A 70,090-nucleotide genomic window follows, 5' to 3' on the forward strand; every position below is an offset into this window, starting at 1 on the left:
CAAAATAAGAAGAGAGAGTTAACAATTACTGAGAAAGGAACAGAAAAGGTAGTTCTGCCACTGTAATCTTTCACTCTGAATCTACATTTGAAATAACAAAGGTGCCCCATTTGAAGGAGGATTTCTCCTCAGGAGAAATGTATTTTTGAAACTTTTCTTGGTTGCCAGGAGCTCGGCCCAGCTCAGCAGCACAGACACAGCACAAGACCTTTAATGAGCCTCTCATGGATTTAGTGTTGTTTACATTCAACTTCGTCCCAGAGAGTATGTTCAAAAAACTTCTCAAGAACTCAAAGTTAAATTGAAACATTGACGTTTCTTCAAGTTTTAATGGGTCCCACAGAGCAACCGATTCCTCCAACTGAGGAAAGTTTCTCCAAGTTCCAGTTAGAGCAGAACACTGCAGGCAGTGATGACAGGTGGGGACAAACAAGGCAAAGGTGGCCCTGATGCTGAGCAAACCTGCATGTGTTTCAGGAATGCAGAGGAACAAGGCCTGAGCCCCAGCCCCTGCCAAGGCAGATCCTGTCCCTCCCTCAGTGCTCAGGGCTCTTCCCGGGACACTGGGATGTGGGGATGTGCAATGCCAAGGGCAGCACCATGGGGCGGCCCCTGCCAGGCTGCTGAGCAGGGACAAGGAGGCAATGAGGCCCCAGGCCTGCCAGGGTCACTTGTCTCCTGCTCATGGCTCAGGCCCAGGGCCAGCAGCCATGGCCCAAGTGCTGCAGGAGTTGGCTGTGTCAGGGCCTTTCAGCTGCTGCCCATCCCTGTGCCCTCTCCAGCCCAGGCTGTCCTACGGTGTCCATGCCCTGCGCCTCTGTCCCTGCAGGCTGTCGTCATCCCCCGGCTGCCCCACCTCGCTGGCCCCTTCCTTTGCTGACAGCTCTGTGTCCTGCCTGCCTCTGCAAAGCTTTGGGCTTGATACCAAAAAGGTAATTCCATTTCTACCCTGCTTGTGAAGTTTTAGCTGAGAAACAAGTCACGTAAAGGGGCTGCTTTTCATGTGAGGATGGTTGGAAGACAAAAAGAAGACATATGGCTTGAGAGTGTAGTGATAGAAAAACCAAGGAGTGAATCTGGGAAGTTCAAGTGGGTTTTATGGAAATGTGTAACTATAAATACACATTGAGTGACTGTATGTAAGCAACACCCTGGTCGAATTACATGTTCATGTAAGGTTAGGAGTTACCCCTCACTAGACCTGAGGCCTGAGTCAAGGATACTCTCCTAAATAGCAAATTAGTGTTAAGGAGTCTTATTCTGATATTTTGGATATTTGGTGATGACAGGGCCTCACACAACCGAGGAGTCTCCTGTGACACTGTGCAGACTCATGGAACAAAGGGTCCATTTGGACACAGCGGAACCTCATGGAACTAAAATCCATTTGGCACTTTGGGGCCATATTGAAGCAATGGTCCCCTGTGATACTGCAGTTCCAAGGAGACCACTGTGACAATGAGAAACCGCTTGGAACCAAGGAACCATTTCTGACACAGCAAGGCCTCGTGGAACCATGGGTCCATTGTGACACTGTGGAGCCTCACAGAACCAAGGCGACCATGGTATAGTACAGAACCTCATGGAACCAAGGGTGCATTATTAATGTGTGTGGCCCCATGGAAACATGAGCCATTGTGGCACAGTGTGGCTACATGGAACCAAGGGGCCATTGTGACACTGAGGATCCAAGGAGCCCATTGTGACTGAGGAATCTCATGGAACTAAGAATCATTGTTACACTGTGGAGCCCTGTGGAACCAAGGGGACCACAGTGACATTGTGGGGCCTCATGGAACAATGGAGACTCTTCTGACACTTTGGGTCCCACTGGAACCAAGGGGACATTATAGCATGGCAAGGACCTTCAGTAGTGGCTGGAGAAGAGGATCTTTTGCAAATCAATCCCCAGAGCCTGACACATGGACAGGGCTGTGTGACCAGCACATCAAGGATGTGCAGGATCCAGGTCACTGTGGCCTGAGTTGGGTTCCCCAGGGCAGGAAAGATGTCTGGCAGCTGCAGCAGGGTTAGGGAAGGGCCCCAAGGTGGGGCTGGAGCCCTTTGGCTGTGAGCAGAGGCTGAGGGAGCTGGGCTTGTCCAGCCTGGAGCAGGGAAGGCTGAGGGGCTCCTCATCCCAGCCTGGCAGTGCCACCGAGGAGCTGATGGAGAACACAGAGCCAGGCTCTTCACCGGGGGCCTGGTGGGAGACAAAAGACAATGGATGGAAGAGGCAAGAGAGGAGAGCCAGGAGAGGGGGAGATAAAATGAATCAGGCTGGTTTCAGCATTTCTTCAAAACCAAAAGCAGCCTGCCCCCCTTCTCCATCCATGACTGGCACCTTTGCAAACAGGACATTGTTGGAGCTGTTTTGACCTCCAGTCCAGGCAGAGCATCCTGATACAACACCTTGATTGCTCATATCTATCTGAGTATCATCTTTGTTGAAAACTGGTGTTGCACAGAAATCCCTTGTGGATGGGGGATGGGGAATGGACATGCAGCTGGGACATTGCACAGAAAGCTGAGGGAAGAATTGTGATGGGTATGAAATAGCATCATGTTCAACTTTTGTAAGCTGGCAATGAAAAGAAACTTTCCTCAGCTGCTCTGAGTCCCAGGGACTATAGATGAGGTATTTGGTGGGGGTAGGGAAAAAGTGTGATTGATTGTCAGCCATGAAGGGTCTTGATTTTCAGATCTATTCAGACTGCATTAGGAGGTGCTGGGGATCAATATCAACTGGAGATTGCTGATATCAATCTATAAATAGGAAAAGAAATCTAAACAGGACAAAACAATTATTTTGTCATTGTTTTAAATATAGTATATTCGGTTTGAATTCACTTCTGAAACATGTCTAATTAACCACAGAAGAATTGAAAGCCTCTGTTATTCCCAGGGGCTTGTCGTGTTTGGGTGTTTTCAACAAATGTTAATGAGTTTTTGTCAATGAAATTCTCAACTGAAGAACTCACACAGGATGAGACCTCTGGAAAAGTAAAATTCACCAGCAGCTTCTACGTAGCTGAAGATCCATCCTCATTCGAGCAGCAATGAACAGAAATGGGCACAGCTTTCTGGCTGCTCCAGCTTTGGGATGGGCCCTGCGCCTGCGGTTGGACTCAATGATCTTGAAGGTCTCTTCCAACCTAAAAATTCTGTGATTCTGTGACCACAAGGCCGGGGCTGTTGTGCTGGCCTGGGCAGATGGGATGGCAGCAGGGGCTGCAGAGCTCTCAGGATGTCCTGGAGAGGAGAGCAGGGCACCCAGGGAGCCTCCTTTTCCCTTGGCCAGGCACCTTCCCCCATGGCTGGGGCTGAGCCCTCTCTGAGCTGCAGCTGCTGCTGTGCCCTTCCGAGGGGCTGAGGCCGTGGGGCCCCTGCCCAGAGCAGCCTGCCCTGAGCAGAGCTGTGGGGCCAGAGCCGGCTGGGCTGTGCTGGGGAGAGGCCCTTGGTGCTGCAGAGAGCTCAGGGCAGCTGGCAGAGCTTGGAGGGAGCTGGGCTGGGCTGAGAGAGCCTGGCACAGAAACCATCAGTGTCCATCTCAGCCAGTGTGAGTGTGCAGGGGCCAAGAAAAGCACCCCAGGCTCCACAAGTTCTCTGTGTGGGAGCTGAGCTTGTGACCTCCTGGAGCCCTCCCAAGTGCTGGGGCTTCACCTCCAGCTCCAGAGGAGATGGGACAGATCGGAGCAGAGACAAATCATTCCTACTGGATTCTTTATTGTGTTTGCTTATACCGGTGACCTGAATCCATATGTAGAGGATGTGTTTTGTGTCAGATAACACTGGCAGAGTGATAAGAATATTTTTTTAGCTTAAAACAGTATTTCATGTATAACACACCATGAGAAAGAAGAGTCACATACGATCAGAAAAGCTTCTGATTTTTTTAGAAGGTAAGAGACTCATTGATGTTCCAATAGTCAAATCTGTTCAAATTCTTTCCTCAGGACTTTCATGAGATGAGAGGTGACCACCAGAGGCCAAGGCCAGCCAGAGCTCTCTGTCCTGGCTGCTTGTGTCTCAGAAATCTCTTGGATATAAGGTTTTTTTTAGGGGGAATATAAATTTTGGCCATGGGCACCTGGAAAGATGCATGGTTCTCTTCCATGGGAAGGAGAGCACAAGACACCATTGCTCCAGGTGATGAGAGGCAGCCCTCAGCATTCCAAGATCAGCTGGAGCTGTCAGGTGGCCCCTGGGAGGCCAAACCAGCCAGATCTGTTCCATCTCCCCTTGGTTCCATGAGGCCCTGTAGTGTCACAATGTTCTCCTTGCTTCTGAGGTGTCACAATGGCCCCTTGCTTCCATGCGGGCCAACAGTGCCACAGTGACCCCTTGGTTCCAGTGTCACCATGGTCCCTGGTATCCACAGTTCCCCACAGTGTCACAAAGGCCCCTTCATTTCACCAGGCCCCAAAGGTCACCATGATCTCCACAGGAAGGAAACCACAGAGGTCCAATGTTTCAGGGGCTGTTGAACTGCAGATACCAGAGGCCAAGGCCAGCCAGACCTTTCTGTGCTGGCAGGTTTGTCTAGGAACAACCCTTACATATTCAAAATTTGGAATGTTGAATCCCAATTTCTGCACTTTTTGCCTGGAGGAGAAGGCAAGTTGTTTTCCATAGACAGGAAAGCTGGGAGCCCCATTGTTTGGAAGGCAGTTTAGAGCTGGCCCTCAGGTGGCCAAGACCAGCCAGAGCTGTCTGTAATGGCAGCTCTTGTCCTGGAAAAACCCTTGCATATAGGAATTTTGCAGGAGATGTACCAATTTTGGCCACGGGTGCCTGTGCAGGAGGGATGGTTCTTTTCCATAGGAAGGAAAGCAATGAGCTGCAGTGTTTCAGAGGTATATGGAGAGACCCTCGACATGCCAAGGTCAGTTGGAGCAGTCAGGCCAAGCCAACCAGACCTCTTACCCGTTCCCTTGGATTCATGGGGCCCTGCAGTATCACAGTGGCCCCTTGTCTCCAGGTGGCCCTGCAGTGTCACAATGGTAGTGTCATATTGGATCCTTGGTTCCTTGAGGCCCAGATGTGTTTCTCGCCCCTGGTTTCCATGGGGCTCCACAGTGTCACAATGATCCCTTGCTTTCATGAGGCCTTGCAGTGTCACAGGGGTCTCCTTGGTACCACAGTATCACAATGGACCCTTGGTTCCATGGGGACTTGCAATGTCAGAAAGGTCTCCTTGGTTCTATGAGGCCCTGCAGAGCCCCTTGGGTCAACAAGGCCTCAAAGTGTCATCATGGCCTCCAGGATTGCATGAGGCCCTGCAATGTCACAATGGACCTTTGGTTCCATGTGATTCCATGCTGTTCCATGAATCTTTAGTTCCATGGGGCTCTGTAGAGTCACAATGGACTCTGGTTCAATGGTGCCAAACAGCGTGACAACTGCCCTCAGCCTGCAGAGACTCCATAGTGCACAATGGTTCCTTGCTTCCATGAGGCCTTGTAGTGTCACAATTGTCCCTTGGTTCAAGGAGGCCTTTAGTGTCTCAACAGTCTCCATGATTCCATGAGGCCTTGCAGTGTCACAGCACACCATTGGTTACATCAAGCCCCACAGTGTCACTATGGTCCCCTTGGCTCCTCCACAAAGCTCGGAAGTTCCACAATGTCCCTCTGGTTTCACAAGGCCACAACGTGTGAAAATGGCAGCCAGGGTTTCATGACGCCTTGCTGTGTCACAATGGATCTTGGATTGCAGGATGCCCTGTAGTGTCACAATGGTATCCTTGGTTCCACGGTGTCAGATTGGACCCTTCATCCCATGGACACCAACAGTGTTCACTGTAGCCCCCTTGATTCCATGAGTCCCTGCCATGCTATAATGTCCCCTTGGTTCCAGTGGGTCCCAAAGTGTCAGAATGGTCTCCATTGTTCCATGAGGCCCCACAATGTCACTGTGGCCTCCTTGGTTCCACAGGGCCCCTCAGTTTGCGAACCTATTGGTTCCATGAGGTTCCTCAGTCACAATTGTCTGAGGTCTCCTTGGATCCTCAGTGTCACAATGGCCCCTTGGCTCCATGAGGCCACACTATGTCACAGTGCCTCTTTGTTCCATGAGGCTCAACAGAGTCACAATGGACCCTTGGTTCCATGATATCTTGCTGTGTCACAATAGACTTCTGGTTCCATGAGCTTTCATACTGCCAACAAGAGTCTCCTTGGTTCTGCAGTGTCACCATGGACCCTTCGTTCCATGAGGTTCTGTCCTATCCCATGGTCACCTTGGTTCTGTGAGGTTCCGTAGGGTCACAATGGACTCCTTGGTTCTACAAGGCCTTGCTGTGTCAGAATGGCCCCTTGGTTCCACAAGGCCCCACAGTGTCACAGTGAGCTCTTTGGATCCGCATTGTCACAATGGACCTTTCATTCCACACAGCCCCAGTGAGTCACATTTGCCCCTTGGTTCCATGAGTTTCTGTACTATCAACAATGGTTCCATTGTTCAAACAAGGCCTGGCTGAGTCACAACCAACTTTTGGTCCCATGAAGCCTTTCTCTGTCACAGTGTACTTTTGATTCTATGAGGTTCCAGAGTGTCACAATGGTTTCCTTGGATCTGCAGTATCACAATGGACCACTGGTTCCATGTGGCCCTGCTGTGCTATAAAGGATTTTGGTTCCATGAGGTTCCAGGATGTCACAGTAGACTCCTTGATTCTGTGAGACCCTGATGCCACCAAATCTCCAAAACATGAGAGTAAGAGTCTTTAACACTAATTTGGTGTTTAAGAGGGCATAATTTACTCACACTTGAATTCCAATATGGGATAACTCCTAACCTTACATGGGCATGTGATTGTAAAATGGTGTTACTTATATACAGTAGCTACATGTGTATTGCAATTTAGTAACGGCAATTTAGCCATTACCATAAAAGCCACACAGTTTAACAATGCACCCTTGGTTCCATGGGGTTCTGGACTATAACCTGTTCACTTTGGTTCCGTGAGGTTCTGCAGTGTCACAACGGACCCATGGTTCCACGAGGTCTTCCTGTGTCAGAAATGTTCCCTTGGTTCCAAGAGTTTTCTCAGTGTCACAAGGGTCTCCACTGAGCCACAGTATCACAATGCACCATTGGTTCAATGTGGCCCTGTCCTAGGGTGACTTTATGGTGCTTGTATCCCCAATCGTCTGTTCTGTTTGTGCTGTATATTGAGTTCTGTGCCTTTAAGACTGGTTCTAAGAGCAAGGAGGAGCACAGAGTTTGTTTTGAGAAAACTGCCTGACTCCTACACATTCTCTACACATTCTTCTCTGGACAGGGTGCTCAGCTGAGGCTTGGAGTGACTGCAGGACAGAGAACTTTTTGCTTTTAGTTAGATTTAGCTTGCTAGGGCAGAGAAGTTCCCTGGACAGTTTTTTCCATTTTTCTTGGGACTGTTTAAACCTGATCTGGACTGAAAAAACCCAGGGGAGCACTGTGGGCTTGCACCTGCGGCCCACCGGAGCCTGGACCTCGGCATTTTCCAGCAGCACTGGAGGGACTGGGACTGATAAAAGACTGAGAGAGCTGATCTACATCCATGGCAAGAACTTTCTCAATTTGCCATCTCACTCCAGAACGAGAGGTTCTATTGTTTCATATTATTCATTCTTTATACTTATATGCACTTTGCTTGTTAAGTAAAATAGTTTTTTCCACTTTTCTCCAAAGACGTTTTTTACCAGACTGGTTTGAGGGAGGGGCTGTTTGGGTTTTCTTCCCGGAAGGATCCCGTTCAGGGTTTTTCTCACAAATTTGCCCTAAACCAGAACAGGCCCCAAAGTGCCAAAATGGATTTTGGTTCCATGGGGTTCCACTTTGTCCAAAAGGACCCTTTGTTATATGATTTTGCAGAGTGTTACAGTACACTTTTTGGTTCTGTGAGGGCTGCACCAACACCAAACCTGTGGAATATCAGAATAAGACTCCTTAACAATAACTGGATTTTTAAGAAGGCATCACTTTTTCATGTCTGAGGTCAAGTGAGGGGTAACCCCTTACCTTTCATGGACATGTAATTCTACAAATGTGTTGCTTACACATAATTGCTAAATGGGTATTACAATTTATCCATTACCATAAAACTTCATTAAGTACCCAGATTTACTTCTTGTTTTTTCCATCACTGCACTCTTGAGCCAGATGTCTTCTTGTCTTTCAACCATCCTTGCTGAGAAAGCAGGCCCTGTGTGCCTATTTCCTGTGCTAAAAGTCCACAGGCAGGGGGAAAAATGGAACAAACCATTTTGGTATCAAGCCCTAGGCTTTGTGTGCCCAGGCAGAGGCAGGCAGGACGCAGAGCTGTCAGCAAAGGAAGGGGCCAGCGAGGTGGGGCAGCCGGGGGATGACGACAGCCTGCAGGGACAGAGGCGCAGGGCATGGACACCGTAGGACAGCCTGGGCTGGAGAGGGCACAGGGATGGGCAGCAGCTGAAAGGCCCTGACACAGCCAACTCCTGCAGCACTTGGGCCATGGCTGCTGGCCCTGGGCCTGAGCCATGAGCAGGAGACAAGTGACCCTGGCAGGCCTGGGGCCTCATTGCCTCCTTGTCCCTGCTCAGCAGCCTGGCAGGGGCCGCCCCATGGTGCTGCCCTTGGCATTGCACATCCCCACATCCCAGTGTCCCGGGAAGAGCCCTGAGCACTGAGGGAGGGACAGGATCTGCCTTGGCAGGGGCTGGGGCTCAGGCCTTGGCCCTTTGCATTCCTGAAACACATGCAGGTTTGCTCAGCATCAGAGACACCTTTGCCTTGTTTGTCCCCACCTGTCATCACTGCCTGCAGTGTTCTGCTCCAACTGGAACCTGGGGACACTTTCTCAGTCATGTCCCTCAGTGGGACACATTAAAACTTCAAGAAACTTTGGAGTTCAAACTCTGAGTTATTGAAAAGTTTTTTAAACACTCTCCAGGTATGACACAACTGTAAACAACACCAAAGCCCCAAGAGACCCATTAAAGTCCTTGTGCTGTGTCTGTGCCGCTGAGCTGGGCTGGGCTCCTGGCACAGAGGCAGCTCCTGGCAAGCAAGAAGAGCTTCAAAAAGACATTTCTCCTGAGGAGCAGCTCCTCTCCCAGCCCAGCAGGGATGAGGGCACTGCCTGCAGGTACATGAGAGGATTGAATCAGACAGAGGCTTAAATCAACTGTAAGAACAATTCTGAGATTATTCACGGAGAAATCTTCACACCTTTTGAAAATTCTGAGCTTCTTCATGGAGAAATCTTCACCACTGCTGACACAGTAAGTCTCTGGCTGCAGGGATCTCCTCAAGCTGACCCAGGACAGGACTGACATGACTGTAAGGATGGCTCTGCTGCCCTTTCTGCTTTGGGGGAGGATGTGCTCCAGAGCGGGGCTGCCCTGGGCACCGTCAGAGGGACAGGGCAGGACGGCTCCTGCTGCCAGGGACGGCTGCAGGGGCTGAAGCTGGGGCTGCAGCCAGGGGTGCCCAGGGCTGTCGTGCAGAGCAGCTCCCGCAGCTCTGAGGGCTCTTGGCCAGGCCAGGGGATCTGCCACCTGCCAGGGGCAGCTCTCAGCCTGCCTGGGAGCTCCCATGGGCTCTGGGGAACTGTGGGATGTGGAAGGAGCGACCCCCACCAGGGCAGATTCCTCCTGCTGTGGAGATGGTGCTGCATGGCCAGGGCTGCTCTCGGCTTTCTCATAAAGGAAAGGGAAAGGGGCTGTCAGGGTTGTCTGTGTCACTGAGACTCCTGCACTGTCACCCTGGGGATCAGCAGATCTGCCTCAGAGCTCCCTCAGAAAGTGCCTCCTCACCCTCCTCTGCCTACAGACTGCACCAGCAGCACCTTGGCTTGCAGCATCTCTGTTTACCTGAGCTGCCCTTAAGGTCTTGCTGCCAGGAAGCTGCCCCTGGGCAGTGCCCTGTGCTGGGAGGGGTGTGCAGGGCAGAGCTGAGCCCCCAGGGGCTGGGCTGGGCTCTGGCAGCACTGGCAGGGAAGGAGCCCGGGGCCACAGGAACAGCTCGAGCTGGGACAGCTCCAGCAGCAGAGGCGTGGGCAGGGAGGGAGGGAGGCAGTGCTGAGGGAAGCCCTGCTGCAGGGGAGATGTGGCACCTGCCGGCCCTGCCCTGCAGGGCGCACACTGCCCTGAGCAGCACAGCTCTTGTGTCCCCTCGCAGCCAGCACAGCCCTCAGCCCGGGGGCTCGGGGCCCTCAGTCCCCTCCTGGGCCGGCAGAGCAGCCCCAGAGATGAAGGGCATCTCTCCTGCCATGTGCCCATTCCCTGCTGACCAGGGCCTGAGGGCCACTGTCCTGCACTGCTGCTGCCTGGCAGGGGCTGTGCAGGGCTGGGCAGGGAAAGGCTTTTCCTCAGGGCCTGGCTCTCTCTCTCCTTGCCTTGCCCAGGTGCTCCTGGCATTGCTGACGGGCTCTCTGGGAATGGCAGTTCCAGCTGCAGGCTCAGGCCCAGCCCTTGGGCTCCTCCTGTGCAGGCTGAGCACAGCACTGGGGTGTCCCAGCTCCCTCTGCCCTGGGAAGCTCTGGGCAGGGCAGGCTGGGAATGAGCCGACTCTCCCTGAGTTTGGGAAAGGCAGGAGCCACTTTGTGTGCCAGGGATCCCTCTGCTCTCAGCAGTGTCTCCTGGCTTTCCCAGGTGATATAGGAGTGGAGCTCAGAAAGGTGCAAGTCCAGGGCAGCTGGGAAGAGGTCACAGGGACAGAGCAGCTCCCCTCAGTCTGCACTAAGCCTCCTGCAATCCTCCTGCCTCACTGGACTCTCTGTTCTCCCCAGGTGCAGCAGAATCTCTTGTTCTGCCTCCTCCAATGCCCATCCCTTCACCCTGGCAGCTCCTGTGCCTTAGGAGGAGATTCTTTGTCCAAGTTCAACCACCAGGACTGGCCACTGCCCTCACTGTTCCCCTGCACTGACTGGGGGTCAGGGCTGACTCCCAGGTGTCCTGCTGCTTGAGGTCTGGCTCCTTATTGAATATTGGCCAGAAGCAATCTCCAGCAACCAAGATGAAGGAAGTTCTGTAAGACATAGACAAAGGGGTGGTATTTATTGGCAGGGCATGGTCTGTGAGAAAGGGTTTTGACTCTTCTATGAGAAATCTCCCCTCAAACTTCACTATCTTTCCTCCTACAGGCTTAAGCAGCCAGAAATAGCAAATGTCCAACAGCAGCTCCATCAGCCACTTCCTCCTGCTGCCATTGGCAGACACGCGGCAGCTGCAGCTCCTGCACTTCTGCCTCTTCCTGGGCATCTCCCTGGCTGCCCTCCTGGCCAACGGCCTCATCATCAGTGCCGTAGCCTGCGGCCACCTCCTGCACACGCCCATGTTCTTCTTCCTGCTCAACCTGGCCCTCACCGACCTGGGCTCCATCTGCACCACTGTCCCTAAAGCCATGCACAATTCCTTCTGGGACACCAGGACCATCTCCTACACAGGTTGTGCTGCACAGCTATTTATGCTTGTCTTCTTCCTTGGGTCAGAGCTTGCCCTGCTCACTGTCATGTGCTACGACCGCTACGTGTCCATCTGCAAACCCCTGCACTACGGGACCCTCCTGGGCAGCAGAGCTTGTGCCCACATGGCAGCAGCTGCCTGGGCCAGTGGCTTTCTCAATGCTCTGCTGCTCACAGCCAATACATTTTCCCTACCCCTGTGCCAGGGCAATGCCCTGGGTCAGTTCTTCTGTGAAGTGCCACAGATCCTCAAGCTCTCCTGCTCGAAATCCTACCTCAGGGAGCTCGGGCTCTTATTCATTAGTGCCTCTTTGGTATTTGGTTGTTTTGTGTTCATTGTTTTCTCGTATGTGCAGATCTTCAGTACTGTGCTGAGGCTCCCCTCTGAGCAGGGACGGCACAAAGCCTTTTCCACCTGCCTCCCTCACCTGGCCGTTGTCTCCCTGTTCGTCAGCACTGGCACAGTTGCCTACCTGAAGCCCCCCTCCATCTCCTCCCCATCCCTGGATCTGGCACTGTCAGTTCTGTACTCGGTGGTGCCTCCAGCCCTGAACCCCCTCATCTATAGCCTGAGGAACCAGGAGCTCAAGGCTGCAGTGTGGACACTGATCACTGGACAATTACAGAAACATTGAACTGCTGGCCAGTTTCTGCAAATCCTGTAGAATAAAAGTAATTTTTGATACGTCTTGTTCGTCTCATTTGGGACATTCTTTTTCTTTGTTTTACTTTTTTAATATTGTCTACAAAGAAGGATCATGGTTTGTTCCATTTTGTTTCTCTCCACCTTTGCTGTGGCCCCAACCCGTATCAATAAGGAGCTGTGCTCTCAGTAGCTATAAATGAACTATAAAGGATCTCCCATCAGAGTTTTGTCCAGAGATCCCCTATTTGTTCCTTTCTCTGGAGCTGCAGCAGCAATGTCTGTGTGCAGAGCTGGGGGCAGATCAGTGCTGGCACAGCAGCTGTGCCCAGCAGCAGCAGCACTTGGTGTTGCCAGTGCTGCTCCCGTGGCCCTGCCCCGCTGCCCTCCTGGCCCTGGTGTTGCTGTAGGGCCTGAGTGCTCTCGGGGCCGGGCACAGTGCTGGGGGTGGCAGTGCCGGGGCTGCAGCAGGGACAGGCCATGGGCACTGCTGGGGCAGCGCTGACGCCTCAGGCCAGGGCCTGGGGGCTCCAGGCTCCTTGCCCAGGCTCTCTCCAGAACACGCCCAGGCCAATGCTCAGCAGAGAAAAGCCCCGTGAGCAGTCCCAGGGTGGCCGTGGGCAGGGTGGGGGCAAACAGCATCACACCATGGGAACGTCCCTTGGGGAGCAGGATCATCCTCCAAGTGCTGCAGGAATTGTCTGCAGGCTCCTGCAGTGCCTCGGGCTGTTCCCTTGCCAGAGGCACCACAGGCCAGGGGGGCACATCTGGGCTGCTGTGTCTGGCTGTGGGGCTCCCTGTTCTGGGCAATGAGGAGGGGCTGCAGAGGCTCTGCAGGACTGACAGGATGGGCTTTGGGGCTGTGAGGAGAAGCTGAGGGACCTGGGCTGCTGGACACTCTGAAGAGGAGGCCCAGGGCTCATCCTGCAACTGCTCCAAGGGTGCTTTCAGAGAATCACAGAATCAGCAAGGTTGGAAAAGACCTTGGGGATCATCAAGTCCATCCAGTGCCCTGACACCCCCTTGTGTCCCCTGGGCCTCCTCTTCTCCAGGATAAACAACCCCAGATCCCTCAGCTGCTCCTCACAGGACTTGTGTTCCAGACCCCTCACCAGCCTTGTTGCCCTCCTCTAGACATGCTGCAGCCCCTCCATGTACTTTAGAAATCGGGGGGCCCAGAACTGGACACAGCACTCAAGGTGCTGCCTCACCAGTGCTGAGCACAGGGGAAGAATCACTGCCCTGCTCCTGCTGGCCACACCATTCCTGATCCAGGCCAGGTACCATTGGCCTTCTTGGCCACCTGGGCACACTGCTGGCTCATGTCCAGTCTGCTGTCCATCAGTACCCCAGTTCCCTTTCTCCATAGGCACTGTCTAGTCACTTTGACCCAAGCCTGCAGCATCCACCATCTCCCTCATCCCCCTAGGATGGATCCCATCTGGTCCCAGAGACACCTGTGAGCAGCTGAGTGGCTCAGCAGGTCACCAGCTGCTTCCTCCTGGATGACAGGGGGCTGTTCTGCTTCCTGTCCCCATCTACCCGCTCAGGAGAGCACTTGTCCTGAGGACAACCAGTCTGATTGTTGAAAAATGGGGCAAAGAAAGGGTTAAGTACCTCAACCTTTTCCTCATCTTCGGTAACCAAATCCCCCCAATAAGGAATGGAGGTTTTCCTTTTCCCTCTCTTTGTCATTATAATATTGATTTTAAAAAAACAAACAAACAAACAAACAAAAACCCAAAAACAACAACAACAACAAAAAAACACACCACAACTTTATCCTTCGTAGGAATGGCCAGGTTAAGCTCTATTTGAGCTTTCACCTCTCTAATTTTCTTTCTGCATGACCTAACAACATCCTTAAACTTTTGCTGAGTTGCCTTCCCCTTTTTCCAAAGATGTTTCCCCCTCTTTTCTTCCCCTAAGTTCTTGCAAAAGCTCCATGCCCAGCCAGGCCAGTCGTTTTTCTCTCTGGATCATCTTTATCACACAAGGACAGCCTGCTCTTTCTCCTTCAAGATTTCTTTTTTGAAGTGTGCCCATCCTGCCTGGACACCCTTGTTTTTAAGGGCTTTTTCCCTTAAGAAAATCAGTACTTGTTTCAATACTACCCAAATCTGCATCCTGAATATGTCAAAATCTGCTCTCTCTAAGTCCAGTGTGGATGTTTTGTTGTTGCCCCTCCTTCTTTCACAGAATATTTGAAAACTTGGTAATTTCATGGTCACTGAGCCTCGAACAGCATCCGACCACCACATCTCCATGCCCAGCCCTTCTCCCTTTGTGAACAGCAGGAGACAGAGCTTTCCTTGGCAGTGGGAAGAGAAGGAAACCTCCCCAAAGTGCACCTTGGAAAGTTCAGACTGGAGGTGAGCATAAAGAAAAGTCCCTGCCAGGGTAGAATTTTGGTGCTTGTGGTGTCCCAGTGTGAGCCTGGGCCATGCCCTGGCTCTGTGTGCCAGTGAGAGGAATAAAGATTCTAAGGTGCAATATTTATAAGTTATCAATTGTCTAGGTTACCTGTTGTTAGTTATCGGTTGTTTGTATCGTCTGTTCAATGTATCCATGTTATCTGTTTTCTGAACCCCAAACCCCAGTTCGTTACAAAATACTGTACTCCCCAGTTCCTTCCCAGTTCTCCAGGCCCCAAAATCCTTACCTTATCCCAAGTTAAGCCTCCGCTGCTCCCCTGATAGTTTATCAACCCATTGAAGTCACCAGCGCCTCGTCTGCTGCTCTCCACTTGTCAATCACAACATCAACACCAGCTCCTCCCTGCCTGCTTGTCAACCCAGAGGCCCTGCCCACTTCTCTGTTCCTTGCCTAACACCACCCATCATGTAAATCAGGCAAGTCCCAGGATGCCTTGCTCAGACGGAAGTGTGGTGGACACCAACAGCCCCTAAGAACAACGAGCCGACATGAATTTCAAGGGAATGAAAGGCAGCACTAGGTGAGGAAAGCGCCCAGGAATCTACCAAATACATTCAGCCATTCTCCAGATTCTCGCCACGACCTCAGAGATCCTCACTGAGAGACACCCCCTAGACCCGAGGAGCCTAGAAAGAGATCCTAGGGGACTCCTGCGAGGCAAGGCTCCCGACTCTGCAGCGCATGCAGCAAAGTTGTCGTAGACCTTCTCCTCAGCAGTGCCCATTGGGAGCAGTGGTGGCGTAGGCATCCCTGAGCCATCCCTCCAAAAACAGTTGATAATAAAGGCATTTAAAGGAGTTAAATCGATGCCCTGCCCTTTCACTTACAACAATTTTGGGGACTCGTCCAGGATAAGCCACGCTCAGAAGAGGATCTAGAACAGGAAGGCGCCGCCCGACCTTGGACCTCCAGGACAGCTGGCTACTCTGGACCCAGCAAGGGACACGGCCACAGAAGGACTTCGCTAAGGAGCACGGGTAAGAAAACCAGTGGCGGGAGTGGAGGCGTGCGAGTGGAGTGTGACTGAGATGGGGGCCAGCAGCTCGGACCCCTGAAGCGAGTGAGGACCCCTTAGTACCGCGGTTCCGGACCTCTGTGAGGGGGCCAGCTGGGAACAGGGGGAAGAGAAAGGAGATAGAAAGAGTGAGGCGTCTCCAGGGGCATAGTGGGCCCCCCTCCGGGCACGCGGAGGAGACATAGGTGTGAGTGGCGCGTCATAGAGCGGCTGGTCGAGGGCCCCACTGGGATCCCCCCCTCATGGAAGAGGAGTAGTGCCTGGGGCCCTGGAATCCCACACTGGTCGGGGGTGCCCAGTAAGAGTACGCTATCTGGGTGAGGGATCTGCATTGGGCGGGGGGTCTAGATACCCTGTCCAGGTGCAGGGTCAAGAGGGTCCACAGGCTAGGGTAGTAGCTGAGGTCCTGAGGGTGGGCCCGCAGGCTATCCTGGTGGGGGGATTTGCATTGGTCGGGGGTCCAGAGACGCTGGGGTCTCAGGACGCTATCCAGGTGCAGGATAGTGGGTGCCAGGTAGAATGAAGGGAATCTGCACTAGTTGGGGGTGCCTAAGGGAGAGGCACGCCATCTGAGTGCGAGGGGTCTGCACTGGCGGGGGACAAGACGCTGTCCGGGTGCAGAGGTGCGAGTGATAGGGGAGTCCAGAAGTGCAAGGGAGTCAACAGCAGGGTGAGAGAGTGAGTCACGCACCACAGACCAGGCTTTGGCAGTAGGTAGCAGCGGGAACCCTGGGCCCTGGTTGACCGGCTACTTCCAGAAGTCTGGAATTCTGAGGGAACTGCGGGAGAGAAAGAGGGACAGTGGCTAAGGTCCTGGATCCCACATTGGTCGGGGGTGTTCTGTGAGAGTACGCTATCCGGGTGAGGGACCTGCATTGGGCGGGGGGTCTAGATACCCCATCCGTGTGTAGGGTCAAGAGGGTCTACAGGCTATACAGGGGGATTGGCAGGAGTAGTAGGGACTACTCACGGGTCCCCTAGAGTGAAAGAGAGGATAGTGGCTGGGGCCTTGGTGGGCCTACAGGCTATCTGGGAACTAACAGGGGTAGAGGAGGCTACCCACGAGTTCCCGCAGAGTGAGTGAATCTTTAAATTTGAGCTGCCCGTCTGTATATTTCCGTTCGTGTAGGGGCACCTTAAAAAAAAATTCAGTTCAAGAACAAGGTCAAAGAGTTTCAGTTTGTGTTGCCTTGAATTAGGAGTTCCGTTCAGGTAAAGGCACAGTAAGAATTTTTTGGTTGACCTAGAGAGAATGGGAGCGTGTGTGGGAAAACCAAAACAGAAGTCAGAGCAGGAGGGAGAAGAGAGGAAAGAAGAGATAACTAATATTCCCCCAGACAGTCCCTTAGGAAGAATGCTAGAACAACGGGACCAAAATGAGAATATCAAGCCTCTGAATAAGATAAAAATGATCCATTACTGTGTGGAGGTTTGGCCTGAGCTAAATCTACCTGGAAAATGGCCGTGGCATAGAACTAATGACCCTTGGATGTGCTTGCTATTAGACCAACACCTACGAGCCCAAGGGAATGTGGGGGTAGTACAAATAAAGTATGCAGCCTGTTGGCTAGAATCCAGCCTTAAAAATGAGAGGGCAAAAATATGTATACTACAAGAATCGAAAAAGAAGGAGAATGAAAAAGAAAAGGAGGATAACCCTATGGGGGATCCTCTGAACCACCTACTGCCCCCACCTATCTACCTGGATATCCATTCAAGCCCTCAGCACCCACCAGCACCAGCCAACCCTTCCAAATCTCCCCCGTCTGTGACCCCTTCCCATCCAGTTCCCTCTACTATTCCCAATTCCCCTCCTACCAATTTTTCTGTGAAAACACCCCTAGCGGGAACACCACACCATCCCAGTAATAATCCCTTCTACAGCATCCTAACCTCTCCTGTTCCCTCTCCGATCTCCCTGGTTCCTCCTAATCCAGTGTCCTCCCCATTGCCATCCACGCTCCCAGCTCCACCTCCAGATTGGGGATTAAGTCTTCCCACGTCAAGCACGGAGACCTCCCTCAGTGATAGTCACAGTGGAGGTACTCCAACTCAAGCAATTGAAAACCTAGAAGGGCCCTGTTATAACACAAGATCTAAAGTGAAACTCTTTCCTTTGAGAGAAGTCCCGATGGGAGGGGTTGCTGGAGGGGTAGGATTCGTAAATGCTCCCCTTACGGCGTCAGAAGTCCGTAATTTTAAAAAGGAATTAGGGAATCTTGTAGAAGATCCTATTGGAGTTTCAAATCAAATAGATCAATTTCTGGGTCTTAACATATACACATGGGAAGAGCTGAATTCTGTTTTAAAGATCTTATTCAGCCCAGAGGAAGGGAGGATGACCTGCACCGCGGCGATGCGGATTTGGGAGAGAGAAAATAGGATGGGTCCTCCGGGAGATTACAAGATGCCGGTAGTAGATCCTAGGTGGAACCCCAATAGGGAGGAAGATCGGAGGAATATGGAAGACTATTGGAATTTAATGATAAGGGGAATTAAAGAGTCTGTGCCCCGGAGCAGTAACACCAAGTTGGCTTTTGATAGTATGCAAGGGAAAGATGAGACACCAGCCACCTGGCTGAACAGGTTGAAAAAGAATTTCCAATTATATTCGAATATAGACCCCGACAGTCCTGAAGGCCAAATGTTGTTAAAAACTCAATTCGTCACTAAAGCAGGGCCAGATATCAGGAGAAAGCTAGAGAAGATGGAGGACTGGCAAGAGAAGGGGGTGAACGTGTTATTGAGGGAAGCTTTGAGGGTCTATTTGAGAAGAGAGGAAGAAAAGACAAAAGCAAAAGCCAGAATAATGGTAGCAGTGGCCAGAGAAAGTATCGGGGTAACACCAAGCCAAGGCTCATTAGGAAAGAGAGACTCTAGACAAGAGAGAGAGAGAAAAGAAATAGCACCACCGTGGGGAACCCAGAGGAGGAGGGGAGAAGAATGGAAGTGTTTCTACTGCGGAGAGAAAGGACACCTAAGGAAGGACTGCCGAAAAGTAACATTCGATGAAGCAATCACGAGAGAGGAGGACAAGTCAGAGAAGCTGCTGAGAGGGGAAGGAGATGAAGATTAGGGGTGTCATGGGCTCTATCCGATAGGGGACCCCTTGTACCACCGAGAAGAGCCCATAGTAAACTTCGAAGTGGGTCCCCAAAATGAAACCTTTGAATTTTTAGTAGATACTGGAGCAGACCGCTCTAGCCTCAAGAAGCTCCCTGCAGGTATGACGATCAGGAAAAAGACCTGCGAGGTGTTGGGAGCAGAAGGGAAGCCGTTTAAGGCCTCCATAATAAATAGTGTTGAAGTAAAAGGAAACTCTCGGCAAGTGATCGCCGATTTTATCCATCTACCAGACTTAGATACTAATCTGCTCAGAAGGGACTTACAAGTCCAGCTGGGGATAGAGGTTATCCCAGAAAAAGGCAGAATGCAGGTAAAGAGCATGAAATTAACAGCACAGGACTTAGAAGGGATTGATACAGGAGTCTGGGCAGAAGAAGGGAGGACTGGCCTGTTAGACATTCCACCAATCGTGACAGAAATACAAACAGGAAGTTCTCCTGTCCCGGTCAAGCAATACCCTATCTCCCCAGAAGGAAGGAAAGGACTAGCCCCGATAATAGACCAACTATTAAAAGAAGGCATCCTAGAGCCGTGTATGTCCCCCCGTAACACCCCCATCCTTGCGGTAAAGAAGGCGGAAGGAAAATACCGACTAGTGCAGGATCTACGGGAGATTAACAAAAGAACTGTCACCAGACGCCCGGTAGTCCCGAACCCCTACACACTCCTGAGTCAGATTCCTCCAGAGCGTGCATGGTTTACCATTATCGACCTAAAGGATGCTTTTTGGGCCTGCCCTCTAGCTGAGGAATGTAGAGACTGGTTTGCATTTGAGTGGGAACACCCGGAAAGGAAGAGGAAGCAACAATTGAGGTGGACTCATTTACCTCAAGGGTTTACAGAATCTCCAAATTTATTTGGGCAGGCTTCAGAAAAACTATTGGAACAGTTTGTCCCTAGAGGACAGGTGCAAATACTACAATACGTTGATGATTTGTTAATATCTGGAGAAGACCAAGCTGATGTAACAGCAGTTAGCAGACAACTCCTAAATTTTCTAGGAGAGAAGGGACTAAAAGTGTCACAGAAGAAACTCCAATTTGTCGAGCAGGAGGTAACATACTTAGGACACCTAATTAGAAAAGGTTACAAAAAGTTGAGTCCCGAGAGGATTGCGGGGATCCAAGCTATACCTGCACCTAAGACGAAAAAAGATATACGAAAGTTTTTAGGTCTCTTTGGGTATTGCAGACTGTGGATTGACCAATATACTCAAAGTGTAAAATTCCTCTATAACTAGTTAGTGGACACAGAACCAGTCGTGTGGACGGAGGAGGATGAAAACCAATTGAAGGACTTAAAACATAAATTGTCCACAGCACCTGTCTTGAGCTTGCCTGATTTAAAGAAAGAGTTCGACCTGTTTGTAAATATTGAAGAAGCGGTTGCGTATGGGGTGATAACTCAGGAATGGGGTGGGTGCAAGAAACCTATAGCATTCCTGTCTAAGTTGTTAGATCCTGTTGCCCGAGGATGGCCCTGCTTACAAGCCATTGCCGCAACTGCGGTGCTAGTAGAAGAAGCACAGAAGTTGACCCTACAAGGAAAGATACAAGTTCATACGCCTCATGACCTAAAAACTGTTTTAAGTCAGAAAGCCCCTGAATGGATAACAGATTCCAGAATACTCAGGTATGAGGTTACTTTAATGAACTCAGAGAATCTGACACTAACTACCTCAAAGATTTTAAATCCAGCGCAATTTCTCTCTGGAGAACCTCCCCGAGAACTAGAACACGACTGTTTAGAACTTATAGGCTTTCAAACAAAAGTAAGAGAAGACTTGGAAAGTGTGCCCTTGCCCTATGGAAGAAAGTTATTTATAGATGGGTCTTCAAGGGTGATAGAGGGACAAAGAGCATTGGGATACGCGGTCATAGAAGGGTCAACCAAGGAAGACCTGAAGGTCTTAGAAGCAGGGAAGTTACCGGGCCATTGGTCAGCCCAAATCTGCAAAATCTGTGCACTGAAACGGGGACTAGATTTATTGGAAGGGAACCGGGGAACCATATACACAGACTCAAGGTATGCCTTTGGGATAGTCCACACCTTTGGGAAGATTTGGGAAGAGCGTGGGTGCCTGAACTCAAAAGGAAAGGACTTAGTACACAAAGAACTAATAAAGCCTCTAGAATTGGCAGTAGTACATGTGAGAGGTCACCAAAGAGGAGACTCTTTAGAGGAAAAAGGAAACCAGATAGCAGACCTAGAGGTGAAGAAAGCAGCTCAAGAGCCAGGGGAGCCAACCAAAATTATGGTGTTAGACAAAGTTTCCGTGGAAAAAGAAGATAAGGAAGAGCCAATATACAGTAAGAAAGACTTGAAAGTAACTGAGGAATTGGGGATGTGACAGGGTGAATGTGGGGAGTGGATAACCCCTGACGGGAGAAAGTTTCTAAATAAGCCCCAAGCGAGAAGAATGTTACATGAAATTCACAGGTTAACTCATTGAGGTACCCAAGGATTATGTGACCATTTCCTAAGGGAGTACCTATGTATAGGGGTATATGAATTAGCAAAAGCCATAACCCAGGGGTGTGTCATCTGTCAAAAAGTTAACCAACGGGCTATGAGAAAGACCACACGGGGGGAAGAGAATTAGCGATGAGACCATTCCAGAATATACAAATAGATTACACTGAGATGCCCCCAGCCCAAGGTTATAGACATCTTCTTGTGATGGTGGATCATTTGACTCACTGGGTGGAAGCCTTTCCAACCAGAAAAGAGACAGCAGAGGTCGTAGTAAAAACTCTACTGGAACACATAATTCCCCGATATGGCCTTGTGAAAACCATCGATTCAGATAGGGGGCCCCACTTCACTGCTCAAATACTCCAAAAGACTGTTGATACATTAGGGGTGAAATGGAGATTCCACACACCATGGCATCCCCAAAGTTCAGGAAGAATAGAACGAATGAACAAGTCTCTTAAGAATGTGTTAACCAAGTTAATTGAAGAAACTCAACTGAACTGGCTCAAATGTTTACCCCTTGCTCTTCTGAGGATCAGAACAAGACCCAGGTCAGACCTAGGGGTTTCCCCCTATGAAATGATGTTTGGACTTCCTTTTTTATTAACGCCATATAGTATGGGAAGCTACCAGGAAGGGGAAGCTATAGCGCAGCAATATTTGCAAGCTAATAGAAAAACCCTAGAAGACCTTAGAAAGAAGGGATATGTTCCCCAAACCTCCCCTCTTGACTCGAAAGCTCATCAGATTAACCCTGGGGATTGGGTGTTGATAAAATCTTTGACTAATACCCCATTAACACCCAAATACAAAGGTCCATTCCAGGTGCTTCTTACCACCCATACGACGGTCAGGACTCAAGAGAAATGCTGGACACATATAACCAGGGTAAAAGGACCTGTGTCACCTCCCCACAGACCACTGAACTCAAGCACTTCGCCTGACTCCTCAGAGTGGACCATCACCCAGCAACGTAATACACTAAAACTTACTTTCAAGAAGGAGAAACCAAAGACTAGATAAAAGACAGTACAAAGCAGCTAGCAATCTTCAGTATCTAAGTACAGTTGTAAGCCAAGTTATGTAAAAGTTATAAGTTTATGCGAGTGTTGTAAGTTACTTTGTTACATAATTGTTGAGGTAAGTTCTTATATGCACCTTAAAATTCTCTCATAGGGTACACTCCAGGGGAACTAAATTAGTAATCAGAGAGTGGGGACGCATAAGAAAGCTCTGAAGACTAGCTTTGAGGAGCTCCAGAACTCAAGAGGCAAGGCCAGGTGAGACCAAGATGAGATGGAAGAGGTTCATACTGGACTCTTGGGAGGGCTAGTATTAGTCCTAATGATAAGCAGATATAAAAACAGAGCTTGCTCAAAGTGCTATTCTCCCATTTATGATGGGGAGAACTTACAGTCTTTGATCAGAGTGCACACCAATGTGAACCCCACCTGTTTTGACATCGCCCAGCTCTCCACTTGTGAGGAGGAGGGCAAACAGTATTGAATTGCCAGAAATGCTGCTACTTTTAGGCAGCGCCTGACTGGAGAATGCCCCATCAGAGAATGGTTTTGTTTAGAGGACATACATAACATAGAGGGAGTGAAAGATTTGATAAAGGAAAAGCCTCTAACTATAAGGAAAATGGAAATAGAAGAACCTTTCAATAAAAATCTGTTTATCGACTTAGTCAAAAGAATAAGTCATGAGCTCAACATCACCAATTGCTGATTTGTGGGAGTACCCAAATGTCTGATGTGTGGCCCTGGGAAGGGATTAGCCTAGCTCCCTTAGATATTTTAAGATGTGTAGAAATAGCTTCCTCCTGCTGCTGAGGACTCCAGGACGGTGTAGATGAATGTAGACGAGAGATCTCTGAAGTTAGGTTTTAGAAGATGAGGTTTATTGTGAGGGATGTGGAGGCCTTGCTCTGAGCTGCCAGGCTGCAGCTCGTGGCAAGGCCTAGGAAAGTGGGGGAAGGGAGAAGTAGGGAGAGGAAATTCCAAGAGAGGAAAGTCCTCGGGGAAGGGTGCAAGCAAAAAGAGAGCAAAGAGCAAAGAGACCGTCCAGCCCCCTTGGGACCCCTTATCAGGGGTCTTCAAGGTGGGCTGGAACAAGCCTTGGGCCAATGGGGTTACAGATACCTGATACTTCAGGGGAGGGTTACAGGTGTGGGATGAACCATACATTGAGGGGTGAGACAGAACATTCCATTTGACCTCTGGGTCTGGCAGCAGGTGACCTTCAGCTGGTCACATCACTGTTTTCCCAGAGATCCAGTATCTAATACATCTCAAACATCAAAACTTACTTTCAATTCTATCTCACCTACAGGTTTCTCATTCTCAGAATCTAAGCAATCATATTTATAGGGCTTTCTGGCTTCATCCTCCCCAACAAAGATGGAAACTAATGAATCAAGAACATCCCCATGGTAAGGAAAGGAAAAAAGAACAGTGGGACTTAAAGTCTAAAATCATTGGGGAAGAGTGTATAAGGAGAACAGGGAAGAAGTGTAAGACTTTTGTGGGAAAAATGGCCTGTAAAAGATCTCTGTTAATACGAGAATTGATTCAGGAAAGGATTCGCAGGGAGCCAGATACCTATTGGGCAATTGGGAAAAGAGAAACTGGGTGCATTTATAATGAAGGGTACAAATTACAGCAATGCACTTGCAGGGGAATCAACCCATTCTGGGGATTAAGAGATATATCAAAACACTGGGAACATCCTTTTGACACACAGAACACCTCCTGGAGAGCCCCAGAACACCTGTTTTGGATATGTGGGGATAAAGCCTACACGCACCTCCCCGGAGATTGGACTGGCAGTTGCACAATAGGAATAATTAAACCGGCCTTCTTTCTATTACCCCGGTGTCCTGGGGTGACTGTGTATCCCCAATCATCTGTTGGGTGCAGGGGGGAGGGCAAGCGCGGTTTGTTTTTCCCCAGGAAAACTCTGCTCATCGGAGTGACCTTGAAGCGGGGGAGCTGGAACACGGCAAGACGAAAGAAGCTCTGTTGTTTTTTTTCCCGGGCAGTTAGTTAGTTTAGTGCTAGCGTAGTTAGATGCTGTAGAATAGCTGAAGCTTTTTGCTTTTTTTTTCTTTTTCTTTTTTTGTCCTTTTTTCCTTCCTTTTTGCTTTTTTTGTCCTCTCCTCGGAACTGTTCCAACCTCTCCGGACTAAGGACCTGGGGAAGCACCGGGGGCCTCCACAGGGGACCCACCCCACCAAGACCAGCCCTGCACATCTCCTTTTCTCCCAGCGTCAGCAGAGACGGAGCGGTGGAGCACAGTGACGACCCTCAAGGAGACTTTCTTTAAGTTTGTTATCCCTCCGTAAGCGGCACGAAGCTCTTGTCATCAGGTATTGTGCTGGGACTGCTTTGCCTGTTTAATAAACAGGTTTTTTCCACTTCTCTCTGAGGAAATCTTTTTTCCCGAACCAGTTGGAGGAGGGGAGGGGGGCCACGTGGGAGGGTTTCTCCCAAAATCTGCCTGAAACCACCACACCCGGGAATCAAGGAGGGACTTAGGGGTGCCCTTATACGACAACTTAGAAAGGAGAAACAGAGAAAAAAGGACCATTATCGATATGGGCAGTACACAAACTTGGAAAGGAACAGTATGGACCCCAGAAGAGATAATCAAAACCTATGGGCCAGCCACCTGGGCTCAAGATGGGTCGTGGGGGTATAGGACTCCCATCTATATGCTAAATCGTATTATCCGATTGCAAGCAGTCCTGGAGGTCATATCAAATAAAACAGCTTTAGCCCTGGACCACATTAGTCATCACCTAGCCCAGACCAGGGCTGTAGTATATCAGATCAGGCTAGCAGTGGATTATCTGTTAGCTAATGAAGGGGGTATCTGTGGAAAATTCAATACATCTAAATGCTGCCTAGAAATAGATGATAAGAGCAAAGTAATCAGGAACATCTTGAGAGAAATAAGGAAAGTGGCATATGTGGGAACCCAAGAGTAGACTCCCCTTATCAATATGGATTGGTGGGACAATTTCTGGTCCCTGAAAGGAGCTTGCTGGGAAAAAGATCATATTTATAGCCCTGAGTGCAATCGCCAGCCTTCTCCTTATCCCCTGCATGCTCCCCTGCCTAATCAGAGTAGTTACCTCAACTGTGCAAGCCAGTCTCCAGATATCTGAAAGCAACCATAAAAACCCCACAAACATGTTTAAATTAACATCTAATAGAGAGGAACTCAGAACAGCAGAGAAATTGTACAGTCAATATCAGGAATTAACAAATGTTTCTAGCCAGCAATGAAAGAGTTGACGCAGGTTGAGAACCCAATCAAAGAAAAAGAGGGGGAATTGAGAGGAATAAAGATTCTAAGGTGCAATGTTTATAAGTTATCAATTGTCTAGGTTACCTGTTGTTAGTTATCGGTTGTTTGTATCGTCTGTTCAATGTATCCATGTTATCTGTTTTCTGAACCCCGAACCCCAGTTCGTTACAAAATACTGTACTCCCCAGTTCCTTCCCAGTTCTCCAGGCCCCAAAATCCTTACCTTATCCCAAGTTAAGCCTCTGCTGCTCCCCTGATAGTTTATCAACCCATTGAAGTCACCAGCGCCTCGTCTGCTGCTCTCCACTTGTCAATCACAACATCAACACCAGCTCCTCCCTGCCTGCTTGTCAACCCAGAGGCCCTGCCCACTTCTCTGTTCCTTGCCTAACACCACCCATCATGTAAATCAGGCAACTCCCAGGATGCCTTGCTCAGACGGAAGTGTGGTGGACACAAACAGCCCCTAAGAACAACGAGCCGACATGAATTTCAAGGGAATGAAAGGCAGCACTAGGTGAGGAAAGCGCCCAGGAATCTACCAAATACATTCAGCCATTCTCCAGATTCTCGCCACGACCTCAGAGATCCTCACTGAGAGACACCCCCTAGACCCGAAGAGCCCAGAAAGAGATCCTAGGGGACTCCTGCGAGGCAAGGCTCCCGACTCTGCAGCGCATGCAGCAAAGTTGTCGTAGACCTTCTCCTCAGCGGTGCCCATTGGGAGCAGTGGTGGCGTAGGCATCCCTGAGCCGTCCCTCCAAAAACAGTTGATAATAAAGGCATTTAAAGGAGTTAAATCGATGCCCTGCCCTTTCATTTACAACACCAGGAGCCTGCAGCGCTGGGTGCAGGGAGCCCAGGGAGGGCACAGAAATGCTGGGCTGAGAAATGCTGGGGGGGACAGCGAGAGGGGCGTGTGCAGCCGGCCAGGGCACAGGAGCAGCACGCACAGGGGGCACAGCCTGCAGGAGAGATGGCCAAGGGCTGGGCAGGGCTGGCAGGGCCACAGGCACCCAGGCCTTTGTCCCCTGGGCTCTGGCAGCGCCTCTGAAGGCCCCACAGAAGGAACTTTCCTTCCAGGGGCTGCACTTTGCTTCTGCCTCGCCCCTCCCTGAGGAGCCTGGCAGGGCTTGCAGCTTGATGACATTTGTCCTTGCTGCCCCTGCCATCCCCCTGCCCCACAAACAGCCCCGAGCCACCCGTGAGGGACAGGCCCTGCTGTGCCAGGCCTGGCCTCAGGGCTTGGCCTTTCTGCTTCCTCCAGCCAGCCCAGGCCTTGCTCAGCATTGCAGTTCCCTGCTCACAGCCTTTGGCTCCCTGCAATCCTGGCCTCAAGGATCTGCTCTCACCAGTGCCTGGGGAGCCTTTGGCACTCCCTGCCCTCACTGGGGCCCAGTGATGCTCCAAGGGACTTGGAGTTTTGCTTCTGCCTCCTTGAGCAGCTTCTTCAACCTTCTCTCAGTGCCTGAAGCTCCTGGACTCAGCCCCAAATCCACCGTGGGGCTCATGAAAATACAGAAAGCCCTCAGTAGCTCTTTGTCTTCCTTCAATTGTCTTCAAGTCTCCAGGGCTTGTGCAGCTGATTGGAGTCAGTTTGGAGTTCTGTTAAGGAGGGAGATTTCAAAGTGCATCTCATGATTTTGATTTTTATAATCGTGTGAGGTTTTTTTTAAAATTTTCAGTTCTGAGAAGAGGTGACAAAAGCATTCTCCAAGTGATCTTGATGCTGAATGTCTCTTTAGGAGGTTTGGTTCTGGAGAAGAATGTGTCGCTTGCAAGCTGACCCTCTTTGGACAACCTGCTCCTTACTCCCAACTTCACCATGTCTGACATCACCCACCAGGGACTAAATTCCCAAAACATAACAAAAAACCAAACCAAACCAAACCAAAGCAAACCAAACAAGCAAACAAACAAACAAACAAACAAACAAACAAAAACAAAAAAAAGAGGCCTTTTTCTTTACAGTTAAAATCCAATTAAATAATAAAATATAATTGCATCTTTCTTACTTATAATAATATAATTCTATGTTTCTACATAGCTAATTTTTATATTTATATTAAAAATCTATACATTTTAAGCAACCAAAATGTTTTTAGTCATTTCTTCTTGGTAACACAATTCCCTTCATTAATTAATTGACCACTATTTGCTATTGATTTCTCCCTATTTATGCTAACAAGTCCTAATTTTAGTCCTTTTCTCATATTTTTTAGCATTTTTTCAGACAGGGTAAAAGAGGCCACTTGGGGGTCCATGGAGACATTTCTGGGGCACATTTGGGGCAGTTTTGCTTCTGGGGAGGGAATGTGGAGAGAACTTGAGGGTCTGATAGACTCTTGGGCGAGCCGGGCAGGCACTTGGAGGGGCACTCAGGGATTCAGTCGGACAATTCGGGATGCGGGGGAGCACGTGGGGGTCCAGGGGGGCACTTGGAGGTCAGAGAGGGGAATCTGGGGGCCCTTCGGGCTCCGGGCGGGCACTTGGGGGGCTCTGACGGGGCTCTCTGCGGCGCGGGGGATGATGGGAGTTGTAGGCACGGGCGTAACACCGTTCAATCGGGCCGCGGAGCATCACGGGGGTTTTAGGCGCAGCTCCATAGGCTCTCAGTGCGGCGCAGGGCATGACGGGAGATGAAGTCACGAATAGAATTGCCGTCTACGGGCTTCACGGAGCATGCTGGGAGCTGTAGTCCCGGAAGTGGCTGTAACGGAGATTTTTGGGGTCCAGGAAGGCACTTGGGGGTCACTTTTGTGTCTCAGCCGCGACTTGTGGTCCTCGGAGGGAATGTATGTGGTGCGGGAGCTCTTGGGGGGAGCTTGGGAGCCTCTCTAACCAGGCTCATTAAGGCTCGGAGCACGGCAAGAATTTTAGGAGCTGAACTGTTTTATGAGGGGCTCTGATCCCGCGGGGGATGATAGGAGATGAATTCCCAGGAGTGGCTGTAACGGCATCAATTCAGAGGATGCGAAGTCGCTTCTGGGGAATCCCGAATGGGCGCTGAGGGGACACTGAGGCATGCTGGAGGGTCTGGGGGACACTTATGGGACACGGGGGGGGGGGGGGGTGGATACCCGCATCTGTGGAGCGCGGGGCGTGACGGGCGATGTAGTCCCGGCTGCAATGGGGCTCTATCGGGCTGCGGGGCATGACGGGAGTTAGAGGCAAAAAGAAAAGATGGCGCCGACACCCGGCACCGCCCCTGAAGCCCCGATCTCCAGCGGTGATTGGCTGCGAGCGGTGATAGGCAGGAGCCTCCGCAAATAGGTGAAGGCGGGAACAGCCCATTCCACCCTCCAGTCCCTTCCAGCAGAGCCGAGTTCATTCCCAGTACAGCCCAGTACAACCCCAGTCCCCCCCCCTGTCCTGCCCACTAAAGCCCAGTTCATCCCCAGTACAGCCCAGTATACCCCCAGTGCCCTTCTGGGCCCTCCCAGTACACCTGAGTTCATTCCCATTTCCTTCCAGTTCCACTTGGTGATATCCACAGTATGTCCAAGTGTCCCCCAGTCTTCCCCACAGTGTTCCCAGCTTCCCTAGTTTGTCCCAGTATCCCCCAGTATCACTCACAGTATCTCCAGTTTGCCCCACTATCCCCCAGTATCAGTCCCAGTATGTCCCAGTATGTCTCAGTGTACCCCCACAGTCCATCCCAGTCTGACCAGATTCCCCCTCAGCATTCCCCATGTTCCCAGATTGTCCCAGTCCACCCCAGTATCACTCCCAGTATGTCCCAGTGTCTCCCACAGCGTTCCCAGTGTCCCCCAGTATGTCCCAGTCCTCCCCAGTGTTTCCAAGGAAACTTGAACTGCTCACGGTTGCCGTGGCACCCAAACAGCCGTGGCAGTGGGGTCAGGGCAGTGTCCATGGCCACAGCCCCTTGCAGACCTCCTGAGGAGCGACCCTGGATCAATATCAATCACAGAATGCTACAATCACCTCTTCTCTAGAGATAACAGTAATAAAACATACCCTTTATAACAGGAATGTGTATTTCTTAGAAGCTCTTTGAAATCTTTCTCCATAACTGTTGTAGAAAACAATCCTAATGAACTGTACCAGACCAGAGGGAAATCAAGGCAGAGCCATGGTTTGTCAGGACTTGCTTGATCCCAGTGAGCCCCGTGGTGCATTTGGTGAGCCCTCAGGGCCTGAGAGGAGATTGCACAAACCTTTCCAGCAGTCCAAGTCACAGGGAAAACCCAAAGTGTCTCACAGCATTCATGGGTCCCACTGAGGTCCATCCCCAACACAGGCTCCTCATGGACTCCTTGGAGGAGAGAACTGGAGGCCATGATTTCCCAAAAACCTCTTAGACACTCAGTGTGGAAAGGAAAACCCAAAGTACCTTTAAAACCCTCGAGTATCTCAGAGCATGAATGAGCCCCACTGAGTGTCAATACAAAGCCTCTCTGGGGACTCATTAAATATTTGATAATTGGAGGCCATGACTGCACAAAACACTCAGGGATTCAGTGTCAAAAAGTAGTACTTTAATGACTCTTGAGTACTTTGAGGCATTAATGAGTTCCACTGAGTGTTGTTACTGACAAAACAACTCAAGGGACTAATTACAGCAGATAATTGGAGGTCATGATTGCACAAACCCCTCAGAGATTCCCAGGCCAAAGCAAAACCGAAAGTCCTTTGGAAAACCTGCAGTCCCTGGGAGCATTAAGGAGCCCCCCAGGGCCATTCCTGCGCAAGGCTCCCCAGGGACTGGTCCCAGCAGATCCCTGAGGCCACTGGGATGTGGGGGGATGCTGAGGGCAGGACAAGGGGCTGACAGTGCCCAGCCTTGCTGGGGCTGTGCCAGGAGGCCCCAGGGCCTCAGGACAAGGTGTCTCCTCACAGCCCTTGGTGGCACAGACCCTGCAGTGCCCCAGGGCACCAAGACTTGGCTTCTCCTGGGCACTGCCAGCCCTGCCAGGGCCCTTGGCCATGTCCAGCACAGCTTGTCCTGCGCTGTCCCACAGCTGCTGCTGTGTCCCTGCAGGCTGCACACTCCCATCTCGCTGCCCCCTGGCTCTGCCCTGCATTTCCCTTTCTCTTCTCCCTCATATCCTGGGATGGAATGTGGGAGAATGGGTCAAAGCTGTACCAGGGATGGTTTAGACTGCACAGGAGAAAGTGTTTCTTAACTGAGAGGGTGCTCAAACACTGCACAGGCTCCCTGGAGAGGTGGTTGATATCCCAAGGCTGTCAGTGTTTGAGAGACATTTGGACAGTGCCCTTAATGACTGCTTTCACTTTTGGTCAGTCCTGGAGGGGTCAGGCACTTGGACCAGACCATCATTCTGCTCTGAACTGCAGATCATTCCCAACGGGACTATCCTGGTCCAGTCTATCCCATTCCATAGTCATACCTGTACGTGGATCCCTGCAGCACCTGTGCTCAGACACTCTGCCAACAACATTCTCCTTGGTTCTGCAGTGCCACAAGGATCCATGATCCATGAGGTTCTGTAGTGTCACCATGGTCTCTTTGGTTGCACAAGGCCTTGCTGTGCCACAATGGCCCCTTGGTTCCATGAGGTTCTGTGCTGTCAACAAGAATCTCCTTGGTTCCGCAGTGTCATAATGGGCCCTTGGTTCCATGAAGTGCCTGGGCTCCCACAGCCTCTCAGAGACCATTTTCCCCCTCAAGGTCCCTCACAGCTCCTCATGGCCCCTCACAGCCCCTCACAGCCCCAGGCACAGGGCTCCTCCCAAAGGAGAAGGGGTCGGGCCCTGCTTGTTCTCCTTTGATTTCGGTCCCTTCACAGCCATGAGTAAAGAAAGGCTGAAATGGAGCCTTTCCCCAGCGTTTCCCTCGGGGTTCATTGCGGCTGAAGCTGTGTGCTGGCGCTGGCCCCAGCGCCAACATCCCTGCAGCCGCCCAGGCCTTTGCTGTCCCCCCGTGTCCATTCCCTGTCCCCGAGTCCCGCCCGGCTCTGGCAGCAGCAGGAGCCGCAGCGCAGCGGGCGCCGGCCCGGCCCAGCCGGGGCTCCCGGGCAGGAGCAGCAGCAGCGCCGGCCCCTTCCCACCTGCTCCTGCCTCGGCTTCCCAGGGGATTTTCCAGCTGAATTTCTGGAGTAGAGCAACAATCACCCACAAACAGCCCTGATTCCTCCGGGCCCGGCTGTGCTGCCCTGAGCCAGCCCTCAGAGAAAGGAAGGATCGGGTTCCAGCACTGTTTTCAGCACTGTTTTACTCACCCTGAGGTGACAGCAGGACGCTGCTGCTGCTGCCTTTGCCTTGGGAATTGTAGATCATGGCTGCTCTTGCCCCTCTGCTGCTTGCCACTTGAATTTTATCCATAAAACTGCAATTGCCTCTTTCGATTGGTGCCATTTAGAGTGCCTTTGTGACAGGGAACTCTGGCATCATGAGTAGCAGATCTCCAAATGTTCACAGGTCCCTGAGCTCAAAGCTGAGGAGAGTTAAAGCCGCACAGGCCACATTTGCAGCGCTCAAACACAGCCCTGATGCTTGTGCTGCTGAAATAGAATCAATTGACAGAGGCCATCAGAAATTGCCTCTGGAGAGTCAAATAAAATGAAAAAATCCACCAGAAGAAAAAAACAGAATGGGAAATTCTCAACTCGCTTCATCATTTCTTCTGAGCAGCAGCCCAAAGTGGAGATGCCCAGAGGTATTTCCAGTTGCTGGTGATCCCAGTTGGAGCCCAGCCTGCTGCCCAGTCCCAGCAGAACCTGAGCCCAGCCCAGGGAGCTCCCGCAGTGTCGGGAGCTCAGCGCACGTGGGGCCAGGCCCAGAGCCCCGGGCACGGCCGCCGATTGCGGGGCAGCGGCACAGGCGGAATGTCCTGCAGCCCAAACCTCCTGCTCCTGACACACAGTGCCCATCGTTCTCCCCCTCCTCCTCCTCCTCTCCCAGCACAGCACAAATTCCAGCTCAGAGGAGGCTTCCCAAGACAGGGCTCAGGCTCCTGTTTCAGCCTGAGTGTCCCTGCAGAGGAACAGGGCATCTTTCAGGCAGTTCCACAAGCTCAGGATTCTCATTTCATGGGAAGTCTGAGATGCAAATCCCTTGTGAGGAATGACAAAAGCAGAGGGAATAGATTGGAAATTATTAGGAAAACATGACCCTTCTTTACAGATCAAGTCCACCAAGTCATTCCCTGCGTTCCTGCTTTTCAGATTCTTTCTGTCATCTGCTCTGAGAGCTTGTTCTGCTGCTTCCAATGAACTGATTGTACTCTTGATTTCTATCAGTGCATCATATGTAGAAACATCTAAACTGAACACAGAAACAAATTCCCTCTGTCAGCCCATTTTCATGTTGTGGATCAGTTTCAAAATGTCCATGGTGTTGTTGAAATGATTATCACACAACCCTCCACTTCTGGCTGCAGGCTCTGGAGATTCTTTCTCTGCATTCAAACAGGCTTGTATTCCCTAACAATTCACAGAATCACAGAATCACTATGTTGGAACAGACCTTCAAGATTATCGAGTCCAATCCTTGCCCTAACACCTCAACTAAATCATGGCACTGAGTGCCACATCCAGTCTTTTTTTAAACACATCCAGGGAAGGTGATGCCAACCCCTCCCCAGGCAGACCATTCCAGAACTTTATCGCCCTTTCCGTGAAAAGATTTTCCTAATATCCAACCTGTATTTTCCTTGACACAGTTCAGACTGTGTCCTCTCATTTTGTCAGTTGCTGCCTGGAGAAAGAGACCAACCCCCAGCTGACTACAACCACCCTTCAAGAAGTTGTAGAGAGTGATAATGTCACCTCTGGATCTCCTTTTCTCCAAGATAACCAACAACAGCCCCCTCAGCCACTCCTCACAGGACTTGTGTTCCAAGCCCCTCACCAGCCTTCTTGCCCTCCTCTGGACATGCTCAAGTATCTCAACGTCCTTCCTAAACTGTGGGGCCCAGAACTGGATACAGCACTCCAGGTGTGGCCTCACCAGTGCTGGGGAGAGGGGAAGAATCACTCCCCTGCTCCTGCTGGCCACACCATTCCTGATCCAGGCCAGGTGCCATTGGCCTTCTTGGCCACCTGGGCACACTGCTGGCTCATGTCCAGCCTGCTGTCCATCAGTGGAACAGGTCCCTTTCTGCTGGGGCACTGTCCAGCCACACCGTCCCCAGCCTAGAGCGCTGCAGGGGGTTATTGTGCCCAAAATGCAGGACGCTGCACTTAGATTTATTAAACCTCATCTTATTGGACTCTGCCCACTCATCCAACTGTTCCAGGTCTCTCTGCAGAGCCCTCGTACATTCCAACAGATCTACACATACTCCCAGCTTGGTGTCGTCTGCAAATTTGCTAAGGAAAGACTCATTACCTCATCCATGTCATCAATAAAAATCCTGAACAGAGCTGGCCCCAGCACAGACCCCTGAGGAACACCACTGGTGACTGGCTGCCAGCTGCATGCAGCACCGTTCCCCAGCACTCTCTGGGCCCGGCCATGCAGACAGTTCTTAACCCAGCAAAGAGTGCTCCTGTCCAAGCCGTGGGCTGCCAGCTTTTCCAGGAGTGTGCTGTGGGAGACAGTGTCAAAGGCCTTGCTGAAGTCCAAATACACAACATCCACAGCATTCCCACATCCACCAGGTGGGTCACCTGGTCATAAAAGGAGAGCAGGCTGGTCAAACACAACCCACCCCTCCTAAACCCATGCTGGCTGGGTCTGATACCCTGGCCATCCTGTAGGTGCTGTGTGATGACACTCAATATAAACTGCTCCATGACCTTAGTGGGTACTGAGGTCAGGCTGACTGGCCTCTAATTACCAGGATCCTCCTTCCCACCCTTCTTGTGATTGGTGTCACATTGGCCAGCTTCCAGTCACCTGGAACCTCACCAGTGAGTCAGGACTGTTGGTAAATGATGGAGAGCAGCTTTGTAGGCTCATCTGCCAGCTCCCTCATCACCTTGGGATGGATCCCATCTGGGCCCATAGATTTATGAACATCCAAGTGGCTCAGCAGTTCTCTGACTGCCTCCTCCTGGATAACAGGGGGACCATTCTGCTCCCTGACACCATCTACCAGCCCAGGAGGGCACTTGTCCTGAGGACAAACCGTCTTCCCACTAAACACTGAGGCAAAGAAGGCATCAAGCACTTCTGCCTTCTCCTCATCTGCACTTACTGAGTTCCCTTGCACATCCAGCAGAGAACAAAAGTTGGTGTTACCCTTCCTTTGCCTCTAATATATTTGTAAAAAATAAAAATATTTTTTATTATCCTTTATAAAAGCTGTCAAATTAAGTTTGAACTGAGCTTTGGCCACCCTACTGTTTTATCTACATGCCCTAGCAACTCTCTTAAATATCTCCTGAGAGACCTGACCCTCCTCCAAAAGATGATACAACCTCTTTTTATTCTTAAGATCTTTCAAAACCCTGTTGCCCATCCAGGATGGACGTATGCCTCGTCAGCTCATCTTTCAGCACACAGTCTGTTCCTCTGCCCTCAAGATCTCTGCTTTGAAGCATGCCCACCCTTCCTGGACTCCTTTGTTTTGAAAGGCTGCTTCCCAAGGAACTCGCTGAATAAGTCTCCTAAAGAGGCCAAAGTCTGCCCTCCTGAAGTTTAGTGTAAAAGTCTTATTGATGTTCCTCCTGATTTCACCCAATATCGAAAACTCTCTCATTTCTTGATCACTCTGTCCCAAGCATCCTCCAACCACCACATCTCCCACCTTTCCTTCCCTATTTGCAAACAACAGGTCTAACATAGTCCATCCCCTGGTGGGCACACACCAGCTGTGACAACAGGTTGTTCTCCACACACTCCAAAACCTTCCTGCACTGCCTCTTTTCTGCTGTATTAAGATCCCAGCAGATGTCTGGTAGGTTAAAGTCACCTGCAAGAACAGGGGCTGGTAATCCTGAAACATTCTCCAGCTGCTTATAGAATAATTGTCCACCTCTTCTTCTTCCTGCCAGGTTTGACAATAACAGACTCCCAGTAGGTACCACTGGAACCCTGTCCTGTTTTATTAGGGGAGAACAGTAACAATGAAAACCTTACCAATGGCACAACTCACCAGTTCACAAGGAAAAGAAAGAACAAGTTGTCATGTTTATCAAATATTTTTCTTGCTTTGCTGCAAGACTCCTGCTGCATGCACAGTGTGGAAAGCCAAGGGAAGCTGCAGTTGGTGGCACAGCTTGTGCCAGAAGCTGCACCTCATTCTCCAGGAAAGTTTCTTGGAAAGAGCAAATGGGATTGTGGAGCAGATTCTGGGAAAACTGAAAGAGCTTTTAAGAAATGAAAAGAAAATGGAAAGAAACATTCCAAGATGTTTTTCTCTATTTATTTCTATGCTCCCCTTTTCCGTCTTGCACTACTTCTCCATCCCATCAATTCCAAATGGAACTCAACTCTAAGATCCATGAGTTGGCAAATTTCAGACACTGTAAAATACCATGAGCTACACCCAGTTTGCCTTCCCCTGTTTTTCTTGGAAAGCAATGCTGGAGACACAGGTGCAGTGCTTGGGTCAGGTACAAATGCTGCATTCAGGGAATGTGCTCTGACAGTGTCTGACCCTCAGCAGGGACAATGCACAGCATCAGCCAAGGGGATTCCTGTGCCACCGTGCAGGAGTCAAGACTCTGGGTCTTGGCTCAACACTGCAAAGTTCCCGTGTCTGGACAGGCTCAGGGGCTGCCCCCGGGGAGCGCGGGGCTCGGCGCGGGGCTGAGCGGGCAACGGACAAACGGACATGGGGAAAAACGGCCCCGGGGCTTCAGTTGCAGCAGCAGCGGCAGCGGCAGCAGCAGCAGCAGCAGCAGCAACAGCGGCATAAGCCAAAGAGGAGATTTTGTCGACTCCCTCCTGCTTCTTCTCTCACTCTCCCTCAGTCCCGCAAACTATCCCGCAGTCCCGCACCCTCTCCCGGTCTCCCTTTCCCGGTGTCCCCCTCCTCTCCCAGTCTCCCTCTCCCCTGCCGGGCCGGGCCATGCCGCCAGCCCGCCCCCGGCCCCGGACGGGGCTGCCCCGTCCCCGCCCCCGGGCGTCCCGCCGCGGTCTCCCCTCCGCCCGGCTCTGGCCGTACTGGCGGTGGCGATGCTGGGCGGGCATCAGTGCCTGGAGCCAAGGGGGCATCGCTGCCCTTTGGCTGCACCTGAGCCATGCTCGGCCCCGGCCCCGGCCCCGGCCCCGGCCCCGGCCCCGGCCCCGGCCCCGGCTCCTCCCGGGCCCCGCAGAGGACACACGCGGTGCAGCCGCTCCCGCCGCCTCCGCTGCGGCTTCCCCAGCCCGAGCTCCGCCGCTCGGCAGCGCGGCCGCCGGCCCCGAGCCGCCGCTGTCGCGTCCCAAGGAGCGAACGCCTGGGGATGCCCGGCCCGGGGCGGTTGAGGGGCGCTCGGGGGCCGTTCCTGGCCCCGGGCCGAGCGCTGACAGCCGCGTCTCGCCGGCAGGGAAGGCGCAGCACGGCCTCAAGGAGCAGTACCGAGTGGGGTCGCTCCTGGGGCGCGGCGGCTTCGGCAGCGTCTTCGCGGCGACGCGGCTCTCGGACGGCGCCCCGGTGAGCGGCGGGGCCGGCGGCGGGCGCAGGAGATGGAGGATGGGGCTGGGCAGGGCGGGTGCTGAGCTCATCCCGCTGCTCCCCTTGGTTTGCAGGTGGCCATCAAAAGGGTGCCACGGAACCGCGTCCGGCACTGGGACCAGCTGGTGAGTGAGCGGAGCCAGCGGGAGAAGCCGGGGCGTGCTGGGCGGGGATGAGCCGAGCCCCGGCAGGGTGGAAGCCCCAAGGATGCATGGAGGGAGAGCGGGCGTGGGGCCAGCGCAGGGTGCAGAGCATCCCGGGCTGGGTGAGGGCTTCCCCAGCCCTGGCACGGCATCAGCCCCACTGACGGCATCGTGCTCCTCCCGCAGCCCGACGGCACCAGCGCACCACTGGAGATCGTGCTGCTGCACAAGGTCTCCACTGGCTTCCCTGGTGTCGCCCAGCTGCTGGAGTGGCTTGAGCTCCCCAAGGACATCATCATGGTGCTGGAGCGCCCTGAACGATGTCAGGACCTCTGGCATTTCATTCGGGCACGGGGGTTCCTGTCAGAGGAGGTGGCGCGGGAGCTGTTCCGCCAGGTGCTGGAGGCCGTGCAGCACTGCACCAGCTGCGGGGTCCTGCACAGGGACATCAAACCAGGGAACATCCTGGTTGACCTGGCCACCGGGCAGGCCAAATTGATCGACTTCGGCTGTGGCACCTACCTGCAAGACACGGCCTACACTCACTTTGCAGGTGAGCCCACAAAGGGGTGTGCTCCCAGTTCTGGACATCTCCTGGCCCAACATCTCATGACCCAACCTGAGTGTGGCAGCAGGGATTCTCCCTTTTGCTGCCAGTCATGGCACTGAGTCTTCAGCCAAGTTGCTTTTGAGCAGGGGCAGGTGGGGGTCAGCTTCCAGCCATGCTGGCAGCCTTTTCCAGCCACTCTGGCCAGGACTGGGGCTGGGACTGGGGCAGCCAGCCTGACAGAAACACCCGTGTGTGGGGGTGGCAGAGAGGGGTGGAGCCAGAACCTGTGCAGCAGCCAGTTTGGTGTGCAGGTGAGAAAGGGCTTGGACTGCTCCACTCGCCTGGTTTGCCTTGGCTTCAGAATGTTTTTGGGGCAATGCAGGCAGGGTGGATGAAGGCATGGTTTTTCCCCAGCACTGAATGGGATGTTCCTTGTCATGGTTGGGCATTGCCAGAACTTACACTGCCCTCTTCCAACACCAGTGGCTTCTTTTCTAACCCCAGGGTTGTCCACAAGTCCCAGGTGCTGGCGAGAGGGCAGCGGGTCACACCACGTGCCACTGGGGCAGCCTCCGCATGCCCAGGGATGCTGGGGCCAGGCTCTGGGAGCAGCAGCATCCCCCTGATGAGCTCCATCTGTATTCCATAGGAACACCGTCATACAGTCCCCCGGAATGGACCCACTTTGGCTGGTACTATGGCAAGCCAGCTACCATCTGGTCCCTGGGCATCCTGCTGCACCAGATGGTCTGCGGGGAGCACCCTTTCAGGAAGGGCCAGAACATCAGCTGGGACCATCAGCTCTCGCTGCCAGAACGGCTCTCTCAAGGTGGATCCTCATCTCTGGGCACGGGGGCAATACCAGTGCTGGGAGACAGCAGCGGGCTGATGAGCATCCTGCTCTGGCAGCTGCTGAGGAGGTGGCACATGTCCTGCTCTCCTGCTCTCCTCCAAAACAGAGAATTGATGGGAAAGTTTAGGCCCAGCTCTGAGCACATCCAGCATGGCCTGGGCATGGGAATAGTGGGGCAAAGCAGACAGGAGCCTTCTCCAACTGACCGGCGGTTTCTGGTTTCTCTCCCCAGAGTGCCAAGATCTGATCAGGAGGTGTTTAACCATGCTAGACATGGACAGGCCTTCATTAGAAGACATCTTCTGTGATCCTTGGATGCAGGATATTCATCTGCCCTAGAAGAAGGGAGAGAGCCACAGGCACCCTTTGATGCAGGGCCCTGGTAAGTTACAGCTGCACACATGCCTTGGCAATCAGAAACAAAGAAACCCAGACATTTTTCTGCTGCCTGTGTCACTGCACAGGGATCATCAGATGGGAACACACAGCCCTTGTGCTGGAGCTGAGCGTGTCTGCCCAGCACTGGTGGCTGCCATCCCAGCTGGTTTGGCTTGTCCTGGTCCACTGACAGCTGGGGCCCTGGGCAGAACACTGACAGCCTGGTCTCACCCCCAGGGCAAGGAGAAGGAGCCCCTGGAGGAGCTGTACCAGGTGGGGCTGCTGCTGCTGGAGACAGCGAGGATGACATCAAGGATGACAACCTCTTCCTCGACCTGGCCAGCACAAAGCTGAAGTTGATGGACTTTGATTCTGCCACCTTCTTCAAAGCCAGGCTCCACAGTGAATTTGCAGATGAGTCCACACACAGGGGGATGCTCCCAGATTTGGGCATTGCACAGCCTGGCCAGGAACCAAAGGTTCCCCCTTTGTCAGGGCTGATGCAACTGATTCTTCAGTGGGCTGCCAGGCTGATTTTTGTCAGGGCTGGGGCCATGGGCTGGGGTGGTTACAAAATGGGAGTTGGCTCCTGGCCCTGCCAACAGTCCCCAACACCCACCGTGCCCTGGGCTGGGGCTGGGGCAGCCAGCCTGACACAAACAAACCCCCATGGCAGGAGCAGAGGTGGGACTCCAGCACCTGTGCCCCCGTGCTTTGCTTTGCAGTCAAGGAAGGGCTTGGGCTGCTCCACTCCCCTTGTTTGCTTTGGGGTCACCATCACTTTTGGGAGGCAGTGCAGGGGGGAAGGAGAAAGCATGGGCTTCCCTCACCCGTGGGTGGGTTTTTCCCTAGCATGCAGGGGTTGGGCCTTCCTCAAGCTGTGACTGACATAAGATCTTTTATTTTTTCCCTTGTTTTTCCTTTTTGTCTGTAATCTATTTTCCTGAATTTGTTGTTTGTTTTTCTAAAGGAAGCCTTCCAGGCAGTGTCCAGTGTGGATGGGGAAGTGCTTGGGACCAGCTGTGGCGTGGATGGGCCGTGCCCTTGGAGAAGGCTGAGGACATCCTTTGGGAGCAGCTTTTCTTCCAGCGGCGGATGGCGTGAGGTGGGTCCCCATCTTCTTGGCATGGGTGGGATAAGAGCTTTTGGGAGATGGCAGCGAGCACAGGAGCATCCTGCTCTGGGCAGCTGCTGAGGAGGTGGATGTGCCATGGCTGGCTGCAGGCTGGGCACATGTCCTGCCCTCCTGCTCTGCTGCCAAAGGCAGCAATGATGGGCAGCTTTGGGCACCGCTCTGAGCACGGCCAGCATGGCCTGGGCACCGCGGGCAGCTGGGACAAGGGCACAGGAGCCTTCAGCTGATGGGCGGTTTCTGCTTTCTCTCCTTGCAGCCGGGCTCTGCGGATGCTGAGGCTGCTCTGGGCTCTGCCAGGGCTCTGCTGGAGCTCAGCACCGGGCCGGAATCAGCCAAAGAAGAAACAGTGTGACCTGCAGCAGAGACTTGCTTGAGCATTTTGGCAGTGCTGCTCAAGTTTGGAGAATGTACATCTCCAAGGGAAAACATGACATCTCCCCTAAATTAAACCTTTTCCATACCTTGTGAAACGAAATCAGTCTAGGATGACCCTAAATGACATTTTTCAGCTTGCTCAAGCTGTAGCTCAGCCCTTCTCTAAACAGTTGTCTTCCCCAGCTGCCTTTTACTTCACAACTGCTCCCTCATTTCCCCCAGTGACTTCCCAGCCCATCGCAGTCTCCGTCCCACTTTTGCCTTCCTTGATGCCCCTCACCATGAGGTAGGCCGAGTCCCAGGCTTAGGGAGTCATCCTGTCCCTGGCAGAAGAACAGCAATGTCTCAGAGGTACAGCGGCATTTTAGTGTCATTCAGAGCTGCTCTGCAGCCCTCAGCTCTCCTCACTGCTGAGTTCCCTCTCCCTTTTCCTCATCCTTCCAGCAGCATGAGCTCTGTGAATCCCCCTGAGCCTCCCCACTCTTCCCAGCTCACCCACCCACCTCAGTTAGACTAAAGCTGAAGCTTCTTTGTCTCCTCTGGCACACACCAGTGCAGTCCCCTCTGCGCAGAGCCCCAGCCCCAGAGCACAGCACACAGCAGTGCAGTCCGGGCTGGACCAGCTGCCCTGCACCCCTGGCTTGGCTGTTTGTGGAACCTAAATGCTCCCTGTTTCCAGCTCTCCCTGCAGGATGGCCCCAGGGCAGAGCCCAGCCGGGCTCCCACTGCATCCTCTGGAGCTTGGGGCAGACAGTGGTGCCAGAGCTGAGCTTCATGGGGAGCACCCAGAGCTGTGGCTTGCAGTCAGTGTTTGCAAGGGTTGTGTTCTCATGTCCTGCAGCTTGTGGGGAAAGGGTCTGTGTATGACAGGGGCTCGTGCATGTCTCTGTATCCATGGATAGAAGGGTCTGTGTGTGCCAGGGGCTCTTGCATGTCTCTGTATCCGTGGATAGAAGGGTCTGTGTGTGCCAATGGCTCTTGCATGTCTCTGTATCCATGGATAGAAGGGTCTGTGTGTGCCAGGGGCTCTTGCATGTCTCTGTATCCATGGATAGAAGGGTCCGTGTGTGCCAGGGGCTCTTGCATGTCTCTGTGTCCATGGACAGAAGGGTTTGTCTGTGCCAGGGTTTCCATAATGTCTTTGTCCTCATGGGTATGGAATGAACACTGAGAGTGAAAGTGTCAGTCACGTGGCTTGCACAATCCTTCCTTTGTGTACAAGACACATCAGCGCACACCCCCACGTATAGATATATTAAAAGGATAAGAATGTATAGAGATTTCCCACAGAGCTCTAACTTTGTCATAACTCACTTGTAAGCTGGTGCCCAGGGGATTTTTTTCCCCAGCTCTGTGTGAATAGGTGTCCAAGAGCTGAAGGGAGCAGCATTCAGAAGCAGTTTCAGGATTTCTGGGGAGAAAATGGAGCTGACAACCATCCGTTTAACTCACTATATTCATCAGGATGAGCTTCTGGTTCTTTAGGAATATGGCACAATGGAGACACAAGCCTTGGGAAAATCCCAGCTCTCAGTGGATTTATGCTATGGGGGGTGCAGCAGAAACACTTTGTGTCTGCTCTGGGGGACACAAGGTCCAAGGAGCTGCGGTGGCAGAAGGTGACCTGGGCTGGTGGCAGGTTAAGTCCTGTTTCATGACATTCAGAGTGGCACAGGGCAAAGCCCCGAGCCCCCCACCCCCATGACGAAATTTTTGTGTTGCTGCACATCCTCAAGGAAAAGCTGCTGTCACACAATCCACTGGGATTTTGAAATTTCATTTGCAATACTTTACATCCAAGTTGTAAACTGTAATATTTTTACAATCAAGACACTGTCATGCCCATTCCATCTTTCACTTTCCTATTTCTTCAGCCACAATTTAAAAAACCTTAATATTGGAAAAAAACACCAAAACCTTTAAAAAAAAGATGCTGATGTCTGTAAGATGGATCCATGCCATCAGAACACTTACAAAGTAAATAACTTAGTTCTCTTTTTCAAAAGATCAGTTACCTCTTAATCTAAAGTTCTATAAGATTTGTCACTACACATTTATATTTTGCTTTCCTCTTTCATATATATTTGGTTTTTTCTTTTTAAGCAGACAACATGGCCTAAAAAAGGAATGTACAGCAAAATGAGATACATTTCTGATAAACAATGAAAATGTACGCTTCTCTTCTGTTTACTTTTGTTTGGATACCCTGAAGAAAAAAGTTTAGCTGGGGCCAGCAGATGTGTAAAGTGGTTGCTTTGGACATAACTGGAGTTCAGCACTGGTGACATCTTGTTCTAGTCAAGAGTTGCAGAATTCTTTTGCATATCTTGAACCACGTGTTTGCAGGCACAGCACCTGCAGTGCTGTTGCACCACTGCACTTGAATAATTCTGTTATTCCCTCACAAAATTTGGGCTCTGCCCAAGAACAAGGTGCTACAGTCCTTTGCTGTTGGTTCCCGTGTGGAGAAGCTCCCTTCCCGCTGGCTGAGCTGCTCAGGCCCTGCAGGGCTGAGGCTTTTCCCCACTGCTGGGCACAGACTGATGGAGCAGCACTGCTCAACACGGGGACACACAGAGGGAGCAGAAGCAGCTGCCTTTGTCCACCTGAAGCTCCAAGGCCCAAACTGTGAGCAGACAGGGCTGGAAGAGACTGGCAGGCTCCCTGTTTGCTGTGCTGCCCCACTTGTGCCCGGCCCAGCTCTGCGGGAGGCAGAGGGAGAACAAGGGGCAGCTCCCTGCCAGCCCCAGCCCAGGGACCCCTCCAGCCCCGGGGCTTGGGGCACTGTCAGCACCCGCTGCTCCAGCCACTGCTTCTGCTGGCCCTGACAGCAACAACCAAATGGTGGCTGATCCCCAGGGAGCAGCAGCAGTGCCTGGATCTGATCCCTCACTCTGGGGCAGGGCTGCACAAATGACCCCCAGAGTAGCAGCAGCAGCACATGGAGCTGACTTTCAGCACAGCCCCTGCCACTCTTCCCTCCCGTGTGCAGTCCTTGGCTGTGACAGCTTCCCCCAGCTGATGTGTGGATTGGGGTGATGGGAAAGTCTGAGGGTACCTGGTGCTGTCTCTTTCTTAATCACTGCAGGCAATCTTTGGTAGTGATGATTGGGTGCATTGCTGAGCTTCTCCTTTGGTGATTCTCTGCAGTTGTGCATTATAATAAATCACAGAATTCCTGAGCTTTGTGTCTGTGTCTTTGGTGCTGACCCTGCTCACCAGCAGAACAGACACTGCGGCCCCACAGAACCAAAGGTGCCGTGTGACACTGCGGGGCCTGGTGTGACCAAGGGTCACTTGTGTCACTCTATAACCAAGGACACCTCTCTGCCATTTCAGGACCTCTTAGAACCGAGGGGCCATTGTGGCACTGCAGGACCTCATGAAACCAAGTGGACCATAGTGACGCTTTGTGGTCTCATGGAACCAGGATGAAATTGTTTCATTGTGTAGCCCCAAGGAATCAAGCAGCCATTTTGACTCTTCATGGCCTCCTGGAACCATGGAGACCATTCTGACACTGCAGGGACCTGTATAACCAAAGGTCCATTGTTTTCCTCTCGCTGGCACTGCAGAGTCCAGACTCTCCCTGCCCCTGTCCCAGCCCCACAGAGCAGCAGAGTCAGGTCTGGCCCTGCAGCAGGGACTGGAGGCCATGGGGCTCAGGGACAGGGACTCTCTCTGCTTCCTGGAGATTTTCCCCCTGCAGGTGTTTCCCTGTGCCTGATCTCTCCCTGCCAGCACTCACAGACCCCAAATCTCTGTGCACTCTCCCTGGCCCTACAGAACCCTGCCTGTTTGCAGGGCACTGGCTGGGGGCAGGTTCTGTTTGCAGCTTGGAGCACGGACAGGTCAGACTCAGCCTGATGGGCCCTGATGCCGAGGCAACAAGATAATGCTTGAACTGTGCAGAAAGCTGTAGCTGTGCAGAAAGAAATAGTTACCTTGTAATAAGAAATGTGAATGAAGCCCTTTTCAGAAATCAGCAAATTTCGCAGAACAAGATGTATTGGTTTGGCACAGCCTGGTTTTTGGCAGCAGGGGCAGCACAGATATCCATGGGGGATGCAGAGATCCACTCTCACCCCATGGGGATCCACAAGGGATGCAGAGATCCACTCTCAGCCCATGGGATCCACAGGGGATGCAGAGATCCACCCACAGCCCCTGGGTGTAGTATTTCCCCACGAGCCTTGACGACCGCCAATGGCAAAAGAGTCTGCTCTCTGGCTTTGGATGGAATTTTACAGCTTTTATTCTCAAGTCCTGCCCTTCTTGCCTGGACCATCCCGATGGCTCAGCGGTGCCAGGGAGAACTCGCCCCTTCCCCGTCGGGGCTTTTTCCCCAGGGGGCAGGGCCCAGAGGCACCACCCAATAAGGGAAAAGTGGGAGGGGAAGAGTTAGGTTACAGCTGAATAAGGAAAAAAACACGAAACAGATTACAAATCTGATAAAACACAATATAAACCAAATTAATGAATTACAACATTTCCCCTTTTCTTATTAAATTAAGAAGGAGGAAGGCTCGGTTCGTAGGAGATGCTCAAAGTTAAGACTTTGAGTTCCTTTAAAGCTGCAGAAGAAAAATGACATTTAGAGCAAACTGTTTAGAAAAACGGTGTTAAGGAATAATGATAATTAGAAGGAGAAGGTTCGGTGCTTTCTCCTCCTCCAGGCAGCACTGGTCACTTGTGGGCCCTCTGCAGGCCGTTTTGCAGTTTTAGGGATGAAAGGTTTCACCCACTTGGCGGGCACCCACTTGAGATCTGGGGGAGTGGACACGCAGGCATACCCACGACCCCAGGTGATCATATCATGAGGACCCTCTGTTTCCCTGGTCGCTGGATCCTTTACCATTACCGGAGGCTTTGCTTTCAGCTGCAGTTGGCAGTTCTCTCTGAAATGGCACACAATTGGTGGGTTAAGATTTTCAAACGTACAATTTAAAAAGTTCAGAGTGAACAAGACCTTGGACAACTGTATTTGGGGTGTTTCTAGTTTGAGAGACTGATGTTGTTGGTTGAGGACCCTTTTCAGATTTTGGTGGGTCCTTTCCACGATGGCCTAACCTGTCGGGGAGTAGGGAATGCTGGTTTTGTGCTCTACTCCCCATTGCTGCAGGAAGCTTCTGAACTCCTTGGATGCGTACGTGGGTCCATTATCAGTTTTTATTGATTTGGGGATGCCCAGGAAGGAGAAAGCCTGTATTAGGTGTTTCATGGCATCACCAGACTTCTCCCCTGCGTGGGCAGAGGCATAGACAGCTCCAGAAAAGGTGTCTACAGATACATGGACACACCTTTGCCTACCAAAGGACATGATGTGGGTCGTGTCTGTCTGCCATACCTCTCAGCTGTTCAATCCCCTGGGGTTTGCTCCTGCACTCAGGGCTGGGAGTGCGTGTTGCTGGCACGAGGGACACATTGACACAATTGCCTGAGCCTGTTCCCAAGTTAGATGGAACTGGCAGACTAGGCCTGGTGCATTCTGGTGAAAAAGCTGATGGCTGATTTTGGCTTGTCCGAAGATGTCTGGGAGTGGGGCCATCTCCACAGGCGCAGCAAGAGCATCAGCCCTTCTGTTGCCCTTGGCTATGAATCCTGGTAAATCGGTGTGTGATCTGATGTGCATCACATAAAATTGTTGCTCTCGGAGGGAGATCAGATTTACTAGTTTTGAGAGCAAGTTGAAAAGTGCAGAACTGGAGACCTCACTCAGTACAGCTTGTTCAGCTCTGGATACTACACCTGCTATATAGGCCGAATCTGTGATCAAACTGAATGGCTCAGGAAACTTTTCAAAAGCTCTAACAACTGCAGCCAACTCAGCTACCTGAGGTAATCCTTCCACCTCGACAATATCTTTCTCCCACTGCTGAGTTTGAGGATTTTTCCATGTTATTACTAAATTATGAGATGTTCCAGATGCATCTGTAAAAACAGTTAAAGCCTTTAAAGGCCTCCTGCTCTGAACACTTTTTAATGACAATTTGAACTGAATTTGTTCTCTAAATAATTTGTGAGCAGGCCGATGAATTGAGATTTGACCTGTGTAGCTATCCAGAGCAAACTGCAGAGCTTCATTTTCATGAATCAGGTGCTCCAACATTGCTTTTGTGATTTGGCCCGAGTTTATCTCAATTGGGATGTGAATACACTCAAAATCACTTCCTGCCAACTCCCTGATCTGGGTCCTGGCTTTCCGGATCAGTTCTGCTACCAGTTCCTGTGGCCTGGCCATTCTCTTGGACCAGTGGTGACTGAGGAAAACCCACTCTATGATTAAGAGGGGATCCCTACAGTCTTTGTCCTTTGTTGATTTTTCCACTCTTTCCCACTTAAAAATCATCCCGTGTAAGTGTGGCAATTTGCCTAAAATGATGAATTTGAATGGCAAGTCTGACTTGCACCTGTTGGCCTGCCTGGTGGCCATACAGTCCTGTACCTTTTCTAGGGCTGCTCTTGCCTCTTGGGTGAGGGTCCTCGGAGAACTGAGCTCCTCTCCCCCTTTTAAAAGATTAAAGAGGGGATCTAGGTCTTCAGTGGTCAGACCTAGCCAAGGTCTTACCCAATTTAAGGACCCACACAACTGCTGGACATCTGCTAAGGTCTTGATGTTATTTTTGACAACCAATTTTTGCGGCACAATGGTTCGCTTACCAATCTCCAGACCCAGGTACTTCCAAAGCGGCATCCTTTGAATCTTTTCCTCCTGAAGCTCGAACCCTGCAGCAACCAAAGAATCGATTGTCAGGTCAAGCACGTGGGACAGTAAGTCATCACTGGGGGCACACACGAGCACATCATCCATGTAGTGCAGAATGATGGCTTCTCCTACAGCTGCGCACACTGGGGACAGCAGGGAAGAGAGGTAGGTACCACTGACAAATGGATGGGGAGTTTTTCATCCCTTGGGGAAGAAACTTCCAGTGGTATCTTTTCCTCGGGGCTTCTCGGTTGAGGGTAGGGACCGAGAAGGCGAAACGTGGGGCATCATCAGGGTGCAGAGGGATCTGGAAAAAACAATCTTTGATATCAATAATTGCCAAATTCCAATTATGGGGGAGCATCGCTGGGGATGGCATCCTTGGTTGGAGAGAACCCATATCCTCCATGACATTATTATTTTGACAGAGACCGTGGAGGAGCCGCCACTTGCCTTTTTTTGCCTTTTTTATAACAAAGACTGGGGAATTCCACAGAGACGTGGTTTCCACAATGTGGCCTTTAGCTAGCTGTTCATCCACTAGCTCCTGAAGCGCCTTCAATTTTCCTTTATTGAGCAGCCACTGCTCTTTCCAGACTGGTGAATCAGTTTTCCAATTGAGTTTCTGGGTAGGGCGCTCTTCAGTGGCCGCAGCCTGAAAAACCGGGGGGCATCTGGAATGCCAATCGTGACCCCCCACTGGGCCATCAGGTCTCTCCCCCACAAGGGCTCTGAATAATCCAAAACAAATGGACGCAGTGTAGCTAATTGTCCATTTGGCCCCTTAATTTGCACAACACTTTTTGACTGTTTTGCCCATTTCATCCCCCCTATACCTTCTACGTGCCTGGCCACATTTTGCAGTTCCCAATGTGAGGGCCACATCCTTTCTGGTACAATTGTTACATCCGCGCCTTTTTCCAAAACTCCTTTGAGGTTTACTACTTCCCCACTGTGACGGACCTCACACCCTATTATGAGTTTGTCCCTCCCAATAACTCGTGTGGGGCAAACATCAAGGTGTTTGTTCCTTGTGCTGTTTTTTCCAGGGAACGGGTCAGGTGCTGGAATTGCCTGAGCTATTATCTACCCCTTAGGCAGAAACAAAGGTGGGTGGACACAGCGCAGCCAGAGAACTAGTTGTTTGGGGTTTGATGAGTCGAGACCTGGAAGGATCTCGATCTCTCTCGGTGTGTACTTGGTGTCCCCAAGGATGACAAACTTACTGCCAACATGTTGCCAGGAGCCTAGCACTTGTAGATCCAATGAACCTAAATGCCAGTCTGTGTCACTTAGGTGCAAGGACTCTGTCAGTTGCAACCTAAAAGGCTCTTGGAGACATTCTGTGGTTAGACAGGGTCTGCTTACATCATGATCTGAAAGGGTCCTATCTGGTGACTTCTGCTGAAAGGTAGAACTGGTTATAACAGGATTATTTAATTTAAAATTTGCATTTTTTAGTTTTTTTCTCCCCCCCCCCCCCCCCCCCCCCCCTCAGATTAGCCCTAACTAGGTCAGCATGCTGGACAAGTGAGCGCTGACATTTTAGTTTTTTGAAAAATTCCTTTTGAACTCTTGAGACCTCCCACCCCCATTGTCCCAAAAGTCCAGAAATTGCTTCTTTAAAGGGCATTGAGATGCCCAATGTCCAGCCTGATCACACAGGAGACACGTTGTGCTTCTCTTGGGTGGTGGCTGTGGCGCAGGCACAGGGGGCATGGTGTCTGCTGCGGCAGCTCTTTGCGGTGGTCTGAATGCATCTCTGGAACTGTGATTAAGGTGTGCACTCATGAAGGGAACTTTCTGGGTACACACATACAGCACGTCATCTAAGGTTGGAGCCGGTTCCATGGGCAGGCTGAGGATGGCTGCCTTGCACTGTTCATTTGCATTGGTCAGTGCCATCTCCTCCAGGACCTGTTCCTGGGCTCCTTCATTCTTAACCTGTAACTCGATAGCTCGGGTTAATCGCTCAACAAACGTTACAAAAGGTTCTGATGGAAGCTGCTTTATTTTACTGTAAGGTTGGAAAGGCCCATTGGGTTGGATTGAAAAGAATGCTTTTAAAGCAGTCTCTTTAATGCGCTCCAAAACAGCTGAAGGAATTTCTTGAGCTTGCTTGAGTGCTGCAACCCATTCACCGTCACCACATAGATGTTCTAACCAAACTGACAAATTATTATTATCAACAGCCGTTTCAGGATTTTGCCAAAGCTCCGGGAGTAAATCTCTTAATCTTTTTTTCCATGTGGAGTCCCAAAGCCTAAACTGTGTGGATGAAAGGAGGGCAGAAAAAAGCTGCCAGAGGTCAAAGGGAACAACAGGATTCCCTGCTAAATTTGCTTTTAAAAGGCTGTGAAAGTATTCACTTTCGCGTCCAAATCTGGCCTGAGCTTTGCACAAATCCTGAATCGCTCGTTGACGGAAGGGGTCCCAATTCCTGTGGACAGCACCCCCTCTTTTTGACCATCGGTATGTGACAGGGGTGGCAGAGAAGCCAGGATAATTTCCTGCTTCTGGGTTCCTGGCTTACCACCACCCCCACCCCTTCCTTTCCCCAGGGCATGGGAATTGGGACTGTGGGCAGGGAAACCGTGAGAACCAGGGGCAGGGAGGGGCTGGAGGCTTGGGTCACACGGGGAGGAGTCGGAGGGCGGAGGTTTGAGGGTAGGGGCAGAGTCAGAGGAGAGGGCAGTGCCAGGGGCGGCACCGAAGGGAAGGAGGTGTCTGGGGAGAAGAAGGAATTGCAGGAAGGAGGGACAGACAAAGAGAGAGGCTCCTCGTGACTCGAGGGCACATGGCTTCAGCCATTTTGGGGAACAAAGGGGTCCCCTACATCTTGTGATCCCCCTTCCAAACTAAGACTAGCTTGTGATTCACTAAGATGGGGGTTTTGTGCGCTTGAACTGCCTGCAAAAGTAAACCTAACTTGGTGTTTACAAACTGGGGAAGAAGGGAGTTTTGGGGAAAGCTTAGGGGTTTCTCGAGGAATATCCGATTTTAGGGAAGGGATTTTGGGGTCAGGATAGGGAGAAACTGAGGAAACTGGGGAAAGTCCACAAGGAACTGGCTTTTTATTCTTTTCATTTTGATTTTGCATTGCAAATAGAATCTGCAGGCTCCAATGAGCAAAGTTTGCTTTTTCTTTATCATTAGGGGAGCTTGATTGAGACAATTCCTTTACAACAGTTTCCCAAAATTCTGGCGAGTTTATTTGCTCAGATACTTCTGGAAACTGAGCAAATAACCACTGAAGGAAATTTTTAAATTGCTTCTTGGAAACATGGGTTTTCCCATCCTCCAAGGCATTTAAAATATTGTAATAGACCCTCTTTTGAGACACAGACAATTCTGTACCCATTTTTGGCTCAGATTTTAAGTTTCTGTGTTCTCCCTATTGTGACTGAGAAATTGCAAGGAAGAAAAAGAGAAAGGGAAAAAAAAAACAAAAAAACCAAAAAACCACCTTGCTGAAGAGAAAAAAAGCCAAAAGGGGAAACAGTTTCCTTTTCCACCCCCCCCCGAAGCCGATAAAAGCACTTTGAAGGTGTTTACTCTGAAAATAAAACCTTCCCCGATAGAGGGAAAAACCCTTTTCTCTGAGGAATCCCACCTCTGAAGAAAATTTTCCCTTAGAAAACTGAAAGTGGTACTCCCCAAAATTCCAGTGTTTCTTTCCTTTCTTTCCTCATTACTCGTTTTGCCTAAAGACTGACCCTTTTTAGTGCAAAAAGGGCTTCTAGTCTCAGTCTCCCGGATTAGTTTTCCACGAACACCTGGTCACTCTCTCTGGGAGCAGCCTGGCGGTCGGGAGCTTCTTTGCAGCACTCCGATGGGATTTTTGAGTCCAGGAGAGAAAACTGCAGCCCTGGCCTGTGGAATCCTGTGTTTTGGAGATTCCACAGCAAGCACCAAGCCTGACAGGTCTGTCTCTGCGTGAGATTCCTCGGCCACGTGCTCCCAGAGTGGTTCTTCCAGCTTTTTGGGAACCTTTTGTGGCTTCAAGTCCCTGTTTGGGAGCCAGTTGTTGCTTTCCCCACGAGATCTGATGGCCGCTGATGGCAAAATAAGAGAGTCTATTCCCGGCTCCTTTGGGATTTCACAGCTTTATTCACATGTCCTGCTCCATTTGCTGAACTGTCCCCATCGCTCGCCGGTCCCGAGTGTCCGCGGCCCCTCCCCTGCTGTGGCTTTATCCCCAGGGAGCGGGGCCCATGCGCGAGACCCAGAGGCGTCACCCAACCACTGCCAGGAGGGAGGAAACCAGACCCGGCCCGAGGGGATGGGCCCCGTCTGGCAGGGACAGATAGAAAAGAACACCACTAATATAAACCAAATCTATATATTACAACAGGGATCTCTGGAGAGAACTCTGCTGGTAGATCCTTTAGTTCGTTTAAAGGCCACCGAGAGCACAGCTCATCATTGATACAGTCTGGGGCCACAGCAAAGGTAGAGAGAATCAAAATGAGAAAAAGCAGAAACTAGGGCCTTTCTTTTTAGACAATATAAGAAAGGAAGGAAAACTGGACAAAGAGTATTGAAGATGAAGTTTGTTGCAGAAATTCACCAGCAGTTTATTGTTTCTGAAACCGTCTAGTCAGCAGTGTCCACACTGCAGCCTTGAGCTCCTGGTTCCTCAGGCTGTAGATGAAGGGGTTCAGGGCTGGAGGCACCACCGAGTACAGAACTGGCAGGGCCAGATCCAGGGATGGGGAGGAGATGGAGGGGGGCTTCAGGTGGGCAAAAAAGCCAGTGCTGACAAACAGTGAGACCACAACCAGGTGAGGGAGGCAGGTGGAAAAGGCTTTGTGCTGTCCCTGCTCAGAGGGGATCCTCAGCACAGCCTGGAAGATCTGCACATAGGAGAAAACAATGAACACAAAACAACCAAATACCAAAGAGGCACTAACAACAATGAGCCCAATTTCCCTGATGTAGGATTTGGAGCAGGAGAGTTTAAGGATCTGTGGCACTTCACAGAAGAACTGACCCAGGGCATTGCCCTGGCACAGGGGCAGGGAAAATGTATTGGCTGTGTGGAGCAGAGCATTGAGAAAGCCACTGGCCCAGGCAGCTGCTGCCATGTGGGCACAAGCTCTGCTGCCCAGGAGGGTCCCGTAGTGCAGGGGTTTGCAGATGGACACGTAGCGGTCGTAGCACATGATGGTCAGGAGGGAATATTCTGCTGATATAAAAAAGGCAAAGAAAAAGAGCTGTGCAGCACATCCTGTGTAGGAGATGTTCCTGGTGTCCCAGAGGGAATTGTGCATGGCTTTGGGGACAGTGGTGAGGATGGAGCCCAGGTCGGTGAGGGCCAGGTTGAGCAGGAAGAAGAACATGGGCGTGTGCAGGAGGTGGCCTGCAGGCTACGGCGCCGATGATGAGGCCGTTGGCCAGGAGGGCAGCCAGGGAGATGCCCAGGAAGAGGCAGAAGTGCAGGAGCTGCAGCTGCCGCGTGTCTGCCAATGGCAGCAGGAGGAAGTGGCTGATGGAGCTGCTGTTGGACATTTGCAGTGTCTGGACATTCCAACCTGCAGGCAGAGGAAAGACAGTTACATCTGAGGAGAGTTTTGATAGAAAAGTCAAAGCCCTTTCTCACAGATGATGCCACTAAACACCTCCCCGTTGTCTACGTCTTGGAGAACTTCTTTCACCTTGGTTTCTGGAGCCCTGATTGCTCCTGCCAAATATTTAGTGAAGAGCCAGACCTGGTCCTGCAGGACACCAGGGAGTCAGCTCTGACCTCCAGTCAGTACAGGGGATCAGTGAGAATAGGTGCCAGTCCTGGTGTTTGAATTTGGACAAAGAATCTCCTCCTAAGGCACAGGAGCTGCCAGGATGAAGAGATGGGGATTGCAGCCAGGCAGAACAAGAGATTCTGCTGTACCTGGGGAGAACAGAGAGCCAGTGAGACAGAAGGATTCTCTGAGCCTTAGTGCAGACTGAGGGGAGCTGCTCTGTCCCTCTCTCCTGTTCCCAGCTGCCCTGGACTTGCATCTTTCTGAGCTTCAATCCTGTGTTACCCTGGAAAGCCAGGAGTCACTGCTGAGAGCAGAGGGATCCCTGGCACACAAAGTGGCTCCTGCCTTTCCCAAAGTCAGGGAGAGTCGGCTCATTCCCAGCCTGCAGTGCCCAGAGCTCCCCAGGGCAGAGGGAGCTGGGACACCCCATTGCTGTGCTCAGCCTGCACAGGAGGAGCCCAAGGGCTGGGCCTGAGCCTGCAGCTGGAACTGCCATTCCCAGAGAGCCCGTCAGCAATGCCAGGAGCACCTGGGCAAGGCAAGGAGAGAGAGAGCTGGGCCCTGAGGAAAAGCCTTTCCCTGCCCAGCCCTGCACAGCCCCTGCCAGGCAGCAGCAGTGCAGGACAGTGGCCCTCAGGCCCTGGTCAGCAGGGAATGGGCACATGGCAGGAGAGATGCCCTTCATCTCTGGGGCTGCTCTGCCGGCCCAGGAGGGGACTGAGGGCCCCGAGCCCCCGGGCTGAGGGCTGTGCTGGCTGCGAGGGGACACAAGAGCTGTGCTGTTCAGGGCAGTGTGTGCCCTGCAGGGCAGGGCCGGCAGGTGCCACATCTCCCCTGCAGCAGGACTTCCCTCAGCACTGCCTCCCTCCCTCCCTGCCCACGCCTCTGCTGCTGGAGCTGTCCCAGCCCGAGCTGTTCCTGTGGCCCCGGGCTCCTTCCCTGCCAGTGCTGCCAGAGCCCAGCCCAGCCCCTGGGCCAGCTCTGCCCTGCAGCTGCTCGGGGCTGCAGGGATTAAAGAACAGCTCCCCCAGGCCTGGGCACCTTGGAAAGGGGATGCTGGATGGATCTGGAGGCTGGGGAGCTGGAGGCACTTGCTGAGGTACCCAGGAAAACTGTGTCATTTTTTAAGAGCCTCATTCCATGTTCTGCCCTGGACAGATGAGTTTCCAGTGCCACAAAGCTGAGCCAGGGAAGAGCAGGAGCACAGATTCAGGAACGCAGACACTCAAGCGAGAAACTCCTGCCCTGAATGAGCTCATGAAAAGTCCCCTCAGAAATGACCTGGGCATGAGCTGGAGCTCTGAGCAGCCCTGGCCCACACAGCACCCTCTCCACAGCAGCCGGACCTGCCCTGGCCGGAGTCACTCCTGGCACCCACAGCTCCCCTCCACCATCTGTGCGGAGTTCCCAGGCAGGCTGAGAGCTGCCCCTGGCAGGTGGCAGATCCCCTGGCCTGGCCAAGAGCCCTCAGAGCTGCAGGAGCTGCTCTGCACGACAGCCCTGGGCACCCCTGGCTGCAGCCCCAGCTTCAGCCCCTGCAGCCGTCCCTGGCAGCAGGAGCCATCCTGCCCTGTCCCTCTGACGGTGCCCAGGGCAGCCCCGCTCTGGAGCACATCCTCCCCCAAAGCAGAAAGGGCAGCAGAGCCATCCTTACAGTCATGTCAGTCCTGTCCTGGGTCAGCTTGAGGAGATCCCTGCAGCCAGAGACTTACTGTGTCAGGAGTGGTGATGATTTCTCCGTGAAGAAGCTCAGAATTACCAAAAGGTGTAAAGATTTCTCTGTGAATAATCTCAGAATTGTCCTTGCAGGTTCTTTGGGCTTCTGTCTGCTTCACAGCTCTCATGTACCTGAAGGCAGTGCCGTCAGCCCTGCTGGGCTGGGAGGGGAGCTGCTCCTCAGGAGAAATGTCTTTTTGAAGCTTTTCTTGATTGACAGGAGCTGCCTCTGTGCCAGGAGCCCAGCTCAGCTCAGCAGCACAGACACAGCACAAGGACTTTAATGACCCTCTCTGGGCTTTGGTGTTGTTTACATCAGTCTCAGTTCCTGAGAGTGTCTTCAAAAAACATTTTCAAGAACTCCAAATGAGAATGAAACACTGAAGTTTCTTCAAGTTTTAATAGGTCCTATTGAGGGGCATGACAGAGAAAATGTCCACACGGTTCCAGTTAGAGCAGAACACTGCAGGCAGTGATGACAGGTGGGGACAAACAAGGCAAAGGTGTCTCTGATGCTGAGCAAACCTGGATGTGTTTCAGGAATGCAAAGGGCCAAGGCCTGAGCCCCAGCCCCTGCCAAGGCAGATCCTGTCCCTCCCTCAGTGCTCAGGGCTCTTCCCGGGACACTGGGATGTGGGGATGTGCAATGCCAAGGGCAGCACCATGGGGTGGCCCCTGCCAGGCTGCTGAGCAGGGACAAGGAGGCAATGAGGCCCCAGGCCTGCCAGGGTCACTTGTCTCCTGCTCATGGCTCAGGCCCAGGGCCAGCAGCCATGGCCCAAGTGCTGCAGGAGTTGGCTGTGTCAGGGCCTTTCAGCTGCTGCCCATCCCTGTGCCCTCTCCAGCCCAGGCTGTCCTACGGTGTCCATGCCCTGCGCCTCTGTCCCTGCAGGCTGTTGTCATCCCCCGGCTGCCCCACCTCGCTGGCCCCTTCCTTTGCTGACAGCTCTGTGTCCTCCCTGCCTCTGCCTGGGCACACAAAGCCTAGGGCTTGATACTCAAAGGGTTCATTCCATTTTTCCCCTGCCTGTGGATTTTAGCCCAGGAAAAAGGCATACACGGCCTGCTTTCTCAGCAAGGATTGTTGAAAGACAAGAAGACATCTGGCTCAAGAGTTCAGTGATGAAAAAACAAGGACTGAATCTGGGAATTTGGCATGGGTTTCATGGAAATGGCCACATTGAAATAGGCATTTTGTGACTATATAAGTAACACACTGGTAACATTACATGTCCATGTAAGGTTAGGACTTATCCCTCACTCGACCTCCAGCTTGAATAAATAATACCCTCTTAAATAGCAAATTAGTGCTAAGGAGTCTTATTCTGGTATTTTGGAGATTTGGCGATGACAGGCCCTGCACCAAACCAAGGAGTCTACTAGGACACTGGAAATTCATGGAACAAAGGGTCCATTTGGACATAGAGGAACCTCATGTAACCAAAATCCATTTTGGTACATTGGGGCCAAATTGAAGCAATGGCCCATTGTGATGCTGTAGCTCCAAGCAGACCATTGTGATACGGAGAAGCCTCTTGGAACCAAGGAGCCAATTCAGCAAGGCCTCGTGGAACGATAGGTCCATTGTGACACTGCAGAACCTCACAGAACCAAGGTAACCATGTTATAGTACAGAACCTCATGGAAGCACGGGTGCGTTGTTAAACTCTGTGGCCTCATGGAACCATGAGCAATTGTGAAACAGTGTGGCCACATGGAGCCAAGGGGCCATAGTGACACTGAGGATCCAAGGTGACCCTTGTGACACTGAAGAACCTCATGGAACCAAGAGTCCATTATTAGACTGTGGGGCCCTGTGGAACCAAGGGGACCAGAGTGACATTGTGGGGCTCAATGAAACCAATGGTCTGTTGTGACACTGCAAAGCCTTAAGGAATCATGGGGACTGCTGTGATACTAAAGGCCTCATGGAAGCAAGGGACCATTGTGACACTTTGGCCCCATGGAAACAAGGGGTCAGTGTGACACCTCTGGACCTCATGGAACCAGGGATCCAACATGACATTAGCATTGTGACACTACAGGGCCCCATGAAAAGAGGAGACAACTATGACACTGTGGGGCCCCATGAATCCAAGGGAACAGGTAACAGGTCTGGTTGGCTTGGCCTGACTGCTCCAACTGACCTTGGCATGTTGAGGGTCTCTTCTCATGTTCTCCTGAAACACTGGGGCTCTGGGCCTTCCTTCAAATGGAAAAGAACTGCCCTTCTCATTCAAGCATCCATGGCCAAAATGGGATTCCCTTCCAAATTATCCAATATTCAGGGATTGCTCCCAGACAAAAGCTGCCATTACCAGCAAGTCTGGCTGACCTTGTCTTCCTGAGAGCTGGGTCTCACCTGCCTTCAAACACTGAGGCTCTGTGCTTTCCTTCCTATGGAAAAGAACATCCCTTCTGCATAGGCGCCCTTGGCCAAAATTGTTACTCCTCCTCCAAAATTATTATATGCAATAGTTTCTCCCAGGCAAAAGCTCCCAGGAAAGACAGCTCTTGCTGGCCTTGGCCTCCTGAGAGCCAGCTCCCACCGTCCTTCCAAACACTGGGTCTCCATGTATCCCTTTCTATGGAAAAGAACTGGCCTTCTCTTCCAGGCAAAAAGGGCAGAAATTGGGATTCAACATTCAAAATTTCAAATATGCAGGGGTTGCTCCCAGAAAAACCCTCCAGGACAGACAGGTCTGGCTGGCCTTGGCCTCTGGTGACTGCAGCTCATGAGTCCCTGAAACACTGAGGCTCTGTGGTTTCCTTCCTGTGGAGACCGTTGTAATACTTTGAGGCCTTCTGAAATGAAGGGGCCATTGTGACATTGTGGGGGCTCCATGGAACCAAGGGGCCACGGTGACCCTGTGAGGTACAATGATTCCAAGGACAATTGTTACACTGCGGTGATTCCTGAAACCAAGGGGATCATGGTGGCACTGCTGGGCCGCATGGTCCCAAGGGGCCAGTGTGAAGCAGCAGGGCTTTGTGCAACCAAGAGGCCACTGTTGCATTACAGGGCCTGGTGGAACCAAAGGGCCATTCTGATCCTGCAGGGCACCGTGGATCCATGGAGAGGCATTGCCAGGCCCCATGGAATCATGGAGACCATGGTGACACTGCAGGGCCCCACAGAACCAAAGGGCCATTGCGACCCTGCAGGGCCTCATGGAAGCAAGGGGCCATTGTGACACCTGAGAAGCAAAGGAGAACATTGTGACACTACAGGGCCTGATGGAACCAAGGGGAGATGGAACACATCTGGCTGGTTTGGACTCCCAGGGGCCACCTGACAGGTCCAGCTGATCTTGGAATGCTGAGGGCTGCCTCTCATTACCTGGAGCACTGTGGCTTTCTGTATTCCTTCCTATGGAAAAGAGTCATCTGTCTTTCCAGGTGCCTTATGGCCAAAATTTATATTCTTCCTGTAAAAATTCCCTATATGAAAGGGTTCTCCCAGAAAAAGGCTGCCGGACCTTGACCTCTGGTGGTCACCTCTCCTCTCAGGGAAGCCCTGAGGCAAGGATTCTAAAAGATTTGACTATTGGAATATCAATGAGTCTCCCATCCTCTGAAAAACTCTGATGGTCTTCTTACCATTCGTGGGGTTTTTTCTCATTCTGCATTATGCAAGAAATACTACTTTTGGCCAAAGAAAAAAAAAAAAAAGTATTGTCTCCATTCTTCCAGTGTTATCTGACACAAAACACCTCCTCTACATATGGATCCAGGTCACCTGGGTAAGGAAACACAATAAAGAATCAAGTAGGAATACTTTGTCTCTGCTCCCATCTGTCCCATCGCCTCTGGAGCTGGAGGTGCAGCCCCAGCGCTTGGGAGGGCTCCAGGGGTCACAAGCTCAGCTCCTACACAGAGAACCTGTGGACCCTGGGGTGCTTTTCTTGGCCCCTGCACACTCACACAGGCTGAGATGGACACTGATGGTTTCTGTGCCAGGCTCTCTCAGCCCAGCCCAGCTCCCTCCAAGCTCTGCCAGCTGCCCTGAGCTCTCTGCAGCACCAAGGGCCTCTCCCCAGCACAGCCCAGCCGGCTCTGGCCCCACAGCTCTGCTCAGGGCAGGCTGCTCTGGGCAGGGGCCCCACGGCCTCAGCCCCTCGGAAGGGCACAGCAGCAGCTGCAGCTCCGAGAGGGCTCAGCCCCAGCCATGGGGGAAGGTGCCTGGCCAAGGGAAAAGGAGGCTCCCTGGGTGCCCTGCTCTCCTCTCCAGGACATTCTGAGAGCTCTGCAGCCCCTGCTGCCATCCCATCTGCCCAGGCCAGCACAACAGCCCTGGCCTTGTGGCCCTCAGGAGCTGTTCCTGCTCCAGGCCCAGGGCCCATCCCAAAGCTGGGGCAGCCAGAAAGCTGTGCCCATTTCTGTTATTCCTGACATGATGAGGATAGGTCATCAGCAACCTGGTGGTTGTAATGAATTTTACTTTTCCAGAGGCCTCTTCTTGTTCTCTTCAGTCGAGAAATTTGGTGTCAAAGGCTCATTAACATTTGTTGAAAACACCCAAACAAGACAAGCCCATGGGAACCATTCAAGTCTTCAATTCTTCTGTGGTTAATTAGAAGTTTCTGCAGTTTTCAGAAGTGTATTCCAAGTGACTATACTCTATTAAAAACAATGAAGAAATAATTGTTTTGTCCTGTTTAGGTTTCTTTTCCTGTTTATACATTGATATCAGAGATCCCCAGTTGATATTGATCCCCAGCACCTCCTAGTGCAGTCTGAATAGATCTGAAACTCCAGACCCTTCATGGCTGACAATCAATCACACTTTGTCCCTACCCCCACCCCACCATTTCCCTCCTCCAGTCCCTGGGACTCAGAGCAGCTGAGGAAAGTTTCTCTTCATTGCCAGCTTACAAAAGTTGAACATGATGCTATTTCATACCCATCACAATTCTTCCCTCAGCTTTCTATGCAATGTCCCAGCTGCATGTCCATCCACCATCCCCCATCCCCCATCCACAAGGGATTTCTGTGCAACACCAGTTTTCAACAAAGATGATACTCAGATAGATATGTACAATCAAGGTGTTGTATCAGGATGCTCTGCCTGGACTGGAGGTCAAAACAGCTCCAACAGTGCCCTATTTGCAAACGTGCCAGTCATGGATGGAGAAGAGGGTCAGGCTGCTTTTGATCTTGAGGAAAAAAGAAACCAGCCTGATTCATTTTATCTCTTCCCCTCCTGGCTGAAGCTCCTCTCTTGCCTCTTCCATCCACTGTCTTTTGTCTCCCACCAGGCCCCCGGTGAAGAGCCTGGCTCTGTGCTCTCCATCACCTCCTCGGTGGCACTGCCAGGCTGGCATGAGGAGCCCCTCAGCCTTCCCTGCTCTGGGCTGGACAAGCCCAGCTCCCTCAGATTCTCCTCACAATCAAAGGTCTCCAGCCCCACCTTGGAGCCCTTCCCTAACCCTGCTGCAGCTGCCAGACATCTTTCCTGCCCTGGGGAACTCAACTCAGGCCACAGTGATCTGGATAATGCACGTCCTTGATGTCCTGGTCACACAGCCCAGCCCCTTGACTCTGTGTCAGGCTCTGGGGTTGATTTGTGGAACATCCTTGGGGGAGGCTGCAGTGCTGGGGGCAGGGGGGACCCAGGGGGACAGAGGACCCTGCTGGGCACGAGCAGCAGGGGAGACTTCTCTGGGAGGGAAATGTGAGTGGGGGCCAGGGCAGAGTGACCAACACAGTGACCTCACACAGCCCTGCTGTGTAATGTCGCAGCCCCTGTGCTGTCACAGCCCACCCCACTGTGTCACACAGCTGCCCTGTGCTGTCAAAGCCTGCTCTCTGATGTCACACAGCCACTCTGTGACATCACAGAGCCTCCTCTATTATGCCATAGCTGATCAATGATCTCACATAACCCACTCTGTGATGTCATAGCCCAGTCTGTGAGCAGTTACTGATTTGGGCCTATAAAAGCTGGACCCACTTTAACAGTGTAATTGGAGATCTCACCTATGGATGGACACTCATCACAGGATTTTGCCAGTTACTGGAAAGGGTTCTCCAGATCCTCGCTGTGAAACAAGGCTCTCCAGTGACTGCGGACTCTGGATGATGGTAAAGTATTTAGGCAACTGGTGATGTATCTTTCTCAATTCCAGTCTTTCTCTCATCTACTAATGGTTAGGTTCATTACTTTGCTTACTTTTTCTTGTTGCTAAAGCCAAGTCTGTAGTTTCGTGGATTATATAATTTTACTTATGTGTTGCCTTTATACTCATAGTAAAATAAGATCATTCTTTCCATTGGTGTCTGTGTTCTTTAAATTACCCCTCTCAATTGGCAGAACACTTTCCAATAGTCAAACTGTGTGAGAAACTTTCTACCCGGAGCAGGGCTGTCTGTGCAGCCCCACAGGTGCCACGGGCTGTGCAGGAGCTGGCAGAGGCTGCCCAGCAGGGAGGCCATGGGGCACAGAGCCCCAAGGCTGCTGTGGGCACCACGGCACAGGGGCCGTTCCCACCCGCAATGCTCCTGTCCTGCCCTGGGCCTGCACAGGGGCTGTGGCACCATGGCTGGGCCAGCGCGGCACAAAGGGGCCACGCAGCCGCTGCCGGGGCTGACAGCAAGGCCAGGCACAGACAAGGAATTGCTGGGCATTGCCTGGGCTGGGCAGGGCTGACTGTGGGAAGGGCAGAGCTCAGCTGCCCTTGGTGGCTGCAGGAAAAGTCCAGAGCCCAAAGAACCTCCATGGCTGTGCTGGAGACCAAGGCTGGAGGAGGGAAAGGCAGGGCTGCTGCAGGATGGGGAGGGAGATTGAATTCCAGCAGACACTGATGTGAGGCTTAGAAAGGCTTGGAAGAAGAGAAGTTTCACAGGCCTCAAAGTGGAGGATGTTACCAGATGTAAAACCATCTCCACCTGCTGAGCACACACAATGCTTGTTCTTCAAAACCCTCTGGCCCATGGAACGGCACAATGACCACTGTGTAAGAAGGAGAATTGGAAAGTGACCAGCTCCAGTTGTGCCAACTTTTAACAGTCCAGCAGGCACTCAGGTGTGACTCTAGCATCACCAACCACCAGGGACCACCAAAGAGACCCCCAGGAATGAAGAACACCTCTGTGAAGGGGAGAGAAAATTTGTTAATGATTTCAGGGAAATTATTATCTATGTATGCTTATTCTGTTACAATCACTGAGTATGTTTTTAAAATACAGTCTGTAAGCAGGAACTTTCCTGAACTCAGCATGCGCACCTTTGGGAGGAGCAATTCCTCCTTGTGCGTCTGGCTGAGTAAGGAATGCTGCTTCTTCCTGCTCCCTTGGTGTTAAGCAGTTTCTTTTTCTTCTTTTTTTTTTTTTTTGGTAGCAGCGTCACAGTGGCCCTTTGGTTCCATGAGACCCTGTAGTGTCATAATGATCTCCTTGGCTCTGCAGTGTCACATTTGGACTCCTGGTTACATGAGACCCCAAAGTGTCACAATGGATCCTTGTTTCCATAAGGTCTCACTGTGTCACAATATTCTCATCAGGTCAATCAGGCTCCACAGTGTCCCAATGGCCTACTTGGCTCTGCAGTTTTAAAATGGCCCTTGGTTCCAGGAGGCCCTGCAGTGCCACATTGGCCCTTGGTTATACAAGTCTGGCACCCAAGGGGACAGCGTGTGTCTTGATTTGAAAAGACAGGTATCTGCTAGGGAGAGGCAGGCCTCTTTAGGAATGGGGAATTCAAATCCTTCCCTCCGTGTTATTATAATTTGGAAGATTAAAAAAAAAAACTTTTCAGTCAGAGCTATGGGGAAAGGAATAACAGTCCTTTACTAGTAAATATAACAGGACAGACAGACAAACAACAACAGCAATTATAATAATAGTAAAACAGAACCAAGAACCCCGAGGAGCAAACGGTGGAAACTCCGGTGCTGATGGCTGGAAACGGCGGGTTGTCCCCAGCACGCAGGGGTGTGTCCTGGCAGGCGAAGAGAGCAGTGCCGGAGAACCCGCAGCGGCTGGACCCAGGCTGACCCAAAATCCAGCAGGGCAGGCGAAAAGACTCTGAATTCCTGGGTACTCTAACAGATGATAGAAATTCTCAGGGCTGAATCCCTCTGTTAACTGTGGAATCCAATGCAGCCACCAGTTGCTCGAGCATCCTCCTCCAGGAAAACCGAGAGCCGAAAAAAAACCCCAAACCCCCTACCCTCAGCTCCTGGGAGCCTTTTCTTCCCCCTAAACTCAGTGATCACCTCCCTTTTTTCTGTGTCAAGCACCCTTTAACTATCAATATTTAGTCTCCTATCAACTTATGGGGGGAAAAATTCCACAGGAAAACTTAACCCCCAACAGCGTGGCACCCATAGGGACAGCCTGGCCTTGCTGGGAAGGCCCAGCAGCCACAGGACCACCTGACAGCCACATGGACATTCTGACATGTATAGAGACAGTCTGGCATCTGACAGGAGAACCTGACACCCATGGGGATATTCTGACATCCCTGGGGTCAGCCCAACATCCCTGAGGACAGTCCGCCACCCACCCCTGCCTCCCATCCCTGGTGGGTCTGAGGTGCTGCCAGTGTTTGTGGCAGGGGACCCACAGCGTGGGGACAAGGGTGGCAGTGGTGTCACCCCGGCAGTGTCCCCACAGAAGCTCCAGCACTTGTGTGACATCCCCAACATTGCCGATATCAGCACCGAGCAGGAGGTGAGCCAGGAGGGCAGCCCTGTGGAGAACCAGCTTTTTGCTGTCCCCAGGGTGGACAACCAGGTGCTGTTGGGGGGGTTTGGGGAGGCCCCAGGGACTCAGGGGGCTGTGGGGCTGCCGCCCCACCTGGTGCAGGAGGGGGAGTTCCCCAGGCTGTGGGAGGCTCGTTCCTTCGTGCCTCTCCTCCATGGCCACTCCTGGCTGAGGGCGGGTGCCCAGCGCTCCTTCTGCAGGGAGGTGGCCCCTGCCCGGCTCCTGGGGGACGTGGCAAACCAGTGCCACGGGCCCCTCGGGGGGTGCCGGGACCCCCTGAGCAGCCCCGAGCCAGCGGTGATGGGGGAAGGGAGGTGACAGAATCCTTCCGGGAGGGGCAGGTCCCCATCCCACCCCCTGTGCATCCCAGGACCTGCGGGGCTTGGGGACACCGTGGTGAGGGGTGGGCAAAGGGGTGGGCACAGGGGGTCCTGGGGTGTCCCCGGGGGGACCACGGCCATCCCTGCCCTTGGCAGCGCCGTGTTGGCTGTGAGTGAGCTGGAGGCAGCCAGGGGTGCCCCAGGGCTGTCCCTGCTGTGCCGCAGCCCCCAGGCCTTGGACAGTTCCCTGCTGAGTGTCTGCATCCAGGTGAGACTCCCACAGCAATCCTGGGTTTTGGGGGTCCGGGACCGTGCAGGGCCCCATCCCTGGGAGGGAAACACAGCCCTGGACTTGTGAGGACGGTGACACAGGGATGGTGACACGGGAACGGGCACAGCCCTGGGGCTGCAGCAGGAACCCGTGGGACAGGAGGGGTTTGGGGGGCTCCCAGGGGTCCCCACCCCACTGAGCCCAGCGGTCGCTCCAAAGTCGCGCTCCGGCCGGGATTCCAAGCGGTGCCAAGTCCGCCGGGACGAGGACGGACACTTGTGTCTGCCAGGGGTGGCGCAGAGGTTCTGCAGCCTGTGGGAGCTGCTGGGCACCTCTGGCACTGAGGGCTACAGGAACAGCGCCCAAATGCTTCTGGCCCAATGCTGCCTGTTCCCCTTGCCCCAAAGGTGACACTGGGGAACATTCAAGAGAGGGGGCTGTGAGGTCACAGAGTGTCAGTGATGTAACCGGGGATCTGTGCAATGTCCCAGAGGGGGCTGCGTCATAGAGGCACCTCTGTGGCTGTGTGTGATAGAGGCAAAGAGCAGCTGTGAAGTCAGAAGGGGACTGTGAAACATCACAGAATGGGATTAGTGAGGCCATAGAGTGGGCTATGACATCACAGAGTGGGTTATGTGAGGTCATTGATCAGCTATGGCATAATAGAGAGGACTGTGTGCCATCAGAGAGTGGCTGTGTGACATTGGAGAGCAGGCTTTGACATCACAGGGCAGCTGTGTGACATCATACAGCAGTCTGTGACATCCCAGATAGGCTGTGTGAGGTCACTGTGTTGGTCACTCTGCCTGGCCCCCACTCACATTTCCCTCCCAGAGAAGTCTCCCCTTCTGCTCGTGCCCAGCAGGGTCCCCTGTCCCTCTGGGTCCCCCCTGCCCCCAGCACTGCAGCCTCCACCAAGGATGTTCCACAAATCAACCCCAGAGCCTGACACGGGGACAAGGGGCTGGGCTGTGTGACCAGGACATCAAGGACGTGCATGATCCAGGTCACTGTGGCCTGGGTTGGGTTCCTCAGGGCAGGAAAGATGTCTGACAGCTGCAGCAGGGTTAGGGAAGGGCTCCAAGGTGGGGCTGGAGACCTTTGGCTGTGAGCAGAGGCTGAGGGAGCTGGGCTTGTCCAGCCCAGAGCAGGGAAGGCTGAGGGGCTCCTCATGCCAGCCTGGCAGTGCCACCGAGGAGGTGATGGAGAGCACAGAGCCAGGCTCTTCACCAGGGGCCTGGTGGGAGACAAAAGACAGTGGGTGGAAGGGGAAAGAGGGGAGCTTCAGCCAGGACAGGAGGAGATGAAATTAGTCAGGCTGGTTTCAGCATTTCCTCAGCAACAAAAGCAGCCTGAACCCCTTCTCCATCCACCACTGACAGCTTTGCAAATCAGGAATTGTTCAGGCTCTTTTATCCCCACTTCATGCAGAGCATCCTGATTCAAAAACTGAACTGTGTTTCTATGTATCACAGAATCACCTTTGTCTAAAACTGGTTTTGTACAGAAATCCCTTGTGAATGGTGGACATGTCAGATATTGCTGGGATGTCCCACATTGCTGAGGGAAGAGTTTCAATGTTTCTTAAATTGTATCATGTTTACATTTTTCATTTTTTATGTTGTTGGGGGTTATGTTTTCCTGTGCAATTTTTCCGCCCTATAAGTTGCTAGGAGACTAAATATTGATAGTTGAAGGATGCTTGACACAGACAAAAGAGAGTTGATCACTTAGTTTAGGGGGAAGAAAAGGCTCCCAGGAGCTGGGGGTGGGGGGTTGTTTTTTCGGCTCTCGGTTTTCCAGGAGGAGGACGCTCGAGCAACTGACTGGTAGCTGTGTGGATTCCATGGTTAACGGAGGGGTTCGGTCCTGAGAATTCTATCATCTGTTAGAGTGCCCAGGAATTCGGAGTCTTTTCGCCTGCCCTGCTGGATTTTGGGTCAGCCTGCGTCCAGCCGCTGCGGGTTCTCCGGCACTGCTCTCTTCGCCTGCCAGGACACACCCCTGCCTGCTGGGGACAACCCGCCGTTTCCAGCCATCAGCACCGGAGTTTCCACCGTTTGCCCCTCGGGGTTCTTGGTTCTGTTTTACTATTATTATAATTGCTGTTGCTGTTTGTCTGTCTGTCCTGTTATATTTACTAGTAAAGGACTGTTATTCCTTTCCCCATAGCTCTGACTAAAAGGGTTTTTTAAATAATCTTCCAAATTATAATAATTTGGATGGAAGGATTTGAATTCCCCATTCCTAGAGAGGCCTGCCTCTCCCTAGCAGATACCTGGTTTTTTTTTCAAACCAAGACATATGTTGACAATGAAGAGACATTTTCTGTGCCTCAGAGTCCCACCAGTTCCTGACCACCAAAGGACACAAACCTGATGAAATCTGGTTCCCACTTGCACCTCCCTCCATACCCAGAGCAGAGCTCCCTTGTCCCAGAAAGTCCCTGGCAATGCAGGGATGAAGGGAACAGCACAGGCTGTGGGGATCAGGAGCAGGGCACGGCCAGGGATTTGGGGTGGTTTTGAGCCCAGGGCAGGAGCCGGCCCTTGGCCTTGGTGAACCTCATCCAATTGTCCTGGGCCCATGGCTCCAGCCTGTCCAGATCCCTCTGCAGAGCTTCCTGCCCTCCAGCACAGCCACACTCCCACCCAGCCTGGGCTCACTGGGAACTGACTGAGGGTGCCCTCAATGCCCTCGTCCAGATCATCCATCAAGAGATTTAACTGACCTGGTCCCAGTCCTGAGCCCTGGGGACACCCCTGGATGTGACTCCATTCCTCAGCTGCTCTGAGTCCCAGGAGTTGGATGAGGGAAATGGTGGGGTGGGGGTAGGGACAAAGTGTGATTGATTGTCAGCCGTGAAGGGTCTGGATTTTCAGATCTATTCAGACTGCACTAGGAGGTGCTGGGGATCAATATCAACTGGGGATCGCTGATATCAATCTATAAACAGGAAAAGAAACCTAAACAGAACAAAACAACTATTTCTTCATTGTTTTTAATATAGTATATTCACTTTGAATACACTTCTGAAAACTACAGAAAACTTCTAATTAACCACAGAAGAATTGAAGACTTGAATGAATCCCGGGGGCTTGTCAAGTTTTGGTGTTTTCAACAAATGTTAATGAGCCTTTGTCAACAAATTTCTCAACTGCAGACCTCAGGAAGAGGCCTTTGGAAAAGTAAAATTCATAACAACCACCAGGTTGCTGATGACCTATCCTCATCATGTCAGGAATGAACAGAAATGGGCACAGCTTTCTGGCTGCCCCAGCTTTGGGATGGGCCCTGGGCCTGGAGCAGGAACAGCTCCTGAGGGCCACAAGGCCGGGGCTGTTGTGCTGGCCTGGGCAGATGGGATGGCAGCAGGGGCTGCAGAGCTCTCAGGATGTCCTGGAGAGGAGAGCAGGGCACCCAGGGAGCCTCCTTTTCCCTTGGCCAGGCACCTTCCCCCATGGCTGGGGCTGAGCCCTCTCTGAGCTGCAGCTGCTGCTGTGCCCTTCCGAGGGGCTGAGGCCGTGGGGCCCCTGCCCAGAGCAGCCTGCCCTGAGCAGAGCTGTGGGGCCAGAGCCGGCTGGGCTGTGCTGGGGAGAGGCCCTTGGTGCTGCAGAGAGCTCAGGGCAGCTGGCAGAGCTTGGAGGGAGCTGGGCTGGGCTGAGAGAGCCTGGCACAGAAACCATCAGTGTCCATCTCAGCCTGTGTGAGCGTGCAGGGGCCAAGAAAAGCACCCCAGGGTCCAAAGGTTCTCTGTGTGGGAGCTGAGCTTGTGACCTCTGGAGCCCTCCAAGTGCTGGGGCTGCACCTCCAGCTCCAGAGGAGATGGGACAGATGGGAGCAGAGACAAAGTATTCCTACTTGATTCTTTATTGTGTTTGCTTATCCAGATGACCTGGATCCATATGTAGAGGAGGTGTTTTGTGTCAGATAACACTGGAAGAATGGGGACAATACTTTTTTTTTTTTTTTTTGGCCAAAAGTAGTATTTCTTGCATAATGCAGAATGAGAAAAAACCCCACGAATGGTAAGAAGACCATCAGAATTTTTCAGAGGATGGGAGACTCATTGATATTCCAGTAGTCAAATCTTTTAGAATCCTTGCCTCAGGGCTTCCCTGAGAGGAGAGGTGACCACCAGAGGTCAAGGCCTGGCAGCCTTTTTCTGGGAGAACCCTTTCATATAGGGAATTTTTACAGGAAGAATATAAATTTTGGCCATAAGGCACCTGGAAAGACAGATGATTCTTTTCCATAGGAAGGAATACAGAAAGCCACAGTGCTCCAGGTAATGAGAGGCATCCCTCAGCATTCCAAGATCCACTGGACCTGTCAGGTGGCCCCTGGGAGGCCAAACCAGCCAGATCTGTTGCATCTCCCCTTGGTTCAATGAGGCCCTGTAGGGTCACAATGTTCTCCTTTCTTCTGAGGTGTCACAATGGCCCCTTGCTTCCATGAGGCCCTGCAGGGTCACAGTGGCCCTGTGGTTCTGTGGGGCCCTGCAGTGTCACCATGGTCTCCATGATTCCATGGGGCCTTGCAATGCCTCTCCATGGATCCACGGTGCCCTGCAGGATCACAGTGGCCCTTTGGTTCCACCAGGCCCTGTGATTCAAGAGTGGCTTCTTGGTTCCACAAAGCCCTGCTGCTTCACACTGGCCCCTTGGGACCATGCGGCCCAACAGTGCCACAATTTTCCCCTTGCTTCCATGAATTCCCACAGTATAACAATGGTCCCTCAGATCCATGAGGCCCTGAAGTGTCACCACAGTCTCCACAGGAAAGAAAGCACAGAGCCCCAGTGTTTCAGGGGCTGATAAATGGCAGCCAGGAGAGGCCAAGGCAAACCAGAGCTCTGTGTCCCAGCAGCTTTCATCTGGGAGCAATGGAATAAATACCTTGGATTCTATATCTCATATATATGGAATTTTGAGGGCAGAATCCCAATTTCAGCCATGAACACCTGCATGAGAAGGCCAGTTCCTTCCCATAGGAAGGAAAACACCGATCCCCAGTATTTCAAGGGCAGATTAGAGGCGACCAGCAGAGGCCAAGGCAAGCCAGGCTGATGGGTCGTGGCAGCTTTTGTCTGGGAGAAACCCTGGCTTACAGTGAATTTTGGAGAAGTACCAATTTTGGCCATGGGTGCCTGGGCAGGAGGGATGGTTCTTTTCCACAGAAAAGAAAACCTAGAGCCCCAGTGTTTCAGGGGTGCAGGAGAAGGGACCCCCAACATGCTAGGGTCAGCTGAGTCAGTCAGGCCAAGCTATCCAGACCTGTTCCCTGTTCCCTTGGATCCACAGGGCCCCACAGTGTCACAATGGTGGTGTTATATTGGATCCTTGGTTCCATCAGGCCCCACTGTGTGACACTGGCCCCGTGTTTCCATGGGGCCCCACAGTGTCACAGTGGTCCCTTTGTTCTTCTGGGCTCCTCAGGATCACAATGGCCCCTTGGCTGCATGAGGCCCAGCTGTGTCACACCGGCCCCTTGCTTCCATTGGGCCCTGTTGCAACACAATTGTTCCCCCTTGCTTCCATGAGGCCTTGCAGGGCCACAGGGGTCTCCTTGGTACCGCAGTATCACAAAGGACTCTTGCTTCCAGAGGGAGTCACAATGTCAGAAGGGTCTCCTTGATTCCACAAGGTCCCGCAGAGCCTCTTGGTTCAACGAGGCCTCAAAGTTTCATAATAGTCTCCAGGATTCAATGAGGCCCTGCAATGACACACAATGGACCTTTTGTTCCTTGGGGTCCCGCACTGTTCCATGAATCCTTAGTTCCATGGAGCACTGCAGTGTCACAATGATCTCTTCGGTTCAATGGTGCAACACAGTACCACAATTGTCCCCTGGTTCCATTAAGCCCCACAGTGTCACTATGGCCCTTTGGCTCATCCACAAGGCTCTGATGTGCCACAATGGCCCCTTGGTTTCACAGGGCCTCAATGTGTACAAATGGCCTCCAGGGTTTCATGAGGCCCTGCTGTGTCACAATGGAGCTTGGGTTCCATGATGCCCCATGGTGTCACAATGGTATCCTTGGTTCCACGGTGTCAGAATGGACCCTTCATCCCATGGACACCCACAGTGTTCACTGCAGCCCCCTTGATTCCATGAGGCCCTGCCATGCTATAATGGCCCCTTGGTTCCAGTGGGTCCCAAAGTGTCAGAAGAGTCTCCATTGTTCCATGAGGCCCCACAATGTCACTGTGGTCCCCTTGGCTCC

The 70,090-nt window shown here is 52.0% G+C and overlaps 3 protein-coding genes across 3 annotated transcripts; 2 read left to right on the forward strand and 1 right to left on the reverse strand.

Moving 5' to 3' along the window:
- Positions 1–11,153: 11,153 nt before the first annotated feature.
- Positions 11,154–12,063, forward strand: LOC120764628 (olfactory receptor 14A16-like). Its single transcript, XM_040088629.2, has one exon. It carries the CDS (start codon positions 11,299–11,301, stop codon positions 12,061–12,063), a length of 765 nt encoding a protein of 254 aa, XP_039944563.1. The 5' UTR covers positions 11,154–11,298.
- A 6,685-nt stretch (positions 12,064–18,748) lies between these two features.
- On the forward strand, positions 18,749–38,852 carry LOC120764629 (serine/threonine-protein kinase pim-1-like). Its single transcript, XM_040088630.1, has 7 exons — positions 18,749–18,958; positions 19,889–20,063; positions 36,678–36,946; positions 37,042–37,092; positions 37,297–37,663; positions 38,310–38,489; positions 38,746–38,852. Exons 1-7 carry the CDS (start codon positions 18,749–18,751, stop codon positions 38,850–38,852), a joined length of 1,359 nt encoding a protein of 452 aa, XP_039944564.1.
- Positions 38,853–51,684: 12,832 nt separating this feature from the next.
- Positions 51,685–52,467, reverse strand: LOC120764630 (olfactory receptor 14J1-like). Its single transcript, XM_040088631.2, has one exon. The coding sequence runs from the start codon at positions 52,447–52,449 to the stop codon at positions 51,685–51,687; it is 765 nt and encodes a 254-aa protein (XP_039944565.1). The 5' UTR covers positions 52,450–52,467.
- Between the last annotated feature and the right edge of the window lie 17,623 nt (positions 52,468–70,090).

Source organism: Hirundo rustica, chromosome 33, assembly GCF_015227805.2.
Source record: "Hirundo rustica isolate bHirRus1 chromosome 33, bHirRus1.pri.v3, whole genome shotgun sequence".
Lineage (NCBI taxonomy): Eukaryota > Metazoa > Chordata > Aves > Passeriformes > Hirundinidae > Hirundo > Hirundo rustica.

Coding starts and splice junctions, on each gene's coding strand:
- LOC120764630 (XM_040088631.2), bottom strand. CDS start 52,449: ATGTTCTTCTTCCTGCTCAACCTGGCCCTCACCGACCTGGGCTCCATC.
- LOC120764628 (XM_040088629.2), top strand. CDS start 11,299: ATGTTCTTCTTCCTGCTCAACCTGGCCCTCACCGACCTGGGCTCCATC.
- LOC120764629 (XM_040088630.1), top strand. CDS start 18,749: ATGACGATCAGGAAAAAGACCTGCGAGGTGTTGGGAGCAGAAGGGAAG. Junction 18,959..19,888: donor CAGAAAAAGGCAGAATGCAG/GTAAAGAGCATG, acceptor CTCTATAACTAG/TTAGTGGACACAGAACCAGT. Junction 37,093..37,296: donor TCCGGCACTGGGACCAGCTG/GTGAGTGAGCGG, acceptor CTCCTCCCGCAG/CCCGACGGCACCAGCGCACC.